General features: G+C 42.3%; 2 protein-coding genes across 5 annotated transcripts; both read right to left on the bottom strand.

The window, feature by feature from the left end:
• Window positions 1-2454: 2454 nt before the first annotated feature.
• LOC147444942 (uncharacterized) lies at window positions 2455-33321 on the bottom strand. 4 transcript variants are annotated; one of them, XM_086527445.1, is made up of 7 exons: window positions 33160-33321; window positions 16991-17056; window positions 16532-16667; window positions 15961-16075; window positions 3144-3789; window positions 3007-3042; window positions 2455-2845 (listed from the first exon to the last, which is right to left on the bottom strand). In XM_086527445.1, the coding sequence occupies exons 1-7, from the start codon at window positions 33221-33223 to the stop codon at window positions 2631-2633; spliced, it is 1278 nt and encodes a 425-aa protein (XP_086383571.1). In that variant the 5' UTR covers window positions 33224-33321; the 3' UTR covers window positions 2455-2630. The 4 variants fall into 4 exon arrangements, with proteins under 4 accessions (XP_086383571.1, XP_086383572.1, XP_086383573.1 ...); XM_086527446.1 differs by having other exon boundaries at window positions 16532-16661; window positions 33160-33318; XM_086527447.1 differs by lacking the exon at window positions 33160-33321 and adding an exon at window positions 32755-33047.
• On the bottom strand, window positions 18819-32742 carry LOC147444943 (uncharacterized). The gene is made up of 2 exons (XM_086527449.1): window positions 32629-32742; window positions 18819-32555 (listed from the first exon to the last, which is right to left on the bottom strand). The coding sequence occupies exon 2, from the start codon at window positions 21223-21225 to the stop codon at window positions 20428-20430; it is 798 nt and encodes a 265-aa protein (XP_086383575.1). The 5' UTR covers window positions 21226-32555; window positions 32629-32742; the 3' UTR covers window positions 18819-20427.
• Window positions 33322-62349: the final 29028 nt, after the last annotated feature.

Genomic DNA, 62349 nt, shown 5'->3' with positions numbered 1-62349 from the left:
CTTGAGCATCTACAACAACTGACAAACATGCATCATGGACAAAAGGATCATAAGTGCACTCTGCACTAAAATCCCATTCTACATCAACATCAGCATCACAATCTCGTTTCACAGAAGACTCAACAATAACTGCATTTATAGTGGAACCAGCATTAGTAGTGGAACCAACCTCTTTCTTCTCAGTCGCTTTAGCCTTCAACTGAGGACACTACTTGATCAAATAATCATTAGTTTTATAATAATGGCAACGCATCTTCTTTTTGTCCTTATCACCAAAATTCCTAGACGAATTACTGCTAGCAAAAGCATAGGAATAAGTAATTTACCACTCACAAAAGAACCGCAGCAATAAAGGCATGTTCAATTGCACATTGTCTAGTTCTTTTTTTTTTTGGAAAGTGAATCTTTCAACAACAATGTGCATAATGCATCAAACTTGACAAGTTCAGAATTAGCTTGGGTCATAAGTCTCCAATTACTAGCAAAAGTCTGGTAAGAATTTGACAAGACATCAAGAACAATCTGCACAAGGAAAATGTCTGAAATGACTTCACCTGCAGAAATAAGTTGCTCATTGATATCCTTGACACTAGCAAGGAAAGTTTCCATGTCATCATGCATAATCTTCGACTCCAGCTCTTTACGCAACATTGCAATTTTTGCCTCATTGCGACTTTGCATAAAGACCAACAAGAATATTCCAAGCCTGTTTTGCAAATTTTGCTAAACGAACGTGAGGAGTAATAGTGCGCTTCACCAAAAACGCAATCAATGCATGAGCCTACACATCTTTTACATCCCAACGAGCTTGCTCAGCCGTAGGCAAAACAGCTCTGACAATAGCAACCCTGCCACCAAAACCTACAACATCATCAACATCACCTACATCCTCAGAACCATGACGTACATCAATGCCCTGCACAATGTTCCAAATGTCCTTTTGACACAAGGACATGTTGCATCATGTAAGCCCACATAGGGTAATTGTCCCCGTCCAACCTATCCTCAACAACAAACATCTTGAACACATTTGTGTTGTTGCCAGCCATGGCAAACTGCCCGAAAAGAAGAACAAAGTGGGAACATGTGCTATATAGCACAAACCGTAGAAGATTGTATGGGACCTGTTATGCAAAAAAGACACTGATTGAAATTTTGCACAAAATGACAAAATAGTCTGCGCAATACTGCATAGTGGAAATGGAAGCCGAAATGAGCCCAAATCAAAATCCTGAGTAGATCGATCTCAACGAGCTCGACTATATATATGTCAACCTATGAATGCTCGCCAAAGCTCACAAAAACCGGAGAAAGTAAGCAGACGTGCGCTGGAGATGGTGGCGACTAAGCCCAAGAGGATTCAACTTGCTCTAATACCAATTGTTGATTTTTGGGTTGCAAAAAAACACACTTAGCTTGGAGAAGACGAAGGAAGCTCAAGGCACTCAAGGGGGGGGGGGGGGGGGGGGGGGGGGGGGGGGGGGGGGGGAGGGGACACAAACTGATAACATGGCACTAGAACTACCGCTCAGTAAAAGAGAAGGGGATCATGAAGATGCTTATCCGGCAGATCTTATAAATGATGATGGGAATCTAGTTGCTAACATGGCAAATTTGGTCACCATCCTTTTTGCCAATGTGAACTCATAAGCAAGCAATATATAATTAAGCACTTGCTTTTCAAAGCGCTAGCTATTATATCGGTTGCTTTTAAGCCTCATGCCTTCAAGTATGAGGCTCGAGAGTCAATTTTGGCATATCAATGCACGGTTGTACATCTACGAAGTGACTCCCTAACAATCGTCTCTTGGGTTATTTAATATAAAAAGTACTGAAAGGGTCACCATACTAGGGACCCAATGTATTTGGAAGTGGAACTCCACCACTTTATGTCTCGCTTGTAAGTATAATATTCTCTTCTTTCAAGTTCAAGTGTTTGTTGATTCGGTTCTTGCCACTGGTCAAGCCGGTTACATGATTTTTTATTCAACAAATAAGAGACAACGTGAGCACACAACTTGAGATGCCACTCTTAATGCACTACTCTTTTTCGATTGAAAAGAGTACAAACTCATCTTGAAGACACTCAACATACCTGAATGCAAGGAGCTACACCTACAGAGGTTAATGCAAAGATGTGTATCCAGCCACATAAACGAGAAATTCAACCACAGCAAAATCTACTTGCACAACTATTTGTCTTTGGTTTTACAAAACGAGGAATCATCAAATGCATATCTACGTTTGTTCCATGTAGTTAGGTCGGCAGAATGTAACACGAGGGGCATGTTTTGTTTTTTCTGGCCCATTTTTAGCAGCTCAACATTGTTTCAAGACATAATAAACACTTCAAAAACTAATCGTGAGAAAACTCCTGTGACATTCTTTCAAGACATCAACAATTCAAGACTAAATGATGACAGTCTTCAGGATGGAGGTGATGTGATAAGACTCTTTGGAAAGCATGAAACTTGTCAACTGAAAGTAACCGTTACAAACCTTGTCTATTTACCACTGGGTCTTGCCATCAAGTCAAAAGAAAAATGTCGAACACCTTTGATTATGTACAAAAGATCGATGCTTCAAGCCACCACTAGTTGTGTTCGATACTTTGACAGCCGTTGTTGCTATCAATATTTGAACTTTTTGAATCCTTTGAACTTTAGGCGCTTCCCGAACATTTTGTTTTTCTTGTGCTTATAATAATGACCATGCATGGGATAATGCGGCTGGGGATGACCGTAGTGATACATAGAATGCTTTGGCATCTTCATCTTGTGATGCTTGTAATGCTTCCCTGAGGATGAGTGACCCACGTACATCCCAGGAGCGTAGCTACCATGTCCTGTGGCAGATGAACCAACGAAATAATTTATGAAGCTTACATAGATTGTCGCCAACCATTGCTACTTAAATTCCTTCTGTGCTTAATTTTGCACCTAATGCCCTTTCCATATGTCATCAGATATAAACATGGAATAACTATCAAACCAGAAGCAAACTAACCAGGATGAACGGGATAAGATGCTTGTGGTGGATATCCTGAAACACCAAAATAAAAATAAAAATTTAGATGAATGCTTCCAAATTTGCTAGAGCAACGGGGGCAAATTTACTTCAGCTTTACAGCTAGAAAACTATACCATAAGGGGGATATGGTTGTGTCGGTGGGTAGGAATGAGTTGGTGGGGGATATCCATATGGAGAAGGCGCAACGCTATATGCTGCTGGGGGATATGCTGGAGGTGGAGGATAGCCTCCCGGTGGTGGGCCATACTGCGAAGGATAGCCATGTGGGGGAGGATAACCACCACCGTACATAGCTGGGGGTGGATATCCATAAGGCATATGGGAGTGATGACCTTTATCCACAGTATCACCCAGGCCTCTCATAGTTGTGTTAGATGACTCTTTCCCTTCTCTTTCTTTTGAAATGTTCGACTCACCAGTTGATGAAGAAGGCTTCTCATAGTCTGGTGGATATGCATCTAGTTTGGGAGGATAAGGAACGGGGGGGTAGCTATCTTTGTAAACATCTGCTGGAGGTGGGTACGGTGATGAACTGGGCTTGCTTCGCTCTTCTACTGTATTCTGAGGAGGATAAGTAACAGGTGGGTAAGCAGGTGAGGAATATGGCTCTTTCCCTTGACCTCTACCAACTGCCAAACTTGAGAAAGCACTGGTGACATCCTCATAAGAAGATGCTGTGTGAGGATATGAGGCATAACTATCATTTCTTCTATTCTTTGCCATATCGTCGGCTGCAAATGAAGAGTGACTCTCACTTTGCTGCACAAAAACTCCATTCCAAATTTGATTAGAAAAAATCCTTCAACTCAGGTTTGATTGTACAGAAGTGAAGACCTTGCAACCAAGGTGCAATATGAATGAGCTGTATAGGGCTTACAAACTAAGGAGAAAGGTGCCCACTAAAGTATAACAGTCTTCTCTGTGAGCTGGTGGCAGCCGTACCAGGCGGTTTGGGGGGCGGTGTTGTGTTAAGGAGTAAGCCAGCTGCCACAATAACCACAAAATCTTTTCCACATGCTGGCAGCGAGACAAGAGTACGAGTACCTGGGTCTGCACCTGGAACCACACTCAAACCTGCACGTGGACCAACACAGCCGTAACTGGCCCTTCTGTGCAATCCGCATCGCTCTCTCACAACCTGCGACACTACGTGCAGGTTGACGTGCTGACACAGTGGCCTACACCTGTGTAGCCTGCTGTGCGTGCTACTTTGTGTCCATTGCATCCTTGGTCACTGCTCAGGTCGTCAAAGACCAGTGACCGCAGCCCACTACCTTGCAGCACCCTGCACATGCACACTTTTCCATGCCACTTCACACACACTAGCATTAGACTTCCACATTCCTCACACACACACACTCAGCTGCACACCCTTTTCACTCACCCTCAATCTGCATGCTCACACGCGCGTGCGCACAACTCTTTTACACTCATTTTCCATCTGCACTCGTACACTCGCACGCACACATATCCCTTTCACTCACACTCACGCGCACACAACAATCCATTTTCACCTTTGAGTTTGAGGTTGACTAGCTGGCTCTACACGGGAAGGCATCAGGAGAGCTTTGGGTTTGGGATTGGATTGCACTGATTTTTAGGTTTATTTGAGGAGCTTCCTCCAGTCTCGAGTAGTATGGCACCATCTTTCAGCATTAACGAAGATCTACAGCAACAGATAGGTGACTGTATTGAGGTTCTCTCTCACAGAGGTCTTACTGGGCGACTCGTGGGATGTGTGAGCGGAGAGTGTGTGAGCCACGCGCGCCGGAAACGTCGGAGAGAGAGAGAGAGAGAGAGAGAGAGAGAGAGAGAGAGAGAGAGAGAGAGAGAGAGAGAGAGAGAGAGAGAGAGAGAGAGAGAGAACACTAGAAACGCAAGTGCTCTGCAATGATTCTCTCAATAACACAATGAATGACTACAAGACCCTAACTGTTCTATTTATAGAATGCTAGGTTGAGGTAGGGCAAAATGTGCAACTGGTGCAAAAAACATAAAAGCCCCAAAAATGGCTAAAATGTGTGCACCCCCCCAGCCAGGCTCAGAAAATGACCGGCTAGACACTGCTAAAAGTGTCCGCCAATGCAATCTACGTGATGTGCGGCTAGCCGTACAAAATGGCGAAGCAACCATGGTGTAACTCTAACATCCCCTCTCACCGGGTGCTGAGATAACAGAGACGATTTGAAGGTGAGAAGCCAAAATCCGCTGAGGTACAGCCTTCGTGAAGATGTATGCTGCATTGTCCGCTGTAGGGACATACTACAAATGAAGATCTCCAACCAAAACCTGCTCCCGAACATAGTGGTACTGCACCTCAATATGTCTTTCCCGAGCGTGAAAGATAGGTTTCTTGGCAATAGCAATGCAACTCTGATTGTCGCACAAAAGACGAGTCATAGCAATATGGAGAAAACACAACTCTCCTAGTAATCTCCGAAGCCATATGGCCTCACAAGCAACATAGCAAGCTGCTCTGTACTCCGCCTCTGTAGAAGATAGCACAACCGTGGGTTGCCTCTTACTACTCCATGAAATGGGTCCCGAGCCAAGTGTGAAAACTACTCCTGTAGTAGAGCGCCGAGTATCTAGATTTCCTGCCCAATCTGAATCGCACCAACTAAGTAAGGTGCAACCCTTGGAGCGACCATAGAACACACCATGGTCCAGGTGCCGTTGATGTACCACAAAGTACGCTGGGTACACTGCCAAGGTTGCTAACGAGGTCGGGTGTTGAAGGAACTGAGGCCAAAAACTGTGTAACCGATGTCAAGTCGGGAATAGGTCAATCATACGAGGCAGCCAACAACATTCTTGTACTGCTCCAAGTCAATCCATGGGGAAGGATCATCGATATGTTCTCCCAGGCTCAAGAGGAGTGCCAATCGGTCTGCAGCCTGTCGTCTGGAAGCTCTCCAGGATAGCCTTCGCATACTTCCGTTGAGAAAAGAAGATGTCGTCTAGTGTCTGAAAGATCTCGAGTCCAAGAAAATAGTGAAGAAGTCCAAGATCAATCGTCTCCAAACGTGTCTGCATAGCTTTCATGATCGACTTGATCTTGCTGGTCCATGAGCCTGTGAAAATGAGATCTTACACATAGACAATCACTATCGCAACCAAAGAGTCATCAGAGACAACATAACAATTGGAATATGATGAGGCTTGTCGTAACCCCAACTTCCCAACTTCACAAGAAATTGGTCAAGTGTGAGGTACCACTATCTTCCAACCTGCTTCAGTCCATACAATGCTTTCCTCAACTGAAAGACCCAATCCTCCTCGCCTGGTATTCAAAACCCAGGAGGCTGCTCCACATAAACTTCTTTATCCAAATCTCCGTTCAGAAAAGCACTTTTGACATCGATCTAGAAGATAGGCCAACCAAAGTTGGCTGCAAGAGCAAACACTGTGCGTATGGTAGTCATGCAAGCGATGGGAGCAAAGGTCTTGTCAAAGTCCACGCCTAGTCGTTGTGTGAAACCCCGAGCAACAAGTCTCGCCTTGTGTTTATCGAGGGAACCATTGGCCTTGTACTTTGTCTTGAAAATCCATTTCATACAAACCACCTTCTGCTTGTTGGGCTTGGGAACCAAAGACCAAGTTTTATTCCGCTCGATAGCATCCAGCTCTGTTTGCATGGCACGCTTTCAGCAATCATGCTGGAGTGCTTCCTCCACCGAGGAAGGCTCAACTGGTGAAGCCTGAATCTGGGACATGAGTGCAAAGTTAACGAACTCTGCGCCGTCATAAACTTGCCCCTGCTTGAGGCGTGTAGAACGTCAAGGCTATCCACGTTTTGGCGAGTCTAGTAACTTCGTGACTCCAAAGGAAGAAACCATAGTGTAAAGCCAGCCAAGCACTAACTTCTCCTTGCGAAGTGGGACCGCCTCCATCGGAAGAGAACCATCATCCACATCAAACTCAGAATCTGACATAGCATAATCGGGTGAAGTAATTGGTTGCGGTGTAGAGGGTACAGGGACAAGTGTAGGGTTACGGTCAGGTGAGGGAGGTGGAGGAGGAGGAGGTAAGGAAGGTATAGGCTTGGAAGTTGCCCCCTCTGCACGTGTGCTGAAAAGCTCCATGAAAGTCACATCACGGCTAACTGTGGTGGTCTTGGCGTCAGGATCATAAAGTCGGTAGCCATCAGACTCTTGTGAATAGCCCAGGAAGATGAGCTTCTTCGACTTGAAGTCTAACTTCTGTCGCTCCTCCTTTAACACATAGACAAAGGCCGGACACCCAAAAACTTGAAAGTGTGAGACAGAGGGCTTGCACCCGTAGTAAGCCTGATAGGGAGTCATGTCCTACAAAGCATGAGTAAGAGAACGGTTCTCGATGTAAACCGCCGTGTTACACGCCTCCACCTAGTAAATCCAAGGTAAAGAAGCATGTGCGAGCATCGCACGAGCCATCTCCATGATAGTCCGATTCTTCCACTCAACAACTCCGTTCTGAGAAGGAGTGTAGGAAGTAGTCAGTTGGTGTTGGATGCCCTCTTACTTGCACCACTGTACAAAGTCCTTCGAGGTAAACTCACCCCCCTCTGTCTGAGCGAATACATTTGACATGCAAGTCCTTCTCCTTTTCGACCATCATCTTCCAAATCCGAATGAAACTGAAAGCTTCCGACTTGAGCTTTAAGAACGAAGCCCAAGTGTACTTGCTGAAGTCATCCACAAGCAAGAGCAAAAACTATGAGCCAAAAAATAAAGGAGTGCTCATCGGGCCACATAGATCAATGTGAACAAGTGTGAGTGGTGTCGAAGCTCTCTTGAATGCCTGCTTCGGAAAGGCAACCCTGTGTTGCTTGCCCATCTAGCAAGCCTCGCATATATCTTATGAGGATCGTATCATTGGTAAACCCTCCACCATAGAGGTCCTAGCAGCTTGTTGAAGCTGCTGATAGCATAGATGTCCAAATCATGCATGCCATAGAGAAGAAGACTCTGTGGTAAGACGGTATAGAGATCCGTCGCGCTCACCGCTGTCAAAGAGTTGGCGGTCTTGCCAGGAAGGCGCCGGGCCTCTAGCTGTGAGGGTTTGTGGGGAGACTGTGAAGGCTTTCACTTAAGCAAGCTTAGTGTTTGTAGCAAATACATTGTGTGTAGCCATTGGAATCTTACACGCAGACAAACACATACGCACACGTGAAACCCTCAAAACAAAACAAAGATGAAAACATCAAGGCTTTGATCGTATCTAATCAAAGGTAAGATGAAAGGGTTCACTAATGTATTTATAGCAGCAAGTCGTTGTGCTCCAAATAGACTGCGAATGGTTCTTTGAAACTGTAACTTAGTGCTTACAAAGATGTAGATGTTTTGCCTAGTGATAGGAGTGAGCCTTGTGTACAAGTCTTCTTGGTTCATAGTAATATTAAGAAAGCAAGACTCGACCCCTAGAGGAGAATAAATATGTGCACATCGAAAGAATTAGAGTAGTCTAGTAGTGGCAAAATAAAAGGACGTGGAGAAAGAAGAATTTCTCGCAATCTTTCCGGCCCAAAGAGTGCCCAAAGAGTAACACAATTCTCTGTTGAAGTAAATTTTATGGCTAATACAAACGTTAATCCTAATATTTTGCACAAAGTGAAAGGGTTGAAAGGTTACACCATTGGGATTATTCATCTAAGAAAGTTTAGAAAGCAATCAAACAATGGAGGAAAGAGATAAGAGAGAAACAACCAACACACAAAAACCCACACAAACTCAAGCCAAAGAAGTGAAGCACACCTCAAGACTTTGTGGTCTTGTAGCCAACTTGATGAAGTAGAAGATGAGTAGTAATACCCAACACCGTTTGCGAGCCACCAACAATGCGTTTTTATTGATGAAAGAAGGTTACATAGAGTGTATATTACAAGTGAGGACATAGAAGGCTTGACGCATGAAGTAGCAAGCTCAAGATGTGTTGGGCTGAAATTGAGAGAAAGTTTCACTCAAGGAGATGGCTAGGAGGTTGGGTGATGGCTTGATTGTGGGGATTGCTTGAGCACTTGATTGCTTGATGCCCAAGTGAGAGGCAAGAGGCTCTATTTATAGGTGAAGTTGCCCCTTGAAGAAGATATTTGCTTAGAAATATCCAAGGGATTTGTGTGACAAGTGTCTATCTTTTCAAAATATCTTGAAATTATCTTCAAAGTTTCTAGATCTTTCTCTTCAAGAAATATCTAGAGGTTCTTCTACATCTTTCTCCAAATATCTTCTCCTTGCCGCCACATGTCAAGGGTTAAGCCTCCAAGAGTTGTTGAGCTATGGTGGGAACATATGCATAAAGTAGCTTCATAAAAAATTGAGAGAGAGCTTGGCATACATCATGGATGACATCAAACAAACTCGTAACCACTTTTCTAAGGGATTTTTCGAGGTCCATAATCACTCCAAAGTGCACCTACTATGTGTAGAATGACACCTCATGGGGTATACTATGACTAAGGCCACTTTTGGCCATGCTACACATGTCATATGCCACCTAGGATGCTTAGTAGATAGGAGATATGTTTTATAGGCTCATTTCCTCATGGCTCCAAGAAGAGGTTGACAAAGAAGCCCGGGATCATAGGACGAAGCCCATTCCCAACGAGTGACACATCAGACTTCGACTAGCTTTTTGCATGCTAAATAGAAAATGCATATACTTATGCACACTTAAGGCATACACATAAAATCTATAATATTGTAGGGCTTAGCTTCCGTTCCCACTATGCACGTGCCACGGCACGACACTGTGTGCAAGAACAATACCTATCGTAGAATCAGAAATGGTCATTGTGTCACTCGACACAAAGAGGAGATTATAGGCCATGTCCGGAACGTAAAGAGCCTCCACTGAACAGAACTTCGGGTCTAAGGTAGAACGGAAGAGGGTAATCTAGCATGTGCCAAACACTAGAATGTCATGGTTGTCACCCATATTGACGGTCTATCCATGAGTCTCCCTGAGAGAGCTAAACCAAGACTGTTGGGGAGTCATGTGAGTGGTGGCTCCACACTCAACAACCCAAGTACCTGATTGCAATGTAGCAAGAGAGTGGTCCGTCGTCGCGACAAGAGCGGTCCTCGCCGTCTCGTGATAGGCTACAACTGCAATTGAGGCTGTCAGTTTCTCCTTGTTAGCCTCTTTGCGCTTCTTCTTTCTGCATTCCGATTCTTTGTGCCCTTTTTTGTGGCAATGGTAACATTCCATGTCCTTGTTCTTCTTCTTCTTACCTTTACCTTTCTTGTTGCCTCCTTGAGTTATCAAAGCTCCTTTTGCATCAACAGCACCTCCCGCTCTGAATGCGGAGTGCCGTGCCCCTCGATCTGTCTGAGGGAAGGGAGTATCTCATCCCAGGTGGGAAAAGAGGTACGTCCAAATGTGAGCAAACTCTGAAAGTAGGGATCAAAGCGTGGGGAAGCTTGAATAGTAAGAGGCCAACCATGCGTGCCGAGGTGATGTCGCCTCAGACAGAGACAAGGTCGTCCCAGAGTTCCTTCATACAGCGGGTCAACCCATCGAGTGAGTTGAAATATGATGCTCTCAATAACACAATGAGTGACTACAAGACCTTAACCATTCTATTTATAAAATGTTAGGTTGAGGTAGGGCAAAATGTGTAACTGGTACAAAAAAACATAAAAGCTCAAAAAATACCTAAAAATATGTGCACCCAGCTAGGCTCAGAAAATGAGCGGACAGACACGTACTAAAAGTGTCTGCCCATGCAATCTACATGATGTGCGATGGGTCGACAGCCCGGGACAATCACTAGCCGTACAAAATGGTGAAGCAACGGTAATGTAACTCCAACAGGATGTTCCTACATAGGAAACAAAATTTGGGAGTGTCTTACTTTGGCGTTAGCTGTCGACGATCATGGCCCGAGTGGAGGACATCATTCTCTTGGACAGAGGCACTTTCATTGCCATACTCTTTATAAGAGGAGCTTGCCTCTACTCAGCCACCTCATGAGCCTGGTGCTGAGAAAGAAACCTGACAAGAGTGCTATCCATCTACAAGTCTTTGTCAGTCTCTAATGAAGATGAAGGTAGGTGAACCAAGCCTGTAAAGGCCAAAACATGTGCAACAGTAGCCGCCTCACTAGAATCCAAATCCAAATCTCACTTCTTCGAGCAACTCTTCATAAGCGTCATCCTATTGTAAACTTGTTCCAAGTGGTTCAAGATAGCTTGAGCATTAGTCATACTTCTAACATGTGTCCTAGTACCTACCGCGTACAATTGAGGAAGATAAAAGAGCAGCCCCTTGCATTGAGCCAATCCGAAGCTCTGCAAGATTCTTCAACTCCCTAGTAGAAATAGACCCGTATGTAGGAGCCTTTGGCCTCTCAATCTCGCCATGCACCATCAAGGTAAGGTCATAGGTCTCCAATATCGCCTCCATAAGCACCTTCCAATCTTGGTAATTGGTGGCATCCAGATTTTGATCCTGTGTAAACACCAGCAACACTAGCATCTTCCTCTCAAGTGACTCATGAACTCTTTGCTATGAGTAAACTTTCACAAACGCTCCAAAGCATCCTCCACTGTATCTACGAATTCTTCTTCAAAGTCCCCATCACAAGAACAACTCCCCGCCACATTCTTCTTCTTCGGTGCCATCGTCAAGACACTTCAAGGTCGCAAAGCAATCCTACATAGACAGGTACAAATCGGGTATCAAGGTTGTAAGCAACCCCATCGAAAGGGATCTCCAGTCTCCTCAGCAAGGGCAGGTACACCAGCCGAAATCAGTCCAAAATCAGTCCCCCTCTACCGCACAAAAATCTCCAACTGGCTGGCTGAAAATCTGCAAAGGTACCCGGCATGAGCCATCGCACTCGAACCACCTTGAAGCCTTCAAAACACAGCCCAGATCTCATCCACTCCACGCTGAAAATCAGCAAACCAACTGAAAGACGCAAGTACACAAGGGTTCTTCGCAACAAAAGTGCTACAGAGATAGACCAGTCCTCCCTTGATGCAAAAACACTGGTCCAAGGGTACACAACTGGCACTTGCCCATCCTCATGCTCCAGATCCACTAAGCATCGTCAATCGTAGGCTATGATACCATGTCAAAGTGCAACGGAAGGCGTGGTGACAAGGGGGAGAGAAGGTTGGTGACAAGGTGCCTCGGAAGAGGGGGGGGGGGGGGGGGGGGGGGGAAGAGAAAAAAATGCTAGAGAAAGAAGATGGAGAGAGAGAATGTGTGCTCAAGCCCCACGGGGGCAAACTCTGCTATCACAAGAGAGACTACAAGGCTCACAACTCTACACTGCCACAATGGGTCCCCAACAACCCCCCCCCCCCCCCCCCCCCCCCCCCCCTCCCGCGCCCTCCGCAGCCTCCCTCTGTCAAAGGAAAGTCACAATACTGCCCGACCCACCTTCTCAATAACCCATGTCAAATAAATGCGAATATGTCAAAAACATAAAAATAGGGCGTCCAAAACAAAGGCCGCGAGTGGCAAGACTAAAGGAAAGCCTCACAAGGCTGGGCATAGCCACAAAGAAGCCCTCAGTCACAAGATCTAGACCGGAAACCCCAGGAGATGACCTCCAAAACTCTAACAAGCAGCACTCAATACAGTTATCAATCTTCTGTATGTAGAGCCTCCGAAATCACAAAAGATGGTCCCATACTACCTGAGAGAGTATGGCCAACCGAAGAACTACTCTTCCAATCTTGACCAGGCACCCTGACCCAACTCACCCCTCAAAATTGAAACAGACGGTGAAAACTATAGTTAAACGTAAAGAGTGTATATGCAGGGGTGTGTGTGAAGAAAGGGAGGCAAGCTATGCGTGCAGGTTGCGGGCAGCAAAGGAAAACTTTGCGTGCAGGTGGTGGGCAGCATGTGGGCAGCAAGCAGGGGCAGTGGGCAGCGTGGGAAAGCAGTAGAAACGGCAGCAAGCAGCGTGAAGGAGAAGCAAACATCGCCAGGGAGCGGCACACGGCAGGCCGCAGGGGCGTTCTTAGGTCATCACCACCAGAGGCAGTCGCCGACCTTAGGCAGCACACCAACAAAAAGCGCTCTGATGCACACCACATGTGTGCTGCTGCTGTCCAAGCTTTGTGAAGGAAGGTTACAGGACCTGAGGATTAGGGTTAGGACTAGTGACACAGTTCGATTAGGGTTAGACTTTCACACATAGGTCACGATGTACGATTCATGCAGCCAACCACAATGATCTCCAAGGGCAGAGAGGTGACAAGAAACCAGTAGGGTAGTTATAACTACACCAAAGAAACAACCATCCATAATCTGGGCTAGAAGCCTCCAACCAGTGTCAAACTGCCGCTATAAGGCGAAGAGGAGAAAGAAGCCGAGTGCGAGGAAGAGGGTGAAGAGGCTACAGGGAGACCAAGAATCTCACAGCAAACCACTAAAAGATCATGCACAGAGATCTTTGAACGGCAACAACTAAGCAAAAATACTCAGACGTTGAACAAATTAGTCCACTTGCTGCTGAAGACGGTAAAATCCAGTGTATCTCGGCAATGAGAATAGAAAAAGAAACCAAAACTGAACTCTTCTAAAGACCGGCTGCAGGAGAACCTGGTAGAGAGGACCCAATCCAAACAAGTAAATGACGAGCACACAAAAAGGCGGCAACAAGTTAAAAAAAAATCATCTAGGAGACAACAAACAAAACAAGGCAAAAACCGAAAAGCAAAACAAGGGCAAAAGAAGAGGGGAAATGACGGAAGTAAGGAGGGAGACGCACATAGGCTACTCACACACATTTACTCCCGCCCTCACCTCAACATCCATAGACAAAAAGGGTGAAAAGAGGGGAAAGCAGATCTTAGTACAGTCACTAACAATGGATCTTGAATGCTTTGCTATAATCCTCCATTGCTCCAATACCTTCACACATGTACATACAAACCAACCTAAATCAAAGTTACCCAGAACACAAACGGGGAACGAGAGGGAGGGGAGCCGGAACAGGAACATGAACAGGGCCGGAACGGTCGACTAAAGAAATGATATATGTTATATGTATTATAAGCTCATATGTTAGTGGAAAACTATAAGCTAAGCTTTTGAATTTGACCACTCTAATTAGAACCATATTTAGGCATGTTTTACGATGATGGAATTTGAGAGGGATATAGTTTGAAGAGAGAGAGAGAGAGAGAGAGAGAGAGAGAGAGAGAGAGAGAGAGAAATGAAATGTTATATTCACGTCTTCAAAAGGCCAAAGTGACCTATGAGACCAGAAAGTAACAATGTGGTGAATCTGATACAACGTTAGAGTAACAAGATGACAAAATGACAAAATGACAAAATAAAATACTATGGAATCCTAAACTGCTAGGTGTGAACTAAGCAGCTAGCTGGGATAGCTAGATCACAAGAGATCCAGCATCAGTCGTTGGCGGATCTCATCAATCTCCTCCATGGTCAGTAGTCTGACCGGGCGTCGTGCATGTCAGGCCAAAGTGATCCGAATCCTCTGATGCAGCCTCCATCGATGCTATGTAGTCCTCCGCAGCCGTGGGCGTTTGGATCTCCCTAGCTCAATCACTCGGTTGATCAGTGTGCCTCTGATGTAAGGTGACGAGCTCTGCCAGGGTAGTAACTCCTCCCGGTGTCCAATGGCAGCTCTAAAGAAGTCTGTGATCTATCTCTGAGACTGGCTAGCCTCTCCTCTCATCAGGCTCTCTCTGTGTTTGCGCAACTCGAGCAAAAACAAACCCAGGCATCTCTGATTCTGGTACCGCATGACTCTGGAGAGTGGTCCAAAGCCCTCTCTAAACAAGCAATGGAAGCGGCCTCGTATCTCATAGTAGACGGGCCAGTGGCATGTGTAGTGCAACTCTGTCTCAGGCTCGATGTCACACAGGGGGCATGTCCTGGCCTCTGCTGGTACTTCGTTGTATCTCCCAGTCTCGATCCGCAGCTGGTGTGAAGATGTGCGTATCTGGCCAATAGCACATCGTATCCCATGAGACAAGTGGGTGTCCATGTATGAGAGAGAGAGAGAGAGGGGGGGGGGGGGGGGGGGATGGAGCTTGAGACGCGAGAGGGAGGGATGGAGCTTGAGAAAGAGAGGGAGAAGCCACCTTTGTTCTTTGAGGGTGTTGTGCTTTTCGCAAATAAAGAAGAGGTAGAAGTTAGAGCTCCATGTCCAAGCTTAAAGCTCTAGCAAGGAGAGTAGCTCAGTAGAGAGAGACGTTAAGAGCTTGAGGAGGAGGGGGAGCTTGAGACAAGCCCCCAAACAACCCAAAATCTGGCCTCCAAACAGCCCCAAATAGCTAGTTAAAAAGACGTTGACTTTTTAAGTTGACCGTTCCAAATGCCCGTACCGCCCCCTTCCTAGTCAGTGTTCCGTTACACCCCCTTCCGGAACGGCATTTTGTTCCCAACTCCATTCTAAGAATTGCACCCATCCAGAACACCATTTTGGAACAATTAGGCCGCATTCCACCCGTTCCCAGTTATTATGACCTAAATATAATGTCTAAGAATGAGAAGATCACATGACCTATTTTATCCATATATACGTACACGCCTTTGTATGTGTACTCATCTTACATTACCTTACATATCAACTTGATAGTTACGTATCTATACAAGTGTATGCAAATGTATATTAGATGGAATATCCAGGAAGGAAGAGAGAGGGAGAGAGAGAGAGAGAGAGAGAGAGAGAGAGAGAGATCTTCTTGCATCTATTAGAGGGCAAAGTCGGCCTATGAGACAAATCAAGTATGTATGTCCATCTATTAGGAAAAGACAATAGTACAGAGTAACAAAATATGGTCCTGTGGTAGGGGGGACAGGGTGATCCAAGGGAGTCTAGGATACAAGATACATGGTATATGTGGTGGGGTGTGCGTGTGTGCGTGCGCGCTTGGGGGGGGGGGGGGGGGGGTATGGGTGCACATCTAGAGAGAGAGAGAGAGAGAGAGAGAGAGAGAGAGAGAGAGAGCAAACCTGACCAATTGACGTCCATCTACCTGCTGCTGTAAGTGTTCCCGTCTCACCCTTGCTTGGACTCACCAAAACATGTAGAGAACCTTCTATCTCCCCAGATGTAGGCACCAGAATTCTGAAGCAGAAAGGTTAAGAGACTGTAATGAAAAACTAAGACAACCCTAATCAAGTAGAGTGTGTACATCTTTTGATCAGCAAACAGCGACCTGACGGTCTATTTATCTACCAGTTAAGCTTAGTGAACAGGAGTTGCACTGGAATATAACTGGAAGGATGCCATAACGTTTTCCTCTCAACCCATGTTGTAGTAGTAGGCTCTACTAACCAAGATGGCTTTCAACACCTTCTATAACATGAAATAAAGCGCTTTACAATGTGCATGTCCCTCTCTTAGTCTCTAATTTCCTTGAAATCAACAACTTGCTAGTTACAGTTAGCTCATTTAAGCCATTAACAGGAAACATTTATACAAATAAAACTGAAGCTGGAATCAACACACACAGAGAGAGAGAAAGCCTGAGGTAAGAAGATGCTACCAAGTTTGAAGGGGCAGTACCAAACTAAATTTCACCTGGCTACACCCAAAAGCTCATCTCCATCAGATCGTACAGCAAACAACTGCACAAAGATAAACTTGGAGGAATCCTGATCATCAAGATTGAATGTCAAGGTCTCATTCCAAACTGGTGATCTTCCATGACCTGCAACTTACCAGAGATACAATCATCATTAGTCAAGACTCTCTCACACCCAGTGACTTAGCAAAAACCTGCACTTTAGCCCAGAATAATTTGTTTCTTCTTGAACAATTGGAGAGAGTTCAATTGCTGACTGAGATGTTATATTGAAGTACATAGAATAAAAGCTACCCAATCATTTCACTGGCCATATTATGTCAAACAAAGCTAACCCTTGTTCAAAAAGACTACTTTCTGTCAGTATAATGCACGATCATTAGGCAAATTTATCTCAGGCTCCATTGCAGACAAACAATCATTTATCAGATTCAACAGCCTCAAGCGTGGCTTACCAAATGCTGTTTTTGAGCGACACTGCCCGTTTCCAAACTTCACTGTGGCATAGATGTCTTTTGGCTCTGAAATCAAACAGGATTTCACACAAGATATGCTTAAGTTACATCTTAGTCCTTAATATTTGTATTTCAACTAAAGGCTTCACTTGCCAAATCACAATCTCTCCCTCCACCCCGACCCCAAAACAGAGCCTTAAAAATTCAACATACAAGCAACATGCATGCTGCTGCTTAAGTAACATGTTGTTCCTTCAAATGCTTATTCTATAACAACAGGCTTCACTTGCCAAACCACAATGTCAACCCTGGCAACAATAAACATCAACATACTGCCCACATCCAAGACGTCAAGAAAAGTGGGTATAGAAGACTCATCAGATATAATTTTTCTCTTCAATCTCAAGGAAGCATCTAGAGAAACAGTTACCACGAAGGGCGCTAATAAAAGTTAGTACTGCAATGTCACCGCAAAACCTTTCAGCCACAAAACTACTCATTCCAAAATGGTATGAAACATTTCATCCCCTCAGGAAAGAGGAGACAAAACGTCAAAACGAAACGTCAATATATAAAAATCAAGAAAATTTCGTTGCCCAAAACGGCTCAAGCTGGTAAACTGGGTAGAAAGTAAGGGGTGTTTCAACCAAGGTTTCATGTGGGGCGTTTCAACACCATCTGAAACATTTCAGCAGTTTCAAGGTTTCACCCCTGCTGAAACGTGCTTCATGGTGACTCTTTCCATCCTAATCATGGATGCTTCTGCAAACCTTCTTTACCTCACCAACATTGTTGGTAGGGCTAAATCATAGTCCAACGTCACCGCGAAACGCATTTCAGTAGGCATGAACGCGAAACAGCCGAAATGTTTCACCCTTCAGGTGAAACACCTGAAAACAATTTCTCTAGAGAGAAACTTGGCCATCAAAATTATAGTTATTTATTGCTTTGTACATTATTTCAAGGTTGACATAGGATGTGCCTTTTGTTTGCTACAAGCAACACTATCATCTATGTTGATATCACTTCCCACCAAGGTAGTTTTCGTACGACGTACGGAACGTCTCGTTCCGTACGGCGGGTCACGTACCGTCCCGTACGTTTTGTACGTTTTTTTTTTTTTTTTTTTTTTTTTTTAAAGCAAAATTCACAATTGTGAATGGATTATATTGAGCAGCCCAACTCTCTCTCTCTCATGCTCTAGCCTCTTCCTATTTAAGCAATGCCTCTCCATCTTGTTCTCCAACACTTCCAAGCTCTCAATGCTCATTGCTCTCAAGCTCTCAATGCTCTCAATGCTCATTGCTCTCAAGCTCTCACTGCTCAATGCTCCCATGTTCTAGCTCTCAAGTGACAAGCTCTAGAGACTAGAGTCTTGCCTCTCCATCTTCTCTCCATTGGGTCTCTCCCTCTCAAGCTCCCATTGAAGATCTCATAACGTCAAGTTTCTTTAAGTGTAAAGTTTAAACCCAAGGGCCTGAGCCTTAGACGTAAGAATTCTTTGTTTTTTTTAATTTTGAACGTACGTAACGTCATCGTACATCTTAATATTTTTAAGTTCGTTTAGTACTGCACATCATCGTACGTGTACAAAACGTACGAGATCACTATGCTTCCCACACAAAACTTCTTGGTTATTTTTCTTCCTTTATTGCTCTCTTTCATGCACATGCCACACAAAATCGCATTATACAATTCTCGAGTGAACATAAGGGAGAACAATATTTTCTAATCGCTAATAGGCTATAAATTACATTACGTCTTCTTCTTCTTCTTCCTCTCTCTCTCTCTCTCTCTCTCTCTCTCTCTCTCTCTCTCTCTCTCTCTCTCTCTCTATATATATATATATATATATATATATATATATATATATATATATATATATATATATATTCGTGATTAGGGTTTAGTCCGGATGAGCGCGCAGGTTCAACAGGTCGCGATAAGGGTTTCGCAGGTCCAACAAGTCGCGATAAGGGTTTCGCAGGTCGTGAGCAAGCAACAAACAGGTCTCACAGGCAACGAGCAGGCCCAGCAGGTCTCTCTCTGAGCATGTAGGTCATCCTGTCTCTCAGTACACAAGCCATCTCTCTCAACGCGCAGGGCAGGATGTAAGGTGCAGCCGAATGAATGTTGAACTTTGCTCAAGATGAGTGCTCCGAACTGTTCTCAAGGTTCCCTTTTCTTAGGGAAGCGAGAGCCTTCCGTGCTTTAGTGAGAGAGTGCAAGTGATCACAAACAAAATGAATAGACATTGTGCGTGAAGGTGCATGAGACTGAGAGGTAGAGAGAGAAGAGAATACGACACCAGAGACGTAAAACCCTCCTCCAAGGGCCCCACTCTCGATGGCGAGAGTAGTCTACTATTGATATGCACAATCTGGTACAAGATGCTGATGCAAATCTAATGGCTATGTCAAGGCCGACGGTAGTGCCGACGATGACGAGGCAAATGTTGAAAACTGAGTGCTTGAATGCTGACTCGCTGCTGTTGCAAAAAAGCTAATGCTGTTGACAGAGCTTTTGTCGCTGATTTCTGCTGGTTCAAAACGTTGAAGCTGCTAGTTCAAAGACCTGGCTGAGGCTGAAATTTGCTGATGCAGAATCGCCTATTGTAGGGCTGAGAAAAACGCTGATTAGGCTGGCTGAAAACGCAAATTGCAACGGCTGAAAATGCTAGCCTACTGAGGGGAAAACGCCAGGCTGCTGGGTTCTTGTTCTTGCTGAGAGTGGGCCTGTTGAGCAATGCTCCTGCTACCTCCTCTGCCAGAAGGTGCTAGCTTTGGTTTGCTTATATATTATCTTAGCAAAATTGCCCTACCTAGTTCCCAACAAAAGTCACTTAATAAACAAGTGAAAAATGTCAAAAATAGGGAAAATAGGTTTTAATGCACTGGAAAATTCCCCTGATGGATTCTGATGGTTTTTGATGGGAATGCTGATGATCATGATGTGTGCAACAGGAGGATATGCATCTACTCTAAGTGACTGGTCATGCACGGTCTGTGAACAGACTCACAAAAGTGCCAAATCGCTTCCTATTCTAGACTGACTTGACTGAACTGAACCCCTGGTCATGCAGCAGCTTGTCCACGGATACATAGGGTTGGATGTGTCACGTGACATCCCCTCCTTTTCAAAGTGAGGTATCGGTACCGAACTGTATGGAGTTGAGAGAGATCGCCAATAGCATATGGAATCCTCTGAAGGACTCTTCGTCGGCCCACTCTAATGCGTGGGTCGTGCGATACTTGAACTTCATAAAGGTCTGCAACGCTTGCTTCTTTGGGTCGCGCCGAAAGCGATACAAAGTCATCTGTAGCTCCTTCAATGCTTCAACTTTGTCTATAGACGTAGATACATCTTCTTCAAGAATCTCCAAGGCTGAAAATTCCTTACGTATGCAATGTAGATGAACAAATAGACGGAGTCCCAAATCATTCACCACACACACGCAAACAATGAGATTGAATCTTGTCTTGCTGATCTAAATCAATCAACTGTGGTAATTCACAACGGAAATGTCGATGCTTGATGCTCAATTCTTCTTGTGATCTTTCTACGACTGTGTCATGCCAAGGAAGAGACATTGAATGTGACTTCCTAGAATGCAAACATTTCATCTTTTCATGAGAAATCGGCATAAATCCGTGCTCATTCCCGAGTGAATCGTGCTCAACGTACAATATTTTATGCCTATGAAAAGAGATCACATAAACACGCTGACTAAAATATAGGAAACGATCACGAATGAAACACTCGAACAATGCGTGCTGACTAACCATACGAACACATACTACTTCCTGTTGGGGTTCTTTGGGCCTAAGCTCGAGAGCCAAGATCGGTTCTTCATAATTGATCGAATCTTCCTGTGGGGGTTCTGTGGACCTCGACTCGAGAGCCAAGATCGGGTCTTCGTGATTGATCAAATTTGCAATGAGGTTAGCTTCACTAGAAAAAGTATCAAATAAACCATCATCCTTGTGAGCAATCACAGTGTCTTCTTGCAAATTATCATGCTCGTGAGAAATCACATCTTGATCATGCAAATCATCATGCTTGTCATTGTCATCCAAATCATCATGCTTATCATTATTATTCAAATCATCATGCTTATCATCATGCAAATCCTGTGTGTCATGCTTTGGAGAAGAAGAGACTGGGAGAGTCTCCTTTTCCCGATTCTGTTCAAACGGCGCTTGCACAATTGAAAAGAGTCGCAAGAACTCTTTCATGTGTTGGTCGCTCTTGTCTTTTCATGCTTTGTTCTCGCGATCAAATTCTCCTTGTCTTTCTTTGGCTTCCAAGCGTGCTTGCTCGTGCTCACGCTCTATGGCTGCCATTCTTTCTTCGTATTCACGATCTATGGCTGCCCTCCTTTCTTCGTAGGCCTTACTTTCTGCTTCTCTTTCTTCACGTTCTAACTTCCTTTCCCTAAACAATTGCTTCAACTCCTCCATAGGAGTTAGTGCAATCCTTGTCGTAGATGGGGAAAGGGGAGGGTCGGGAAAACCTCCTAGTGGGGAAAACTCTTCTTTGCCACTCCCATGCTCATCACCTCCATGCGAAGTATCCATTCCGCTTCGGGTGATGACCATACACTGTGATCTTGGTTCTTAAGTTCTCGAGGAACTTGGGTTCTTGTGGGTCTTGGGTTCTTATGGGTCTTGGGTTCTTGGGGGTCTTGAGTTCTTGAGGTTCTTGAGGGTCTTGAGGTTCTTCTTTCGCTTGCAATCTGTGTTAGAGAAGGATCTTCTCTTCACCCGAGTTCTGCTCTTTTCTGCAAGCGCACCCCTTGGCAGCCTTGCGCTCACACCAAGGTTTCTTTTTCCCACCTCACGTCGATTGGCCGGCCGCTAAGTGCACGGTCCGCTCTCAATGAGTAAAAAGAGGCACAAGAGGAGGCTGGACAAGCCCTTCTTTCTTTGGTTTCCTGTCACTCTTCAAAAATACGATTAGGAACCGACACGCCCAAGAGGACTTGGGTTACGTGCGACCGCAACAAGCAAAATAAAAAATCTTGTGGTTCTTTTCTTGAGTGATACAGAACACTGTCAAAGCTCTGATACCATTGTAAGGTGCAGCGGAATGAATGTTGAACTTTGCTCAAGATGAGTGCTCTGAACTGTGCTCAAGGTTCCTTTTTCTTAGGGAAGGGAGAGCCTTCCGTGCTTTAGTGAGAGTGCAAGTGATCACAAGCAAAATGAATAGACATTGTGCGTGAAGGTGCATGAGACTGAGAGGTAGAGAGAGAGAAGAGAATACGACACCAGAAACGTTGTAAAACCCTCCTTCAAGGGCTAGTTCCCAACAAGTCACTTAATAGATAAGAAAGTGCACTGGAAAATTCCCTTGATAGATTCTGATGGGAATGCTGATGATCATGCTGTGTGCAACCGTAGGATATGCATCTACTCTAAGTAACTAGTCATACAGGTCTGCGAACAGACTCACAAAAGTGCCAGATCACTTCCTATTCTAGACTGACTTAACTGAACTGAACCCTGGTCATGCTGTAGCTTGTCCACGGACACATAGGTAGAATGTGTCACGTGACACGGGAAGCTGCTGAGATCGACGCGCAGGGCTACAGGGCAGGTGGTCATGCGAGCACATTGAGGACTCGTGCAGGCGTAGCTTGTGACAAGGCCTGCGCAGGCAGCAAGACGAGCAGGTTCGCAAGTTGCTGTAAGCACGTCTCATGTTGCATAGTGTGTATCAAATGTATGCAATGTATGCATAGTGTGGTAAAGACTACTATATGCACTGTGTGGTTCAGAGGATTTGCACAAATTGTGAAACAAGTGTACAAATAGAACAAGCGGACATGAGAAAGCAAAACGACAAGGGGGACCCCCTCGAAGATGCCATCCAAAAATGCAAAGAGGAAAAGCAAGAGACCATCACCAAAATCAACCATTCCCTCCTAGGCATGATAAAAGATACTTGAGGGTGATGGCCCAAGAAAAAGGAGATTGCACGACTCAAGAAGGAGCTTGAAGAGGTGCGCTCACAAAGTGAACTCGAAGAAGGGGAACTCCAACCATCGGTACTGGAAGAGCTCAACACCATAAAAGAGCGAGTGCGGGTCATCAAAGAAGGGGAGGAGTAAAATAAAGAAATGACGGCTTCTTGGGTGGACATAATTACAAAAACTCAAAAGAAAGCGGATGAGGCCGAGAAATGGATTGAGGTCACCAAAAAAGGCAAAGGCAAAGAATCAATCCCCACCCCCACCATCATTAACTTGACACTAGCAGAGGAGCAAAAGCAAGGGGGAAACTTCCAAGGAAAGAGCACTTATCCTCCGCTTCCCCTCTCTTGAAGCAAAGAAGGATTTTTTGAAGAAAGACCGACACTTAAGAAGACGGGTATTTTTCTTGGGGACAACCTCACACTCTCGCAGATTGCTCATTTGAAGGAGGTAATGCCAGATTAAAGCGGCAAGGGTGCTTTTTGTAGAGATGGGAGGGTCATGATAATGGAGCGACGCTCCACATGACGGTGTGTGACCTATGGCACTAAAATTAAAGGTGGCCGCCTGGAACTACAATGGATCTCTACACCTTGATGTAGGTGCCTTTGAGGATAGTTTCACTAGGAGGGACATCATTTCTACTCCGAGACACATCAAGCTCTTGGGCAGTCCATGCCACGGGTGAGCGTATATAGATGGAAGACTGAAACCGGCCCGTGGGGGCGGTAGGCTTTGGCTTTCACCCGAAATTCTTTACTTTACTTTAGACACACACACAAAGCACTTTACAAAGGGAACCTACGACGGGAATTAGCACTTATGCACACACATGGCTCGGAAGCTAGAATGCTCCGAGCAGATGTCGACAACCTGTAGGCCCCAAAATTGGCGCCCCTTTCGGTATTTCTTTATACTTTGAAAGGGTAAATTACAAAGTAGAGTCCTGGGAATCCTTTACCTGTATCCCGCAAGATACCATCTGTTTTGGCCAAATTTCGGCAACATAACAGCCCCAAAACTTGCGCGAAACTAATTCCCTTGCTGGAATTTGCTGGAACTCACTTCCACCGGCATAAACCCTCTGATTCCCTGCCCAAAAACAGTAAATTCAGCACGATGTATTTACTTGTTTTTGCCATGTTTTCAGCTCCAAACAGTCCCCTAACTATCCTCTGCCAGTGGAGCACTATTCCCAATGGTTCTGGCGTCCGTATGGCTGAAAAAAGGTCAATTTGCAGCACATACACAGCGCTGAAAACACGCTTGTACGGTGAGGTTATGACCCTCACCGGTGCCTACTTTGGAGTAGTAGTTAGCTACCCCTATTCCTGTTCAAGGAAGCTCTTGCCTCAGCACAAAAGCATGAACCCACACAGTTGTACATCAGTCAAATGAAGAGCCCTCTTGTGGGGCATCACATAACTGCACGTAGGGGGAAGAGAGAGCAGTGTGTAGTGTGCAGGGCATCACTCCTAGCACCATACTATACATGAGAGGGAAAGAAAGCACTCCATAGCTCTTAGCCTGTGACAGGTTCTCAATGAAGCATCCCCCCAGCATAAATCAAGCGCCCCCTCTTCTGCGCTTGACCTGTAATGCATTTGTGAACAAATAGATGCAAAAAGGGGAAGATTTCCATGGCTGCAAAAACATGCGTGTCGCTGAAAACACACCAAAACAACCATGTAAACACGCATCTGATGCCTTCCAATGCTGAAAATGAGCTCCTTGGTCCTAGATAAAGTCATGGGAAGCTCAAAAATGGAAAGAAATGGCTGAAAATCAAAGTTATCAGCCTCCAAAATTGCTCCAGAAAGTCACTTACGAGTTTTGTTCTCCCAATCTTGGTAAATTGGCCAAACAGTGCCACTTGGCACTCATACATGCAATTTCCCCGCATTGGGCTTCCTGCTTAAAAATCTCTCAACTGGTACATCAGTTGACTTTGCAGCAGAGTAATAAAATGTTCCCCATGTCATTCTGAAGCTAATGACGCGAACAGATTTCATGGCCCAAAATAATTGTTCCTTAAATTTTAGGAGATGCTTCCATTGGGCTCTCACTGATCATCTGACCGTCTATCTTTATTGGGACCGCATCCAAACGTGCAATGTGGCCCAACTGTCGGATACTTTCTGTTGGTGATCCCACCTTGACTTTATGCCTTTATTGAGTTCACTTCCTAGTATCCACCAGCTTGCTAAGTGTGACGGGGAGACCTACATGATCTTGAATTGAGCCTAGACATCCTTTTACTTTACGAGTTCCAATGCTGACCAACTTTTCGTCTGCGGGTGAAACTACCGTTCACATTGGCCATACAATGTCCGACCATTTGCAACTTCAAAAAGAGGGTCTCAAAAATAAAACAAAAATCATTGGAAAGAAACCAACAACTAAGGTTAGCAGTTGCCACATCCTCGTGACATACCCCCCTCTTGAAATCGCAAACATTCTCGATTGCATACCATAAATACATGCCACTCATGATCTTGTGTTGTTAGCAATCTTTTATCATCGCATGTATCCGCAAGAAAGGTCATAACACATAGATACAAATGACTTAATGAGACCTTCATACTTTTGTCATTTCCATCTATTACAGTGAATTCATATGTACATATGATGTGTTTGCACATGTTGGGTTGGGGCATAAGTAAGCTGTAACCCAAAGACCTCAAAATAAAGCTGCAATACGTTTGGTGACTCTGACAGTTCATGCTCTTTCATCCACTTTCCATCCATAGGTGGATAGTTCTTAAACTTCACCACATAGCATCTTGCAACCTGTCCCTTAACTTTTTACCTGTGCAAGAGGCTCTTGCCTCTGCAAACGAGCATAATTCCACAACACTGTAGCGTACTCCACGACCAAGTAAGATCAAATTTCAAGATGATTTACCAATGCGTCAAAGAATCTAAGCAACAACCTCAGAGAATCGGCGAGCAGCGTGCCACTAGGCAGACCCACATCACTTTCGCAGGAGATCTAGTGGCCAATCTACCACCGTGAGACCTCTCCCTATCTCATCTTGGTCATACTTGCAAACCCTAAAAACGCAGTAGAAAATCAGCCCTTATTTGACCACTTTTTGGCAGGGCGAACATGCGGAATTTCCTGTCTATTCTGTGAAGAGGAATCCTATTCCCTAGTGTCATCCGTCCTGTCAGCCATAGTGTAATTCCAAGTTCCTGTACTCTGTGTCTTCACCCAAAACAACCGAGGCTCACTTCCTCAAGAAAAAGTTTCTTGTCTATTCTGTGAAGAGGAATCCTCTTCCCTGGTGTCATATGTCCTGTCAGCCATAGTGTAATTCCAAGTTCATGTACTTTGTGTCTTCACCCAAAACAATCGAGGCTCACTTCCTCAGGAAAAAGTGATTGATATCTCGGCAATGGAACCTTGAAACCGGTCCGTGGGGGCGGTAGGCTTTGTCTTTCACCCGAAATTCTTTAGTTTACTTTAGACAAACACACAGAGCACTTTGCAAAGGGAACCTACGGACGCGAATTAACACTTATGCACACACACGACTCGCAAGCTAGAATGCTTCGAGCAGACGCCGACAACCTGTAGGCCCCAAAATTGGCGCCACTTTCGGTATTTCTTTATACTTAGAGAGGGTAAATTACAAAGTAGAGTCCTAGGAATCCTTTACCTGTATCCTGCAAGATACCATCTGTTTTGGCCAAATTTCGACAGCATAACAACCCCAAAACTTGTGCGAAACTAATTCCCCTGCTGGAACTCACACTGGCATAAACCCTCTGATTCTTGCCCAAAAACAGTAAATTCAGTACGCTGTATTTACTGGTTTTTGCTCTGTTTTCAGCCCCAAACAGTCCCCTAACTGTCCTCTGCCGGTAGGGCACTATTCCCAATAGTTCTGGTGTCCGTATGGATGAAAAACGGTCAATTTATGTCACGTGACACATCCAACCCTATGTGTCCGTGGACAAGCTATAGCATAAGAGGGTTCAGTCAGTCCAGTCAGTCTAGATTAGAAGTGATCTGGCACTTTTGTGAGTCTATTCGCAGACCGTGCATGCCCAGTCACTTAGTGTAGATGCATATCCTATGGTTGCACACAGCATGATCATAAGCATTCCCATCAGAATCCTTCAGGGGAATTTTCCAGTGCATTTAGCCTATTTTTCCTATTTTTGACATTTTTCACTTATTAATTTAAGTGACTTTCCAACAAAAGTAGGTAGGGCAATTTGGGTAAGAAAATATATAAGCAAACCAAAGTTAGCACTAAATGGCAGAAGAGGCAACGGGAGCCAAGCTCAGCAGGCAACTTCTCAGCAAGACAAAGACCTTGGCGGTTTCCCTCCAAGTAGCAGATTCCCCCTTCCTAGCGTTTCTTCATCAACATTGCATGGCGTTTTTGCACCAGCCAATCATCGCCATATCTCCCACTGCATAGCGTTTCTGCATCAACTTCATCGCTAGCAAAACCAAGCAGCTAGCGTTTTTTATAAACCCCAGCCTAGCGTTTTTGAGAACATCAGCCCTGTCGTTTTTGAATGATCAGCCCAGCCCTTCCAGATCCCAGCCTTGGCGATCCCAAGCAGTAGAAGACCCGCAAGTTTCAGCCCTCGAAGAGTAGCAGATTCAGCCCCGGTAAGACCTTCAATTTTCAGCCTTGAAGATCCTCAGCTTTCAGCCATAAACCTGCAGATTTTTAGCGACAAAGACACACAGAAAAGAGCCCCAAAATCAGCGTTTTTGGACTAGTCGCAGATTTCAGCCCATAGCGTTTTTGGACAGCAGTAGAAAGATTGCAGATTTCAGCCATCAGGTCGACTTCGTCATCACCGTCGTCATCGTCGACATAGCCTAGACTTGCATAAGTCTCATGCATTCCATTTGTACCAGATTGTGCAATCATAAGTAGACCACTCTCGCCGACGAGAGTGGGGCTCGGCGAGAGTGGGGCCTTCGGAGGAGGGTTTTATAACGTCTCTGGTGTCGTATCTCTCTTCTCTCTCTATCTCTCAATCTCATACACTTGCACGCACAGTGTCCATTCACTTTGTTTGTGATCATAGCATTCTCTCATTAAGAACGGAAGGCTCTACCTTCCATAAGAACAAAAGGAACCTTGAGCACAGTTCGGAGCACTCATCTTGAGCAAAGCGCTAACATTCATTCCGCTACACCTTACAATTTACAGCGCATACACAACGCTGAAAATGCACCTGTACGGTGAGGTTATGACCCTCACCGGTGCCTGCTTTGGAGTAGCAATTAGTTACCCCTGTTCCTGCTCAAGGAGGCTCTTGCCTCAGCACAAAAGCATGAACCCACACAGCTGTACATCAGTCAAATGAAGAGCCCTCTTGTGGGGCATCACATAACTGCATGTAGGGGGGAGAGAGAGTAGTGTGTAGTGTGCAGGGCATCACTCCTAGCACCACACTGTACATGAGAGGGAAAGAAAGCACTTCATTACGCATTTGATGCCTTCCAATGCTGAAAATGAGGTCCTTGGTCCTAAGTAAAGTCATGGGAAGCTCTAAAATGGAGAGAAATGGCTGAAAATCTGAGTTATCAACCTCCAAAACTGCTCCAAAAAGTTAGTTAGGAGTTTTGTTCTCCCAATCTTGGTAAATTGGCCAAAAAAGTGCCACTCGGCACTCATACATGCAATTTCCCCGCATTGAGCTTCCTGCTTAAAAATCTCTCAACTGGTACATCAGTTGACTTTGCAGCATAGCAATAAAATGTTCCCCTTGTCGTTCTGAAGCTAATGACGCGAACAGATTTCATGGCCCAAAATAGTTGTTCCCTACATTTTAGGAGATGCTTCTATTGGGCTCCCACTGATCATCTAACCATCTATCCTCATTGGAACCGCATCCAAACGTGCAATGTGGCCGAATTGTCAGATACTTTCTGTTGGTGATCCCACCTTGACTTTATGCCTTTATTGAGTTCACTTCCTAGTATCCACCAACTTGCTAAGTGTGACGGGGAAACCTATATGATCTTGAAATGAGCCTAGACATCCTTTTACTTTACGAGTTCCAGTGCTGACCAACTTCCCGTCTGCAAGTGAAACTACCGTTCACATTGGCCATACAATGTCCGACCATTTGCAACTTCAAAAAGAGGGTCTCAAAAATAAAACAAAAATCATGGGAAAGAAACCAACGACTAAGGTTCGTAGTTGCCACATCCTCATGACATAGACAGCTTGCAGACAAGAGACTCAATCAGAGCATCGAGGACGGGGCTCAGAGGGAGTGACAGTTTACTGTTTTATTCAGGGAGGAGTTCCAGCCATTGATGCATATAGCACGCAAGGATGAGCAGGCTAGGTACGTGTGGGTGAGACTGAAGGCATAGACAGCCACATATCTCTACATTGCTATTTAAAATTTATTATTTCCCTACTAGTACGTCAGTATATGCATCACCTAGAGGACAGTCCCCTTTTCTATCTTGGGATGATGACATGTGGGAGTTTTCCAGGGATGGTGACATTATCCTACTGGGAGATTTCAATGCTAGGACTGCCCATCATCAGACAGTATTCTATGACACTTCAGAGGAGATGCTTAGGGAGCTTGATGTTACAGAGATGGGCTTATCCAAACTATCACAGGATGATGAGCACACCGAGTATGGTAGATACTTGATAGATATGGGGATTGCACATAGATTGGCCATTTTGAATGGCCTACAGAGATTTCCTACATCGGGATGTTTCACATGTTTTCCACACCGACATGGGGATAGCATAGTGGATTATGTTATGGCCCAGCCATGTCTCATTCCATCCTTTCACGATTTCATGATGGGCACTAGGCCAGTTGGAGTAGGAGTTGATCATGCTATCTTGTCTTTTCACTCACGTTTCAGTTCAGCACAGCTCTAGTAGGAGAGGTCTCCACACACACTCGGTATACCTTCACGAGGGAGACGGATTCCGTGTACATGGATGAGATATACAAGCAGCTATGCACTCAGGAGCCAGGACGGCCACTAGATGAGCTCACTCAGATACTGACAGAGACACTCCATGATGCAACATCATGATGAGGAGTGTAGAGAGACGAGGATCAGATTGCAGAGAGAGGTGATCATCGGTACTATCACACATAGACAGTCATGGATCGTCTTTCCTCGGCTAGAGCGGCAAAAGAAGAGAGCTTATGTATCTCCACTAGAGCAGGATCTGTATAAGTTGTTTATGAGCCAGGATTCAGGCGAGGCATGGAGATTGTTCCATGAGCATTCATCACCACCAACCATCACCTCCACAGAGACATGGGCATTGTGGGCAATATACCACATCTCTCTACACAGTATCAAGGCAGCCACCTTTGCCGGACCCACCAGAGACATGCCTTGAGACGTACTTTCTTTACGGTTGAGAGGGTAAGGAAAGCCATTGGATGAAGACAGGGTGATGGTCTGGTAGCAGAGCACTTCATCCATGCCACAAATATGCTTGCAAAGCTTCTTGCTATGATGTTTAATCGAGCCATGTATGAGGGTTATCCTGAGACTTGGAGTATGTCCACGATTGTACCTATTCTCAAATCAAGAGATCCCATGATTCCCTGAAATTATTGCACCGTCATGGTTGGTCACACATTGGCTAGGCTGTATGCATCTATTCTTGAGAGGGAGCTGAGTAAATGGGCAAAGAGAAAGGGCATACGAGCATCAGGGCAAGCAGGATTCAAGAGAGGCTTCTCCACTCTCGACCAGATTCTGACACTCAAAGCTATGATTGAGGAGGGTAGACACCATGGCAGGAGGATCTACTGTAGCTTTGTGGCTTTCCGCAAAGCTTTTGACACAGTGCCGAGAGCCAGACTTATACACAAACTACAGGACATTGGTGTGCCCACAGAGATGATTTGGGGGATCTTGGCTTTATACAAGACAGAGATACGCTCGGCTAGCCTTGGAGTCATCCCGACAGCTAACACTGCAAGGTGACACAGCATGTTGCTATGGGCAGATGACATCATGGTTTCAATCGCATGGTTTCAGCATGGATAGATTGCCTCCATTCCGGTACTCCTCCGATGCACCCTCTCTATCTCTCACACGCACAAAGATCACAAGACTCATACGTCAGGATCTAATTCATCTAGATACCAGGAGCACATGGATACAGCCGACGCAGGAGTTGGGCACGAAGATAGCTTTCTATAGAGAGCATCTTCTCCAACTCACGGAGGACGGTTTTGTGATACATGGATACACACTTAGCTCATGGGATATACGATGTGCTATTGGGCAGATTCGCACATCCTCACAATGCACATCAATGGGCACGCCATGTCATCACTTAGTGACAAACCGCCAAAAACACTTTGAGCACGATGAGCATATTGAGCCACCATTAACACTAGCACTTGCCAAAAAGAGTAAATGTACAAAAACAGCAAAGAGGTCTAAATAGCAAGCAAGCATGTCATTAAGCTAAACAGTAATGGACTTTTCAGTTCCTCACCTTTATTGAAATCACTACTAATTATTATTTACATTCCGTAAGAATGAAATAACTAAGTATGTGCAAAATAAATGAACAAATAATAATCAAAGATTTTTATAAATGACCATCCTTTTTCAACTAGTAAATAAATACGATGGCAACCCTGAACAACAAAAGTGAAGTTGAGAAAATTTAAGTAGCTGAAAGAAAATAACACCATATTGAGTGGAGACAAAAATTTGAGGTGAGGCATACAAATAATATTTTCTATTGGCATAGTCCAATTCAAGGCATAAACATGTTTTGCCACACCCAAAGGGATTTGAAAAATTGTTAGGTCTAGAAAAGCACAGCCACTATGTGTATATACTATATACATAAGTTCACAATACTCCTTAAGTAAATCTCAGCTACATCAAGCCTTGGAAAGAGTGAATGCCAGGAACAAAAAGGTCATCATGAAAATAGGAAACAAGACAACTACAATGACATGTATCCTCCACAATGCACATATTCAGTAGTGAGTCACACGAGTAAGTGATGGAGCACTTCAGAACAAAATTGTAAGTAATGTGGACTATCTGCTGCAAAAATGGATGAACATTTTCAAATCTTTTTTTCAGCGTAACCTTTTTCAGTATATATGAGGCTCATATGCCTTTGTAAGCCTTTAGAAAAAGACAAACCATTCATCAAACAAGGCGCAAAGAAAAAGGAAACCAGGAAATTTACACTGAATTTAAAGAGAATGGCAGAAATAAGATTTCTAGAGAACTAATTATCACTTAAAGACCAAATCCTATGGTTGAGGATGGATTCAATACGCCATCATAATCTCCGTTCAGGTGCAGGTTACTCTATTTACAAACGAAGTCGAAGGTCACCATTGTTGGATATTCAACCCGAATGCCTTGCCCAAAACTTTCAAGCCTGCCCTAAGCCTCGGTCCCACTCCACTAGCACGTCAAATAGATTATATTTGCAATTTCACACGACGGAGTGATTCAGGCATACAGGTTTATGCAGACATTTTCTAACCTAAAAGGACTGGCAAATTCTTAGGAGTGCTTGTTGAAGAGCTTGGTTGAGCCCAGTTGAGCGTAATCACATTGCTTAGGGCTGGTCCCTGGGCTCCATTTGTCAAACAGATTAAGGTGAAGGCCAGGTTACAACAGAGGGACTGCAGTTTAGAGGTTTACCTTTTGACATTCTGAAGGTGCTTGAAATTTGGAATGAACTGGTTTAATGATCGTCCTTTTGAGGACATACGATATACAATGACATGTATGCAAAAGCCACCGGATTGTGCAGCTCATGAGTCTTACCGGTCTTAGGATCTGAACATATAGCCCTCTTGTTTTTGGTCATCCTGAAAGCTTCTTTCCTTTTCAAAGAGTGTCCTTAATAGAATTTGTGTGTGCATAAAAAGATCCGTGGAAGCAAATACGTGAGCATGAATTTTTGGTGAGCATTTCTGACATGCCTGCTGGTCTGGGAAATAAAATTAATCCCTCACCATCATGAGTGGCTATAAAAATAAATCATAAACATAACTGTTGAGCTTCACCAAATGGAACGATAGTATTCCCTTTGTTTATAGGCGCAACACAGAAACCGGCCTTGCAAAGCTTATGAATGCCCTCTCTCTCTCTCTCTATCTCTCTCTCTCTCTCTCAAACACATACGAAGGCGGCAAAGAGAATTGTATAGTAGCAGAGAAGAAGACCTACCCGTATCCAGGTACACATCAGGAGACAAGGTAGCGGAAATGAGAGTGAGATCGAGACTCGCCATGGTTTCGCTAGCTTTAAAGGGTGATGAGCTACCCCGTGCCTTGCTTATTCTCTCTCTTTTCGAAGTTCCTCCAACCACCTCCGTCCTCGTGGAAATGCACTCAAACTTGTTCCATCCCCTCAAATTTGGGGCGCATTTGCTCTTTTACCCAAATCATTCGAATTGAAGACTTCTTTTGAATTGATTGACAAAAGGTTGAAAACTTTAATCGAAAATGCGAATCACGTATGAAAATTAAGGATGTGAAAACTCAAGTGTGTGGAGGAGATGAAAGGTGAAAGTTGTTCAAAGACATGGAAAGTAAACACTCTAGAAGAAGATACAAATAGTCGCATTCCTTATGTGTTGGGTGTAATCCTTAGCTATCTCCTACAAGAATCATCTAACAAATTAATTCATTTCTGGCCTGCCCAAAGGGCAAAGGCTATAGCGATGCAATGTCTTTTTGCTGACTAAAATATTTTTCATTTATTTTGTTCATTTTGTGGATTTATATCAAGAACCACTATGTGGTATGATTAAAGTGGTTGGAAAAGTGGCCACTCTCCGCACAAGATGGGTATCCTAGGAGGTTGGTGGAGGTAGGGATAAGGATTGGCCATGTGCAGACCATCTACTGGCTTATCATTTGTGGAGGGAGTGATAAGACTCTTCTAGGGTTGTGAGTTGCATCATTAGTTTACTTTACGGCTTCAAGGTTGTTAGCTCCCAAGCTTCTAACGGGTAGGGGTAGGCGGGAAGCTTCCCTGCGCGCGAGCTGCCATGGCGTGGTTGCACTGTGTGGAGGATGACGAAGGTGAAGAAGCCGCCACAGTGTCGGCAATACCTGGGTTGCACGCACGCTGCAGTTCTTCTCTCTCCCCCCTCCACGTGCCTCTTGCAGCCCTTCGTGACGTGAACCAGTCCCGAGTCTCTCTCTCTCTCTCTCTCTCTCTCTCTCTCTCTCTCTCTCTCTCTCTCTCTCTCTCTCTCTCTCTGTAGCTGTCTGTTGAAAGCAGTGCATAGTGTCATGAGCACTCTGTTGTTGTTGGCTCTGTGCGGAATCCTGTTGTTGTGCACAACTCTGAGGTTGTGAAGGTGGTCGCCCTGCACCTGTGGCCCTGTTCCTCCGGCTGCGGTTGTGCCCCTACACCTGCGGCCCTTCCCCTGCGGCACTGCTCCTGCACCTGCACTTGCGGCCCCGTCCCTGCCCCTGTTGGGCATCATATGCTACAATCAGTGCATTCCAAGATACGACGTCCCGTATTTGATACCTGTGACGTCGACTAGGCGGGCTGGGTTTGGCATTACCCGATGCAGCGCTGTCTTCAAGGTTGCCGACGTTGCCGGGATGGTCCTGTGGAGGGCGGTGCATCTAGGTGAGTTTCTGAAGGCTTGACACTGTGTTGTTTCTGTTGGGTTCTTAGGGAATTGTGAATTTACTTTGGATGCTTTCATGAGCATCATGGACACTTTTGACACTTCCATGTGGTATTTTTGCAGATGTTGGTGTGGTTGAACGATGCTACTTGGGAGGAAAATCCATGATTGGAAGTAGAGTAAGCAGGTGTCCAGTGATCTTCTATGAGTTGCATCAATTAGAACCTTTGTCATGTGATGTACTTCACACTTTAGGTGCGGGAGGGACACATAATGTTAATGATATTTGTAGGCTGTTCGGAGTTTGTCGACAGGCATAGATTCTCATATGCGTTGGGCTCAGGTCGGATGTGTTTGTTGTAGCTCGGGATGGGTCAATAGTCTCTATGACAGTAATTGTCAAACTTAGTTGAGCTCTACTTCATCCAGATTGTAGATTTTGTGTCGGTGTTTTGCATAGTTGAGAACGAGCAGCATAATGGTTGTATTTGTGTATACTTGTCTATGTGGGATAGGGTTGGTTTAAATTTAAGATTGTTCTCAAGTTTTATCTTAAGCGCTTAGGATTTTTGTTATGCTTTACGCGTGTAATTAAACAAATCAAGCTTGTATTCTTGTCCTTTTTTCACGATAGGAAATTGCGATGATGTCTCATTCGCTGCCTGGACATCTTGAGATGTTTTAGATAGAATTAGAGAAGGCTGAGCAAGCTTTAGATACGGATGGGATTTGGTATACAAGATAAGCTATGGTGATGAACACATGCCAATTATGGATTCATGCCATTATTTGGTTACTTTCTCTAAGCTTATGGTTTAAAAAAGGTCCAAATTATTTTTGGCAGTAAAAAAATTTCCATGCGTAAGATCTGAGGACTTTCGTTGTTAATGCAATGACTAATGTATCACTTTGGTGCCTTGCGGACAGTTTTAAAGACCGCACCAATATTAAATTTTCTCTTTCTAGCTTCCGGCAACGTAAAAAATGCTCATTATGTTAATTTCAGTCTTTTTGAATCGATTATTATCTTGATTAAGGCTAGTGGGATAGAAAAAATACCTTAATAATAATTAGATTTCCAAAAAAATGATAGTTAGTGATTAAATTATTTTGATTTATTTATAATAGTTTATTAATTGCTTAATAATTGCTTACAGTTTTTAAAAGTAGTGTTGAATTTAAAACACAATTCTCGTATTCTTAAAAATTACCATAATTAAAATTTGAATTTTTCAATTTTCCAATATTTTCAGGTTGAAAGAAAGAAAGAAAATTAAAAAAAACCTTTAATCATGAAAAAGAAACATGAAGTTATTTTTGTTTCTTCTTTCCTTGATAATTGTTTACTAATGATGAAAAAGATAAGTGAAGTTATTTTTTGCTCATCTTTTCTTGATAGTTGTCTACTACTTACCATCATCCTTACTCTTTACTAAAGCTGTCCATGTTGAGTGTGAAGACATTTACTCTCCTCATCATAGAAAGATACAACTTTTATATATTCTCTTCCTCCTCCTCCTATATAACAAGCACTCTTATGTACACTAGCTGTGCTGTTCTTCAAGCTCTAAGTTTGTCTACTGAAAGCTCTGGCTATAAGTAAGATTGATTTCACCTACCTCAATGGATATTCCTATGGATGGTTAGTATATGCATTTTTTTCGTTGTTTTATGAGCTATGATGAGCTATGACTTAGAGCATTGACATGAGCAATTCTATTTAGATGTAAACTTCAATGATTTTTCATTGGGTGTACCACCGGACTTAGAATCGCCTGTTGTGATTAACAAAAACCTTGGTAGTCAAAACAACATAGCTGTTGTCGTGTCACCGTTATCCCAAAACAAAAAGCAGTCATCCCAATCTCCGCTCGGCAAGAAACTCAGCCCTAGAGCAAAACTGAACAAAGCTTCATATTTAGCTATAAAAAAGGCTTTGATCTCTGTTAGAGGTAAAATTTACAGCTTGTTTATATGGTTAGACTTCACTCCCTTACTTATCTAACGCTTTTTGTTATGTAAAACATCTAGATGCTTGGCAAATTCGTCATTCTCATCTTCTTTGATTAAGAACACTTCAGAAGGGAAAGAGGAGCTTAATGCTGAATCTTTTAACTCGCAATTGACTACAACCCCTGCTTTGAGAAATTTGGCAATTTTTTAATTGTCTGAGACTGCAAATTTTAGGTTTGCTCTAGAAGGAAAAGTCCTATGTAAGTACGACACTTACAAGATTCCCAAGTCCAACTATGGTAGATATCTACGCGCGGATCTTCTTGACAGGGAATCTCATCATACAGTAACCTTTGTTGTGACTGAGATCTACCTTTCAGAGTTTATTGAGGCCTTTGTTGTCAATGACTTTGTTCGCCTTGAGGGTGCATGTGTGAAAAGGGTTGTTGCCAAGGACATTGGAACTTGCTTATGGGTTTTGTATGCAGATGCTACGACTTTGGTTGTCAAAGCTGAGGCTTTTGACTACTGTCTTCAACTTTATCCCGAGCAGAAAACCAAAGAGTTGTTCTCTCAAAGCACAAGTGCTGCTGAATTTGTTTCAACACTTGCTTTTATTGTTGTCAAAAGAGAGAACGTTGTTAAAAGCGATGGCACTCCTAGCTTCCGTTTGACTGTGGGGTAGATGGACCTTCAACAAGCGACCAAGCTAGTGTGAGTGTTGACAAAGTTTTTTGCAACACAAATGTATCTTTGCTCATGTTTGCATGTTGATGGCAGCTTCTCTTTGTCCCTACACGACGGGTCGACTATCAGTTTATGGTGCATGAAGTGAAAGAAATTGGATACTACTCATTGTGTTGCTCATAACATCAATGTCTTCAAGCATCTGTCAAACACCCTTAGTGTTGTTGACGCTACTATCTTGTGCCCGCTTTCTCTCTCTTTGGTTGGTGTCTTCCAAGAATACTTGCTAAAAGAAGTCACGAACTTAGGCTTTGGGAAGAAGGTAATTGTTGTGTGTGCGTATATTAATAAAGAATGCATTTATGTTCACTTCATGGTCATTGTTGAATTCGTAGGTGTTTGGAACGCTGGAGATTGTGAGTGTGAATAGCTTGGATGTCGAGTATTCATGCGGTGTGTGCAAAGGTCTAAATGTGAGTCGGCAAGCTAGCAACATTTTTGCTACTCTTGTGGCAGACTATCTACAATCACCAAGCAGCCTGTGTTGCCCGCTAAATTATATCCCCAAGGCGGAGAGGTTGTTTCTGTTATATTGCAAGGAGTTATAATTGATTCTGTTCTTGGATTTTCTCGTCCGTTCCTGCATCTCTTTGATCAAAGCTTGGTAGAGTTAAAATCTTCACTCTTGAACTTCAAAAAGGTTAGTTGGTTCACTATTGACAAGACGGGACAGGGATATTCAAAGCCGCGTAGTTTGTGCACACAGATGGCATAATTCTATATGTTGATCCTATATTTACTAGTAATTTTCCAAAGAACAAAGATGTTTTGCTAAGTTTGCTTCATGTTTTTCACTTGGCCTTCTCTTTGCAATGTCTTGAATCCAAATTGTGGATGAAATTCTAGAACAAATAGAACTAAAAAAACAAAGACATTCTAAAAGTTTGGGTTGAGCCTTGGATTGTTGATGTACAATCACCTTCTTTTAATCAAAAAGAATTTTTGACGTCGCTTTTAGGTAGTCGACATTCATCAATGATGCTAAGTGTGCACTTGGTGAGTGTGGTTTACAAGATGTTCTTTGCAATGTGCAAACTCTACTTTTACCAAGGTGACGGTTTGAATGGTCCGTTGTTTCAGTGCACGTGATTGTGCATCTTCGTCCACTTGTCCAACTCTTGCGGTGTTGAATTTACGTGGCTGTTTTTAATGGTATTTGTGTGGAGATCAGCCACCCAAACGTAAACGTTGTATATGGAGTAAAGAAGCTACCTTGTGTCTAACAACACTTGTCGAAACTCATGATGTCGCTGTCCAAGAAATTGCCTCTATGTTTTACAATTATTTCCAAACTCTTTTAGTGTCAAACAAGTCAAGACTAAAATTTACAACATGTCCAAATCATCGCGAATTCACCAAAGAAGGTCTACCTTTCATCTAGTAGAACTCTTCTGTATGTCAAGACGATTGAAGATATCCTTGCTTTTGCTTGTGCCTTGTGTGGTTCTCTCATGTTTCGTCATAGTTTGCATAGCATGTCAAAGATAGAATTTTTGCTTCTCAAGCAAATAAAATCAATGGTCATTGGTGGAAGGAAAGAGTTGCAAGTGTGTTATTTGTGCAAGGTTGCGTTGAAGAAACTAGAAGAACCATCGTTTTGCTTGAAAAGAGATTTTTATTTCAATAGCAAAATACCCACCGTAGAAAAATTGAATTCAATAGAGAGTCGTCTTATATCCTTGCACATACCATTTGCACAAATTCGATAACTAAACTTTGAAGCTCAACTTGGTTTGCGTGGAAGCATTGTGAATGTAATGGCGGATCTATCACGAGTTCAAAGGGTGTTGCCACATTTTTCTGATGATCAAGCTTCTATCCTTGTAGAGATTAAACATAAGCTTGAATATGATCATGCTTATTTGAGCGGCATTGTGCGTCCAAACTGTGTTCTTCAAGCTTTGGCCGACCTTTTGGCCACTCCATTGTACATTGATCATGGTGTTACAATTGATATGTCTTAGTCATCTTCTTTCACACTCCTTGCTGATCTTGCTTATAGTCCACACCAAGAAGATGTTGACGATGAGAGTAATCCTGCGGATACTTTGGTGCATGGTATCTACTCTGCACAACAAGTTGTGGACCATAATTCTCAAGTTGCAAATATAGCCCCTTGTGAGGATTTAGTCCTCTAAGCATTTTCGATGATGAATCTTGTGAGGAGTTGTCATTCCCAACATTGTTTTTTGGTCAAAGAAGAAATTATCATGTGTTGGCAAAGAAAAAATATAAAAAAGTAGCACAATGGGAGCTTAAGAATATGGATAGACGATTTGCAAGCAACATTGAAAATCTTTTCTTCAAACCAATGAAAATTATTATTGCAAAAGTCCTTGGTTCTATTTGGATACGCTTGTGAGGATTTAGTCCTCTAAGCATTTTCGATGATGAATCTTGTGAGGAGTTGTCATTCCCAACATTATTTTTTGGTCAAAGAAGAAATTATCATGTGTTGGCAAAGAAAAAATATCAAAAAGTAGCACAATGGGAGCTTAAGAATGTGGATAGATGATTTGCAAGCAACATCGAAAATCTTTTCTTCAAAACAATGAAAATTATTATTGCAAAAGTCCTTGGTTCTATTTGGATACGCTTGCGCAAGGGAAAATTGCGAGGTAGACAATTGAAAGCAAAAGATGTTCAAGTGAGCACTAACATTGAACAACTACTTTTGTCTGAGCTTGGCTATCATGCTTTTCAATCACTGCGCACATCAATCGATTACAAGGTGAAACTTAAGTGAAATGTGTTTGCAATGATCCGTCAATTAGGCCAGCCAACTTTCTTTGTTACATTTTCATGTGCGGAGCAAAGATGGAACCCTTTGAAAGATTGTTTGTGCAGATCGAATCCTCATATCAAAGAGTTAGACTACCCAAACAAAGCTTCATTCATTCGTGTACTTGTCCGGTCCGATCCTGTTCACAACAGCTCGACACTATGTGCATAGATTTCAAGCCATGAAGCAGGAGTTGAAGCGCAACAATACCATCCTTGGTGAATTAGTAGATTACTTTTTTGTGACTGAATTTCAAAATAGAGGGAGTCAACATGATCATGGATTGCTTTGGATAAAAAATGCACCTCTCTTTGGTAGTGCACCAGATAATGATACAATACGTTTTGTTGACACACATATCACTACTGACATGAATGTATTAGATGAGTCTCTTAGAGGCGTAGAAACTCACTTTCATCCCAAAACATGCAAAAAATGCAAAAGCATGTGTCTCTTTGGTTTCTCACATCCTCCCTCTCGAGAAATATTGGTGCTATATCCACCCACATTATCCCAAACAGAGAAAGAAACACTCTTGGCCAACAAAAAATGCATTGAAGAACGATTGCTTGATCTTGGGCATGATTCAACGGTGTCATATGATGAATGACTGACCTCTTTGGGTATGACAGAAGAAGTATACAACCAATCCCTTTCTGTAAGCATCACAGAGCCAACACTGCTCTTGAAAAGAGATCCAAAGGACATTTACACAAACAACTTCAACAAAGAGTTGTGTCTTCTATGCGATGCAAACATTGACATTCAATTTATTTTCAATGGCCATGGCGATGCTGCATATTGCACGTCATATATGACTAAGAATGACTCAACCGCAAGCAAAACCATCAAGAGCATACTACAAGATTGCAAGAAAACAAATGTGCCAACGTTAGATCGATTGAAAAAAATTGGCAACGCTTTGATCAATACACAAGAGATGACATCACAACAAGCAACATATATTTCTCTTTCATTGCCCTTACATAGTGCAAGTAGACAATTTGTGTTTATCAATGCAGACTTTGAAAGCCAACGCACATTGCTCTTAAAACGAAGAGCCACTTTGAACACTTTGAATCCTGATGATACAAGCATTTTTTTTTACGACCTTGTCACCAAATACACTTAGCGCTCGAATAAGCTAGCACACATATGCTTGGCTGATTACGCAAGCAACTACCAATACATACGTGGTTCCACTCATGAATCCAAGAAACCTCGAATCATTTGGTATGCTAACTTCAATGTGGAGAAGGACAAAGAGCAGCATTACCATGAACTTTGTTTGTTGTTCCTCTCATTTATTGGTGATGAGAAAACCTTTAAGACAAGTGTTGAATGTTGGGAAGACATGTGCCAACGATTTTTAAAAAAATGCTGATAGCTGGAATCTGGATAGATGCCAGGCGGAGTCCAGTGAAATTAAGGCAGGCGGAGTCCAGCGAAACTAGAGTCCAACGAAAACCAAGTTGCAGTCACTGCATGGAAATCGTGTAGCAACTGGAGCTCCACTGTGCCATGGAAATAAATTAGGTTGTAAGTGCACTCTGCACTAAAAGCCCATTCTCCATCAACATCAACATTACAGTCTCCTTTTACATAAGACTCAACAATGGCTGCATTTGTAGTGGAACTACCCTCTTTCTTCTTAGCCTCTTTTGCCTTCAACTTAGGACACTACTTGATCAAGTGATCATTAGATTTACAATAATGGCAACGCATCTTCTTTTTGCCCTTATCAACAAAATTGCCAGACAAAGTGCTGCCAGCAAAAGCATTGGGAACATAAGTTTTGCCACTCGCAGCAGAACCATCATAAGTGGATGCATTGCTATTACCACCTTTTCTTTGAGAAGCAATAAAAGCTTGTTCAAATGCTTACTATCTAGTCCTATTTTTTCTGGAAAGTGATTCTTGCAACAACAATGTGCATAATGCATCAAACTTGACAACTTCTGGATTTCCTTGGGTCATAAGTCTCCAAGTACTATCAAAAATCTGGTAAGAATCGGTAAGGCATCAAGAACAATCTGCACAAGGGAACTGTCTAAAATGACTTCACCTGCAGAAATAAGTTGCTCATTGATATCCTTGACACTAGCAAGGAACGTGTCTATATCATCTTCCTCATGCATAATCTTTGACTCCAGCTCTTTACGTAGCAAAGCAATTTTAGCCTCATTGCGACTTGCATAAAGACCAGCCAAAATATCTCAAGCCTGTTTTGCTGATTTTGCTGAACGGATATGAGGAACAATGGTGCGCTTCACAGACAACACAATCAATGCATGAGCGTGCGCATCCTTTACATCCCAACGAGCTTGTTCTGTCGTAGGCAAAATAATTCTAATAGCAGCAATCCTTGCAGCAAGACCTGCAACATCCTCAACATCGCCTGCATCCTTAGAACCAGGATGTACATCAATGCCCTGCACAATATTCCAGGTGCCCTTTGACACAAGAACATGTTGCATCATGTAAGACCACGTAGGATAATTGTCCCCATCCAACCTGTCCCCAGCAACAAACATCTTGAACATGTCTGTGTTGTTTTCAGCAATGGTAAATGCTGCACCTGATGTGAAAACTACCCAAAAATAGGAGAAGTGGAGCGGGAACAACACGTGCTATATAGCACAAACCGTAGAAGACTGTACGACACCTATGATGCAGAAAATGGTACTCACAAAAATTCTACACAATATGACAAAATAGCCTGTGCAGTACTGCCTGTAGTGGAAACGGAGGCCAAAATGAGCCCGAATCAGAATCCTAAGCAGACTGAACTCTACAATCTCCCCCGAAATATTTGTCGACTTGCGAACGCTCGCCAAACCTCACTGTAATCGAAGAAAGTGAGCAGGCGTGTTTTGGAGCAGTTGGCGACTAAGCCTAGGAGGACGTAACCTGCTCTGATACCAACTGTTGGAATTAGTGTTGCAAAGAAACGCACACAGCTTGGAGAAGATGAAGGAAGCTCAAGGGACACAATAGAGAGTGTATTACTTAATGTGCAATGGAAAGATAAATAGCCCTAGGGTGATGGGCATATATACAATGCTCGAGGGAAAAAACCTCCTAAAGAGGGAAAAAATGTCCCAGCGGTCCTAGTGTGTTCACACACATCACTACCACATGTATATGGTAACAACCTTCAAAGAATATCTAAGTATTTTCTTGGAAGTATATATAGATGATTTATGTGTACATTCATCAATCCGGGCTGCTCATTTTGAACATCTCAAAAAGGTATTAAAAAAATGTAGACTTTATAAAATTTGCTTAAACCTTGAAAAGTGTACCTTTATGGACAGACAAGGAAAAATTCTTGGACATATAGTGTCTAAAAACGGCATAGCGATCGATATGGATATTTTTATTTCTAAATTGCCTAGATCAACAACAATCAAAGGGGTTTAGGATTTCATGGGACATTGAGGATATTATAGACGATTCATTTACATGTATGCTATAATCGGAAAACCCATGTATGGCCTGATTACACTCTTTATATGGACTGATGAGTGTGAAAAATCCTTCATGAAGCTTAAAAAAGCTCTCACTTTAGCCCCAATATTAAAAGCACCAGATTGGAATATGATATTCCATATAGATGTTGATGCTTTCAATTTTTCCATTGGGTGTATATTAGCTCAACCAAGAGACAAAAAATTTGATTTTTCCATCTTTTATGCTAGTAGGCAGCTGAATGTGGCCGAGAAAAACCATACAACCACCAAAAAAGAAGGATTAGGGATGATTTATGCTGTAAAAAAGTATAGACACTACCTATTAGCCAAAAAATTTGTGTTCTTTGTGGACCATCAAGCTTTTCAGAAGAACCATCGAAAGGAATAGACAATGATCTACCAGATGCATATCTGTTCTCTGTGGAAATGATACCCCGTTGGTCAGAAAATATGGTTTCATTGATGACCATAGCTCAAGTGGGTTCTCAAATACCACCCTATTACACCAGGACTAATTGGGCAATTGACTATGTATCAATTACTAGTTGGAAGGCTATATAAAAGAAATTAAGATGGTGTTTCATATAGATGGGGCATTGAAAGATTCTCTTTTGTCATTCCCTTGTGTCTCTATGCACTCTAATAGGCCCAAGATTGTTTTGATTTCATTTTTTAGTACTGTGAAGGTACAGTGTGTGTTTCTTTGTTGGTGTTTGGCATCTATAAACCTTTTCCATGGTTTCCAATGTATCTTTGTGAGACATGATAAATGTCTCCCCAAGTGAAGTTGTAAATGGAATTATCTGTGCCTTAATATCATCTATCCCATCTGGGTCTCCTATGACATGAGCTTCTATGAATTTATGACCCAAGGAATCATAGCTTACACACTCTTGTCTATATCTACGTCCATTTTGGTCATAATACGTGCTTATCAGATTATAACATTGAAGCTTCACTTTTGGTGGGTGATAGTTTGGCTCTTGACACAGATTTTTGGATTCACCTGGGTAATGTCATTCATCTCTAGAGAGGATGGGCTATAATGGATTCTTTTCTAAAATAAACCATACTTCTTGATCTAACACTGGGCATAATTCTAGGAGCTGGTATGTAGGCCTTTCAAACATTTGTCTATTCTTTTTGTAGGGGTTACTCTTCTTGGTCTACATAATGTGCATAGGAATTACATGTGCCATACAATACTAACAACATTCACTTTGATGTATGACTTTCAAACATTGGGGTGTTCACTTTGTACAATTACCCAAGTCTCTGTCTACATAATGTGCATACGAATTATGTGTGCCATACAATGCTAATAGAATTCTCTTTGATGTATCCCTTAGATTCATAGATGATTGCACACTACTAGCTGTGGATACAAAATCATTTGCAAACCTAACACTCTTTTTGACCTTTGGTGATATCTAAGTGCGTAGACTAAATTCACACATTGATTTGTTGTCTAGAGGTTCCACTATAAACCTTTTAGGTGCTTGTGCATCTTCATGTATATTTTGAGCTTACAGTGCTTTTACTGGTGTTTCTAATGGTAATGTGGGAGCATTTGATTGCATAAAAATTGATAAGTTAAATACACTTACATCAAAGTTCACATTTCTCATTTGTTGTATGCTTTGCTTTGCAATTGCTATGTCCTTGTTGTTTGGATTCCTAGGATAATCCTTTGGAAAATGTACACCTTTTCTCCTATAATCAAAATAGTACACCATAATGGATGGCACTTCAATCAACTTGTCCATATCATGTTCTTGTTGAGAAGGTTCTGCTTTTGTGCTTGCCAAGTTGTTGGCATCCTCTTTCAAAACACTTAACATTAAGCTATAGACTGCTCCATCTTGATCTTTATACTACCTTTGACTTGGTTCTCTGATTTGACTTCCTTCTATTGATTGATGTATTGGGTCTTCCATATGTGGATCTTGACTATAGACTCGTCCAATATAGTCCATGTACAAAGATCACTGCGGCTCTTGATTGTAGTCTCGACCACTATAGTCCATGTACAAAGATCCTATTTGCATATGTACGAACTATATGATTTGCTAGCGTGTGCAGAATTCCAGATAGCCACTTGCGTCAATTACTTGAACATCTATCTACACCTCATTTTTGAGCTTGCAATAATTGGATCCACCAAAATCTATGAGTATAAGGAAGTTCTTTGGATCTATTTTACTCTGATCAGTAGGATCTTGGCTCTTGTGCTACTTTTACTGCTCATAAGATATCTATGGCCTTGTAAATCAACATGTAAAACCTTGTCTCCACTATAGCTATATAGCTATAAGATATGCTCTGATGCACTTGAATTCTCAACTCGACTTGGGTCCATGCTTCACTTGGTCTATAAAAACTATCTCCTTGTAGATTTTGATGTTGCCTAGTGGGATATTCTCTTGCTTGAGGGTTAATAACTTCTTGTGCCACGGCAATTTTTGCTATTGAATGCTCTTTAAAATCACAAGAATTGGTTGATTCTAGCTTAAATGTGTCAGAAATGATTGCAATCCTTTGAAACAATGAAAAATTGTGCTCTAAATAGCTTAATCTACGATAATCTTCAATTGTGTCCCTAGTAGTCCAATCCTAGGTCCAAATAGCAATGCACTAGTCCTGGTCATGCAATGATTGCATTTGCTAATTTGTGGCCGACACGATCACTTTTAGCTTCTGAAATTCCTCGACTAACCTGTGATATTCTTTTCCAAAATTGGGCCACAACAATGGTGTTTTTTATCCAAAGGAGTTACGACCCAGTTGGAAGGTTCTCCCAATTTTCCAAGCCAAACTTTGAAGCTTTGGTGAGTTTAAAGACTTGGATTTTGCCAGTTTTCTCCAAAACAAGCTTAAAACTCAGCCCTTGATTGGAAATTTTGCCTTATTTCAACTGCCTTATAGGCTAGGTTTTACTAAAATTCTGTTTTGAATCAGGTTTTGTGTGATCTTTTCTTAGTTGATTAGGCTTTGATGAGTTTTTGGTGGATTTTTTACTAGTCTGGTTCAAACAAGTTTGTTTTCGTCCTTTCTCGATAAAGTTTTGATTTTTTGAAAAATAATTGACCAAGTCCCTTTAGACGTTCTTTAACACTAAGAGCAAATTGTAGAAGTACCAGAGGGTTTTCTATTGTTGAAAACTAATCTCACAACCAAACTCAAATCCCATGATGACTAATCCCATGGAACCAAACTTGGAGCCAATTTCAAGGTTTCCTCTTTCCTAGCTATGTGAGCATCTACTTCATTCAATGATCCCAAGACAATGTTTGTGCTCTCGCTCTCATCACCATGAAGATCATTGTCATCAAAGTCCTCTATGACCGACATAGAGCTCACTTGATCACTGCATAGATGGATCATGAGCCCCAAACCCTCTTCCTTTTCTTTGAGAGGCTCTCCTAATTGCAGAACTACACCCAAGTTTTCAAAAAGAAAAAAACAAACCCTTCAATCACTAATGTCAATTGTATTTTACACATTTATCATGTAATCAATACACTCATGGTAATCAACACACTCATTCTATGTTAAAAGCCAAGATTGAGGTAAAGTCTAGCTATAAGCAAGCCATGATAGCAAAATAATAGCATATCTTGATTCTTATGAAGAGATACCAAAGATGAAGTTGCAATCTTATACCATAAAAAAGTTTGAGATTAGGATGCCTCACAAATAAAATACGCTTAATCACACAATGCAACTACATGAATTTTTTTGAGCTAGTGGCTTTATAATTATGACTAACTGATTAAATTCAAAATGTCTCTAAATATTGAAGATTTTATATCTACAATATCATTATAAAAGGAAATTGAATCTTTTCCTTCCTTCCATAGCCTCTATCTTTAAACTCGCTTAATGACAATACCCATGTTCAATGTGATTACCAATTGCTAGCTATTTGGAAGCTCTAAAAAAATTCTAAACCAGAAACACTATTATCACTCTACTTATCAACAAAATCATCAAGAAAGAAGACAAGATGTTGCATTCATAACATCCAAACATCAAAGAGAGCAATCTATTCAATGGAACATAAAAAATCTCAATCTCTTTAATCATGGAACAAAAAAAAAGCCTCCGGCTTGTCGCAAGTGTCAACAAAACCATTCCACGTTGTCATGGGACTGCTACAACAAAGCCATTGACGCTTGTGACAAGCCGAGGGCACTTAGAATCTCTTGTTCAAGCACTTTGCACCTATATTATCCACTTGGAATACATTTCCATCTATGTTCTCCGAAATTCTTCCAAGGGCACTTTTTGAACCTATCAAATGACTCCCAAGTGCATACCGGTCTATACCATTAGCGTAAGGCTTTAAGATTCACTCTCCTATAGGTAGCCATTCATCGAAGTGTAAAATGGTGTCTCAGAGTAAAAGGTGATCAACCCCCACCAAGGGCCTAAGCAGTGCTAGAAAAAAACCTATGGTCAAGTATGTTTTAATCGACTAAAATTGTAAAATCCCAATTAGATTTAGAGCCTGCCTTTAAAAAACCAAGAAATTTATACAATTTTTAGTGTAACTATCGACAAAAGCTTCAAATTTTGACCTAAAAACTAGGAGAATTTCAAGTTTGCCCTTATTTTCACCTATTTAAAAAAATGTATCTTTCTACCTATGCTCGCCCTCCCCCTTCCCCTCCCCTTTCTCTCTTGTCAATGTGATCCCCCTGCATGCCCCCCCCCCCCCCCCCCCCCCCCCCCCCCCACCCACCCCCTTCCTCCTTCTCCTCACAATGCTTCATCTCCCTCCCCACCACACCACTTGCTTGCCTTTAGCAAGGAGAGAGAGAGAGAGAGAGAGAGAGAGAGAGAGTTAGCAGCAAGCTAACACAGATACCATTTTTCGGAGTTCTCTTTGTAAAACACTTATTATTTTGATAAATCGAGAATATTGTAACTCTTATTTTCTCAGATAAACTCTGTAATTATTGAGCCGGAGCTACAAGCTTCTAGATTGTATCAACCTGTCATTACCCAGCTTTGGTAGAACTCCAGATTATTAGTTTTGACCACTCAAAAACCTTGGCTAAGGTATAAAAACCACTTTTTGTAAGTTTTTTACAAGTTTTTGGATAAGAAATACACAGCGTGAGCTAACGGTGCTCACTCCTCTCCTTCTCGCGCTTCCTATTCCCTCCCCGATTGTCACATTGCAGTCGCGTTTGTTGCATTGCAACCGCAAGTAAGAGCTCTAGGCATTGACGTAAGCAGTTCACAGTATTTTGTAGCTTTTGGCGTCGCCGATCCGCGGCCTAATTTCATCATCACTAGGAATTTATACTTTCAAATAAAAAACTAAGCATAGGCGGGGTATTGGGGCATCATTGTAAGCATTTAGATGCATTCTAGGTCGAAAACAACTAGTTCAAAAATCCATTGCTGTTAATAATCGCTATTTTGGAACTTGACCTAAAGTGGGGGTTGAGACCATAAGCATGTGTGCTTAGGTCTTATAAACTTGTCCTAGAAGTTTCATTATGTTTGGATGTCATTTGATGCTGTAACGGATATGATTTGTTTGCCGATGAGCGATTGGCTTTTGGTGATTTCAGTCACTTGAGTGTAGCTTGAGTTAGATGCGAGTTTTTAACTGTTTTCCAAAATATTGACAACCTCTTGTAGCCTCTATGCACTAGTCAAGTCAACTTCATCCCATGGATTAACAAATTTAATCGTGGTTCTCACTAATAATGCAATAAGATAGGATGGTGAGGTTAGACATGCGTTCCACATTTGGCACCACTGTTGGGGATCAAAGAGACCTAAACTAGGGAAAAACACGAGCATCTTGTGAAGTTATCCTTTAACTTCCTCTAGGTTCGCCTAGTGTTCAAAACTTTCTTTTAGAAACCGCATAGCTTAAGATTGTCGTCTTTCGTTGTGTAGAGGTAGCTTGGAAGTAATTGTACTTGCTGAGTACCTTTAGGATTGTAGGATTGTAGAAATAGATTAGGATTTTGAGAATAATTGGTAGACAAGACAAGTCTTAAGATCAAGGCTCAAAAAAACATAAAAGACAAGAAAACGAGTGTTTGTGGACACTTTCCACAACCCCATTGCATGAGAATCTAGGAGTAGGGTAAGTAGGATCCGAGGTGGTTTTCAAAACATTACTCTCTTTGAAAGAATCAAGTGTGAGTTGTTATTGAAAGTTGCATAATTTCAGGTCTACGGCTAGAAATAGCTCGAAAAGACTCGAAACCACTCAATCCGATAGGAGAGTAAGCTTAAAAGTTGTCTAAACCAATTGGTAAGTTCAAAGACACTTCGAGGTAAAAATTTAAAGAGTTGGCAAAAACTCAGATTATTTACTTTTTCTTGACATTTTAGACCAAATTAAGTTTTTACCTGATTCATAGGCTTAAAATAGCTCATGTAAAGACTATCTTTGAAAAAATTGCAAAAAAGTGTTCATTTCAAGCCTGAAGTTAATAATCGCGATTCTTAACTTTCTGCTCTAAATTGACCAAGGTTCATACCATTGACTCATTGCATGTGTACAAACACCTTTTGTAAAGGCCTAAGAGATTTGGATCACCAAACTGGCAAAAAACTGGGTAAAAACTAAAGTTTGTTTTGACTTTTTGAATCTTGAGTGTAAAGTTGGGAAAAATTTGTCCAAACTTGTTGAAACTTGATTCATAGGCTTATGTTGATGTGATAAACATGTGTACATGCTCAGTTGACCAAAAATTTACAAAAAGTTGTCAGTTGTAAATAATCACGATTATTTACATTTGCCTCATTCTTTAACTTTTTTGACCAAGTCAGCATACCACTAGTTTAACCACGTTGTAATAAGCCCACAAACCAAATTTTGGTAAGATTTGGATCACTGGATTGAAAATTGTGACCAAATTTGCAAAGTTAGTCTACTGACAGATAATTGATGACTATTGGCAAAAAAATTGTCCAAACTTGATGAAACTTGGATAGTGACCTTAACTTGAGGTGCTTAACAGATCTGTGTCAAACTTGGGGCAAAAAGTTGCAAAAATTTAGCTGGAGTAAATAATCACGATTATTTACATCTACTTCAAAACTTGAGAAATTTGCACATTTGAGTATACCACAAGGTCAAGCATATGAAGGAGACCTTACAAATCAATTTTGGTGAAATTTGGATCACAAAAGTGAGACCTAAGCCAGCTTCTCGAAATCAGAGTCTACGGACACAAAACACTTGATAAACTTGATCAGATTTTGTGTTGGGGTATAAAGCCCAATGTGGTCGCCCAGGTAAGTGGGCGGGCCGCCAGGTATGTACACATATTCTTTTGTAAAAACCTAATAAGAACTCACTATGCTCTACACATTATAGTAGAGCGAGTTCACCATATCTTCATGCTCTTCTTCTCGCACTCTCTCTCGCGTCGCACTTCCGCTCGTACTCCTTCAACTGGTATCAGTGCTCCGATCGAGGCTCGGGGCAGCACTGCAGGAGTCTAGAGTCACCAGCTCAGATTGGAGTGAAATTCGACAGGCGAAGACACGGCCCCAAATCTCGTGGGAAAGACCGAAGGGCTTGGTGTGCTCAGAATTTCATTCTGAGGTCATCTCGGCCACCGTTCGGCTTCGACAAAGGTCCACGCAGGCCATTTTCGACTACGTGGTCTCGACGGGTGCAGATCCGACTCTGCAAATTTGGGGTTTTTCGGCCTACGACTGCAGGTGCTGAGGATATCGACACTCCCAGAGTGTTGATTTGTGGCTGTCTACACATCGAAGGATGGCTCACAGTTCTTGGAGGCGTGTCACATAAGACACGGGCGCATCTACACACAGACTGTAGGCGACATCCACTAGTTCATCAGGTAGCTTGTGTTTGCTGCTTGATATTCCAGATTTCATCCTGACATTGCAGGTACTTCCACATTGGATGTATTGTCAGAGATGATGTATGTCTGTTGAGGGTTTGCTGGCTGTGAGTCACGTAGCAAACAACCGCCGCAGCGGTTACAGCATACAGTGGGAAATTTGTGGATGTATGATTTTGTGGGAAGTCTATGTACTGTCATATTTACTGCAGCCTTTGTTGAGGGTCGAGTGAGGTTTTATTGAGCTGGGGGATTCTCGAATGTTGAGATCCTTTCGGTGATACAGGTCTTGGAGCGATCCCTCGAGCACCCTTAGATAGGCAGCTAGGATGTATTGACTGTGAGTTAGACAGTTGGGATTGCATCTTTGCTTTACTGCCGTTGAGGCATTGTCACAGTCTATGCTTACAGGACAGTGACAGGACAGTGAGAGACAATACAGGTGCAGGACAGGTTTACCCACAGCTTACAGTGTCAGAGAGACAATGTTTTTGAGCTGTTTTTGGTCTGTTTTTGAGTACACCAGTGCCATTTTACAAAGGAGACTCTGCCGAAATTTATGCAGAATCTGAAGCTTTCTTGGTTCATTTGACAGGTTGATATTGGTTCAGAGGTCAGTTTACAGGGGAAACTCTGCCGAATTTTTCCCAGGAAAGTAAACTACTGTGAAGCGTAGCTATGGCTGGATCACTGGACACTGCTCTTTACAATATCAAGAAGCTGGATGGAACCAATTTCCCATTGTGGAAGAAGCAGATTTGGCACGTGTTGGTACAAAAGAAGCAGATAAAACCTATAAAGCTCAAGGGGATAAAACCAGAAGATATGGACGAAGATGAATGGAGCGAAATGGATGAATTGGCACTTTCTACCATTATGCTGACTTTGGCAGAAAGCGTTTACTTCAATGTAGCAGACGAGATGTTGGCTTATCAAGCATGGTTAAAGCTGAGTGATCTTTATGAGAAGCAGAGTGCAGCTTCATAGGTATACTGTCTTAAGAAGCTTGTTGACTTGAAGATGAAAGAAGGGACACCTATGTCCAATCATTTGAATGAATTCAACACAATCTATAGTCAGTTGTCAGCTCAAGGTGTCAAGTTTGATGAACCTGTTAGAGCTATGTTCCTGTTGATCACATTGCCGAAAAGTTGGGACACTTTTCGCACGGCTTTGAGTAATTCTGCACCTCCAGATGGTTTGAACATAGCAGGTGTAGAAGGAAGTCTGCTTACTGAAGAAACCAATAGAAAGACAATGGACAAAGGCAAAGGAACAGCCTTAGTTGTCAGGGGAAGGACCAAAGAAAAGTACAAAGGTGGAAAGAGGAATCAGTGTCGTAGCAAGTCCCGCAGTGCTAAAGGCAAGAGTGACATAGAATGCTACCATTGTGGCAAGAACGGTCACATGAAAAGAGACTGCAGAGAATGGAAAGCAGAAAAAGGCAAAGAGAAAGCTGAAGACCATGGTGAGAAGAACAAGTCCTCAGTGAAGATTCAAGAAATAAATGTGACAAAAACTGTTGCAAAGGATGACAGTCTAGTGTCAGGAGACATCTACTTCTTGAAGAATACAATGGACTCAACTCTTCTTACAACATCTGATGGAAATGCACTGAGTGACTGGATTATAGACTCAGGGGCATCACTTCATGTGTCTCCAAACAAGGAGTGGTTTACTTCTTATGTGACCACTAAAAATCATGTTCGGCTAGGCAATGGGCAGACATGTGAGATCTTAGGTGTTGGAGATGTTCAATTGAAGTTTCAGAATGGCTCTTCTTTCACGCTGAAGAATGTGAGACATGTTCCCGCAATTACAAAGAGCTTGATCAGCACAGGTTTACTTGATGATGCTGGCTACGTCACCACTTTTGGACAGAACATGTGGAAGATATCCAAGGGTTCTATGACAGTAGCACATGGAGTAAATTCTGGAGGACTTTACATGATTTATGTATCAAATGTCTCTAAAAATGTAATCAATGTAACCGAGCAACCGAACGTTTCTTTGTGGCATAGGTGGTTAGGACATATGTCGAAGAAGGGAATGGAAATCTTGTCTCGTTCTGGTTATTTGCCTGGCTTTTCATTTAATGATTTTGAATTCTGTGAACATTGTCTGTATGGTAAGCAAACACAACAGCCACATAAGCATAGAAGCAGTAGAAGAGATACACAGTTGGCACTTGTTCATAGTGATTTGTGTGGACCTATGCCTAACCTATCTCTAGGGGGAGCTTCTTACTTTATGACATTTATAGATGATTACTCGAGGAAAGTATGGGTTTACTTTCTCAAGCACAAGGATGAAGCGTTTAGTGTTTTCAAAACGTTTGTGACACTTGTGGAGAATCAGAGTGGCAAGAAGCTTAAATGCTTACGCACTGACAATGGTGGAGAGTATGTTTCAAAGGCCTTTCAGGACTTTTGTGAGTCAAAAGGTATAAAACGTGAACTTACTGCTCCTTACAATCCTCCTCAAAATGGTGTTGCTGAGAGGATGAATAGGACCATACAAGAGAAGGTCAGAAGTATGTTGTCTAATGCACAACTGCCAAATGGGTTTTGGGCTGAAGTTGTATCAACAACTGTTCATCTTGTAAATAGATCTCCTAGCAAGGTTTTGCAGAAGGATTCAATGCCAGAGGTGGTATGGTCAGGCAAAATGCCCTCATACAAGCATCTCAGAGTCTTTGGCTGTGAGGCATATATTCACGTTCCAAAGGAATTTAGGAACAAACTTGAGCCAAAGAGTAGAAAGTGCATCTTTCTAGGCTATGGTAATTCTGGTGAGATGGGGTACAGACTTTGGGATCCCGAATCCAGAAAGGTTGTCCGCAGCAATGATGTTCACTTTAATGAATCCAAATATCATTCTAAACCAGAGAGGGTTGAGGAGATTAGAAGAGTTGTCTTCCAAGAAGATGGACCTGCACGTGCAAGACAAAATGTCAGGGCTCAAGAGGAGCAAGGACAGGATAGATTGGAACCACAGGTTGTGGCTGAGCCTGAGCCACCTATTGTGCGTAGATCTGGACGTGTCCTGCGACCTCCTGATAGGTTTGTTCCATCTATGAACTATGTCATGTTGACTGATTGCAATGAGCCTTCATGTTACAAGGAAGCAGTGCAAATGAAGGACTCCGGGAATTGGCAATTGGCCATGCAGTCAGAGATGACAGCTCTGCATAAAAACCAGACATGGAAGCTAGTTAAATTACCACGGGGCAAAAAGGCTCTACCTTGTAAATGGGTTTACAGGTATAAGATCACCGCTCATGATAGTCAGCCAAAGTACAAAGCAAGGCTTGTTGCCAAGGGCTTTAAGCAAGAACAAGGCATTGACTTTGATGAAGTCTTCTCTTCGGTGGTCAAGATGACTACATTGAGATGCTTTCTTGCATTGGTTGCCATATTAGATTTGGTGTTGCACCAAATGGATGTCAAGACAGCGTTCTTGCATGGTGATTTAGATGTGGAAATTTACATGCAGCAGCCAGAAGGGTTTGTTGAGAAAGGCAAGGAAGATTGGGTATGCCAGTTGTTAAAGAGTCTTTATGGCTTAAAACAATCACCGAGGGCATGGTACCATAAATTCCACAAGTTTATGCTTTCTCAAGGCTACAAACGTAGTGAGTTCGATCACTGTCTATATACAAAGAAGGCTAAGGATGGTAGTTAGCTGATCCTTATTTTGTATGTGGATGACATGTTGATTGCTGGCAAGCACTTGGAAGAAATTTCAGCTTTGAAGTCAAAGATGGCAAATCGTTTGACATGAAAGACATGGGTGAGGCAAGTCATATACTTGGTATGCACATTGAGAGAGACAGATCAAAGAAGTTGATTTGGTTATCTCAAACAGAGTATATCGACAAGGTTTTGCAACGTTTCAATATGGAGAAGGGAAAGGCACTGAGTGTTCCATTGCCACCATATGTGAAACTTAGCAAACAAGATTGTCCTGTGTATGAGGAAGAACAGGCTGAAATGGATAAGATTCCATATGCATCTACAGTGGGTAGTTTGATGTATGCAATGATTGCTACTCGCCCAGACATTGCATTTGCAGTGGGAGTAGTAAGTCGATACATGTCAAACCCAGGCAAGAAACATTGGGAGGCAGTGAAAGGAATATTGAGATACCTGAAAGCTACAAAGAGTATGCGTATATGCTATGGGAGTCAGGAGCTAAGTGTAAAGGGTTTTATAGACTCAGATTATGCAGGTGACTTATACAACCGAAGGTCTACGTCAGGGTATGTCTTTACATTGGCTGGTGGAGCAGTATCATGGCGTTCTAGATTACAAGATTGTGTTACTCAGTCTACTACAGAGGCTGAATATGTTGCAGCATCAGAGGCATGCAAAGAATCAATTTGGCTTAATTGACTAGTAACAGATTTGGGAATCAAAGAAGAGATGCCTGTGTTATATTGTGATAGTCAAAGTGCTATACAATTGGCTCGCAATCCAGTTTATCACTCAAAGACAAAGCATGTGGATGTGAAGTATCATTTCATCAGGGAAATGCTCGAGGATAAGCAACTTCAGCTTGTCAAAGTTCACACCACAGAAAATCCTGCTGATCTACTTACAAAAGGACTTCCCTCAGAGAGCTTTGCGCATTTTCGCAAGCAGTTAGGTGTAGGGTAGTACATCACTTCTCTACATCTCTTGTATATTAGCTTGTATAGTAGCTTCTCTCACACTTAAAGTACCACATTTGACTTTAAGTGGGAGGTTGTTGGGGTATAAAGCCCAATGTGGTCGCCCAGGTAAGTGGGCGGGCCGCCAGGTATGTACACATATTCTTTTGTAAAAACCTAATAAGAACTCACTATGCTCTACAAATTACAGTAGAGCGAGTTCACCATATCGTCGTGCTCTTCTTCTCGCACTCTCTCTCGCGTCGCACTTCCGCTCGTACTCCTTCATTTTGTCCAAACTCGTTGAAATTTGTCCAGGGACTTTAACAAGTTGTATACTTGCCAAACCAATCAAAAAAGTACAAAAAACTAACAAAAGTAAATAATCACGATTATTTACTACTGCTATCCAGAGACATCTATTTTGACTTTTGAACTTATACAGTGTTAGACCAACATAATATAAAGCCACCGGGAAATTTTGGGTTCAATCAGATCAAAATTGGTGCATGTTCACTCAGTTTCCAGGTTACAGATTAAACTTTTGATTTTTGCTAAAGTCGGATGTGGAAGTCAAATTTTGCCTTCCATAGCTCGATTTGAAGTGATACACACAGACCAATCACGAGAGTTAGCAAAAACTCTAATGTCTTTATAGAAGAATAGCTAACTTGATTAAATTTGTACAGGAATCAGGTTGCAGACAAAAAATCAGTGGCTTGACAGGAAGTTGCAATCGAATCAAGTGGAAATTGACGACAGGTCAATCCAAAGGTAAGTACTCTATCCAAGGCTTCATAAGTCTATATGAACCTTAGATCTGGTCGTGTACTAGAAAATCAGGGCATACTCGAAGAAACCTCCAGTAGAGTATCCACTATTGAAAGCATGAATCAAGGCAATTCCTTGCACACAATTCCTGAAGAAGTCTCAGACACTTTTTCAGACTCAACATCCAAAATGTCTTCTTACTCGACTCACTCGGAAACCGGAACAATAATGGGCTATAAGCATATACTATCTTTTTACAAGACTAACTGACATGGAGCCCAGGTTTACTTGGACCCTAACAAGGAGTATGCTATCCGCATTGATGACCATGGTATTGAGTGCGAAGAAGAGATTAGGACAAACAAACAAGGAAAATGTACATGGACAGAAACAGAACTCAGTATGTACAAGTCGAAAACCTTGATGTGGTAGACAAATGGGGGTTAGAAGTAAACACCATAATCCCAGATATGTCAGAAAAATAAGGACCACCAACTTCAGAATTCGAGGGATACGATCAAGTAGATTTGAAGCCTTTGAAACGGCTTAGTACGAATAATCCTAGGATTGGAGTCTATTATTGGGAAGATAGAAACATAAAAGATCTTTTGTGGACTTCGCATGCCAAACCAGGACAACTAACGACCATGAAGATCATCTATATCTTCAAGATCAAGGATAAGGGATCAACGGACCTACCAACCTACCTGTTTAGGGATTGTTATAACAAGAACTTTGTTATAATGACTCCTGAGCAGGTAGAACAAACCAAATACCAAGGGTGTTCCATATGGGATTGGATATTGGGACAAGGACCAGAAACAATTCCAAGAGATGAACACCGTGAGAGATCATCTGAGAGTAATGTAAAGAAACCAGAAACCACCTCATCACGTAGAAAACCGGGTGACATGCAGGCCAGTCCAGGGCTACACGAGTCACTATTTCCAACAGACTGGTTTGAAGGACTCAAAACAGGACCAAATGCCAGGATATCGGGAGTTGAACCAAACAGACGTGTCAGACCAGCTGATTTTCAGAAATGGGTCAAAAGATACAGTGGATCAGGAGATCCATACGACCACTTAGCAATCTTTAAGCAAGTGCTAAGAGCAAAACGTATATTCAATTTCCATACTCAATTCGAGGGGTTTGGAATGACATTAAAAGGAAAAGAATTGACATGGTTCCAAAACATTCCACCAAGGTCAATCATGGACTTGAACACATTAGCTCAAATATTTGTAGTTGCATGTTCCAAAACGGGGATCAAACATAATACGGTAGGTCAATCTACAACTTTAAACAGAAACATGGTGAGTCTGTCGGGGATTGTGCAACTCGAATGAAAAAATACATTGCCAGATGCCCAGGGCTAGAGATACCTGGGAAAGAACAACTTGTATCCTTGATTCTAAAGGGACTGCTAAACAAAGAACTTCATGCTATACTCTATAGTAAAAAGCATACAACCCTAGAAGACTGTGTGTTAGATGCTATTGACTTAGGAGACAATTGGGATATTTTTAACGAAGAAGATGTCCCTAAGGATAACCAAAGCAAGAAAACAACATCCACTAAACCAACACAAGTGGAAACGGCTGCTGCAGCACCACTCTAAGCCATAGAAGATATGCTTAAAAGGATGAATGACATGATGAACAACATGCAAAAAGCACCTATGAGGGGACCAGGACAAGGGATACCTCAACAGGGACAACCAATTAGGCCACAAAAATGGTGTGCAATTGAGGGTAAATGGACCAACCATGAGACCCACGAGTGCTACTTCAGACCAAAGTATGATGGGAATGTTCAGTACGTGCCCTTGAGACCACAAGGACAACCCATGTACATATATCATCCTAATATGGCCCATGCTCAAATACCACCAATGGGTATGGAAAGACCTCAACCCGTGTTGGGACAACAACCTCCGTACCCAAGACATAATGCAATGCCTGTAAATTATATGCACTTTGAAGGAGTCATAGATGAACAAGCATTAGTGCATGTTACACCTTATGCAGAGCCTAGTCCATCTACAGTAATGGTCGAAGGATATTGGTATAATACACATCCACCACCAATGGAAAAAATCGTGACTTATGCTCCACCAAATCTCTCGCACCAATGTATTATGTAGCTAATCAAGGTGTCAGACTTCCCATGGTAAGAACCATGGTTAAGCCAAGAACATGAAACTATCATAACTGTGGTGCAGATGATCACTGGAAAAATGAATGTCTAAAGCCTGACAAAAACCTCAAACCAGTTGAAGCCTATTGCATACAATGTTGCAAAAAGGGAAGACACTTTTCGAAAGATTGTCCTAAAAATCCTTGGGTAAAACGATAGTAAACGTAGTCCAAGTGATACCTAGTAGCTCATCAGAGAGTGAACCGATTGTTCCAATCAAGGTAATCACTAGAGCCTAGGCAAAGAAAAAGAAACACAACTCCTCTGATGATTCGGAAAATACGAAAGTTTCCTCTCAAAGAATCAAAAGGAGCAGAAGCAAAAAATAGAGAAAACAAAAACAACGGGTTGAAATCGAGGAGAAAGCAAAAAAGCTATTCCAAGAAAAATTGAAAGAAACTGGAAGTGAAATCAAGGAAACAACCGTGAAATTTGGAGGATCCATTCTGGTTGATAAATTTTTTTTCTTATTAACGCAGCCTTGGAAAACAAATGGAAAAACTATCCTTCTCTAAACATGGAAGGAGCTAAGCTGGAAGCTTATCAAAATTTGGTAAGAATCATGCAAGAAATGTTGGAAAAACAAAAACCTAAGCTTGAAAGTATTACAAAACCTGAAGAGCTTGTGGTAAGAGACACTAAAGAAAAATCCAATGTGATGGCAGAACCCCACCTTGAGACAAAATAACCAGAGCTTATAGTGCCTGACAGCGAAGATGCCTTAGACGGAATTCCATTCGTAGAGGAAGACTTGCCAGGACACCTATGGAAAAAAGTGAGAGAGATCAATGATGGGAGCCTAACTCTAAAGTCAGCTCCTATAGAGGAAGTCTGGTTCGATAACCTATCTTCTGATGTAAACATGGATTTACAATCCTTGTACGAGGATTGCGGATCTGAAGCTTCCGGAATGTTGAAACCATTGACCTTGAAAGCATTACCTTCTTACTTGGGAGATAACGAAGATGAATCCATAGTGTGTAAGACCACTCAAGTAAAAAGAGCTGAATAGACCCTAGAAGTAGACAACATTCATTCAATCATGTCTACACCCATCCAACCTACTCTTACCTTGGGAGAACTGTTAAAACTCAGACCATACTTATGGAACGATCTACAGAAAACCCTAGAGAAGGTGGGGATAACGGGGTTAATCTCGAAGAATTTGGAAAATTTGAAAAACGAAATGGACAACAAAGAGATTCGATATGTTCCCATGAACAAAGTTGGAGAATATTACGAAGGGAAAGAAGGAAACACCACCCTCCCAGTGAAATATAATGACATTGAAACCATGGCGATACTGGATAGTGGAGCTGGCATAGCCATAGCCACTAAAGCAGTGTGGGAATCCTGGGGTCAACTAGCCATTAGACAAAATCGAATAAAATTGCAATTGGCTGACAGACACATTGAAAGACCATTAGAGCTGCTTGAAAAAGTGATAGTCAATTCCTGTGGAATTGAATATCAACACACTTTTGCCATAGTAGACTTTGGGAAAAAGCTCAACTATGAAGTCATATTGGGAACACCTTTCGTGCGACAAGTACATCTTATCCAAGATTGGGAGAACAATTATCTATACTTGAAGCAAGTGGGATCTATAACAAGAGTAGACCTAAAAGATCACACTTATAGAGATGTCTTGAAAACACCCATACAAGAGTTTGATTCAGTCTCTTCGGCTGAAACTAAACTTCCATCTTGGTTAAACAACCACACTCATATTTGGATGTGTGGAGCTTCAGAAAATGGAAGCTTAAGACGAGAAGAATTTATCCTAGAAAGGGACTACACAGATGAAGCCTATGTACCTGAACCCTTTCCAGAGCATTTGTTTGAGCCATTTAAATGGACTCAAATTTTAGCGACAATGGATGTATGTGTGAATACGTCTATGCCTACTCAATTTTGCAATGAGGATGGCTATGACATAATTCCCATCCAAATGATTTCAATCCTCAACATTGAAGATGAAGATGAGGAACCCAAGGACTTAATGAAAGCTCAACAAGTTTGTTTAGAACTCTGCTACGATGCAACTGATGAGTTAGATGAACACTCAATTACCTCAGAAGGGTCGGGGTCAGAAAAAGAATATGTGAGAGCTAAGTTACTCTTAAAAGGAGGGGAGAAAAAGTTTTTTGACTTTTCAAACCAGAAAGCGAAAAGACAAAAAAGGTATAGACGAAAAAGAGACACCAGAATTGTGAAAACACGACCTATGCCATCAGCCGGTAGAACACAATTCTTGATGCAGATAGATACAAATGATTGTGTCAAGGACAAAATCACTAGTAGATATCCTTCAAACAAAAACTCAAAAATGTCTCAAACATCAAGAAAAACAAGGAAGGGTACTCAAGCAAACTCACAGGATAAGAAACCACTCATGTCGAGTCGAGCGAAAAAAGAAATATCAAGAGTTAAAAAAAGCTCTAAAGGAGATATACACTACCGAAATGGAAACCACGGAAGAGGATGGTAAGGATGTAATGAGTGTTCCATCCCATTACAAAAAGTATACTCTCCAAGATCAAAAAATCATAGTCAAACAACCTGTTAGGGAAACTACGAAAACAAGGTGAGTCTTACGAAGGGCCTGAAAATGCTAAAAAGATAGACTTGGCTGAACCGTGAGAAGAGCCTAGACATGCTTACATTGCGAATGACCTAACAGAAGAAGAAGAAGAGCTCTTGCTGAGACTATTAAAGGAATACCAAGATATCTTCGCTTGGTCGTACAAGGATCTCAAGGGTGTTGATCCCGAAATCTGTCAACATACCATACCCATGAGAGATGATGTGAAACCAAGTAGACAAAGGCCATTCACATATAATGAAACATTTGCCAGGAAGATAAAAGAAGATATTGAAAAACTAAAGGAAGCCGAATTCATTTACGAAATTGAACACACAAATTGGGTGTCTCCAATTTGGTAGTACCCAAGAAAAATGGAAAATTACGAGTGTGTGTTAATCTCAAAAAGGTGAATGTGGCTACCATTAGAGACAACTTTCCTCTTCCAATCACTGAGCATGTTTTAGAACGAGTTGCAGGAAAAGAAGCTTACAGCTTCTTAGATGGCTTTTCGGGATACAATCAACTTTTGGTTGACCCAAAAGATCAACATAAAACTGCTTTTGCAACAGAATGGGGTATATTTGCCTCTATCGGGTTATGCCGTTTGGGTTAACTAATGCTCCAGCCATGTTTCAAAGGTTGATGAGCCTTGCTTTTAAAGAATATCTTAGGAAATTCTTAGAAGTATATATGGATGATCTATGCGTACATTCATCAATCCAGGCTGATCATTTTGAACACCTCAAAAATGTAT

Source organism: Adiantum capillus-veneris, chromosome 13 (genome assembly GCF_014529385.1).
Source record: "Adiantum capillus-veneris isolate H3 chromosome 13, ASM1452938v2, whole genome shotgun sequence".
In the NCBI taxonomy this organism is placed as follows: domain Eukaryota; kingdom Viridiplantae; phylum Streptophyta; class Polypodiopsida; order Polypodiales; family Pteridaceae; genus Adiantum; species Adiantum capillus-veneris.
Note: the sequence above shows the minus strand (reverse complement) of the source record. Positions and strands in the feature narration are given on the sequence as shown.

What these genes read in the sequence shown, in the direction of transcription:
- LOC147444943 (XM_086527449.1), bottom strand. Translation starts at nt 21,225, where the DNA reads ATGAAAGAGTTCTTGCGACTCTTTTCAATTGTGCAAGCGCCGTTTGAA.
- LOC147444942 (XM_086527445.1), bottom strand. Translation starts at nt 33,223, where the DNA reads ATGGCGAGTCTCGATCTCACTCTCATTTCCGCTACCTTGTCTCCTGAT. An exon ending in TGATGTGTACCTGGATACGG is followed by an intron (nt 17,057 to 33,159) that starts GTAGGTCTTCTT and finishes GTTTGATTTCAG; the next exon opens with AGCCAAAAGACATCTATGCC. An exon ending in TCGCTCAAAAACAGCATTTG is followed by an intron (nt 16,668 to 16,990) that starts GTAAGCCACGCT and finishes ATCTCTGGTAAG; the next exon opens with TTGCAGGTCATGGAAGATCA.